The sequence below is a fragment of the Metopolophium dirhodum genome, unplaced genomic scaffold, assembly GCF_019925205.1.
Source record: "Metopolophium dirhodum isolate CAU unplaced genomic scaffold, ASM1992520v1 scaffold1, whole genome shotgun sequence".
NCBI lineage: Eukaryota > Metazoa > Arthropoda > Insecta > Hemiptera > Aphididae > Metopolophium > Metopolophium dirhodum.
In genome coordinates this window covers 182,676-254,764 of record NW_026869896.1, presented here as the reverse complement: position 1 = coordinate 254,764, position 72,089 = coordinate 182,676, and the positions used below count along the sequence as shown (strand labels likewise).

Sequence of the window (72,089 nt, the reverse complement as noted above, 5' to 3'; positions counted from 1 at the left end):
GGTAGTTGTAGTTAACAAAAAAAAAAGTAGTTCTAAGTATAGTTGTAGTTGTAGTTTTAGTTATAATATTAGTTGTCGAAGAGGGTAAACTCAGACAGCAAAAAGTGCCGACGAATTGTTGTTAATTCCGACATGAAATAGTCGAAGAGGGTAAACTCAGACAGCAAAAAGTGCCGACGAATTGTTGTTAATTCCGACACGAAATAGTCGAAGAGGGTAAACTCAGACAGCAAAAAGTGCCGACGAATTGTTGTTAATTCCGACACAAAATAGTCGAAGAGGTTAAACTCAGACAGCAAAAAGTGCCGACGAATTGTTGTTAATTCCGACACAAAATAGTCGAAGAGGGTAAACTCAGACAGCAAAAAGTCGTAGAGGTCTTACTCAGGCAGATAAAAGTGGGAATAAATTTGTAATTCAGACACAAAAAAAAATTATTTATAAGCTTTAAAATGAGTTTAGAAAAAAAATTGGATGAGGTAGCTCATTATATTAAGACTCAATATCCAAATTTAAATTTTGGAAATGTCTCAGTTTCTGACAGTTGTGTAATTAATATTTGCAATATCATCTTTAATAAAGAAAATGATAATAGTTTAAAAAAATCAATTGCAAATGCTATCAATAGAAAAACTTCAACTCTTCATAAACGTATTGAAAGTAAGAACAATGTTGATTTATGTGATGGGTCAGAAATGAATAGTACAATAATAAAATGTATTGAAAATTGTAACTATACGTCTAGTGATTTCTTAAATTACAATAGTATAATTCTAAATGCCATATGTAAACACATTAAAGTAGCTGCAAATCATGTCAACCGTACTAAAGTGTATAGGAAATTTAAAAAACACTTTGATAATATGTCTTTGTGTAATCCATCAGATAACACAAACAATATAAATTCAAATAGTGTTTATTTTAATGAAAATTCTAGTATTGAAAATTGCATTTCATATTCTGATCACACAGAGCCTGAACTTGTGCATAAAGACCACGTTTCACTTGAATACACAAGTGTATCGCCCCAAAGTGATTGCAGTTGGATGATAAGAAATCCACTAATACCTTGTAGTACTCCAATTCTACCACAAAGCATAAGGGTTGAATCTGATTTTGTCACACCGAGTAAATTGGAATGCAGAAAAAATGTTGGACTTGTGCCAAGTCCCCTTAAAAATGCCTATTTTAAGAAAACCCCAGTTAAGGCTGGTGTTGTGCTGCCTTTGGAAACAAAAAATTGTTTTCCAAAACCATACGATAGCGACGAATGTCCGTTTTTTGAAGGAATTTTCACATTTTCGTGTGAAGAGTGGTCTCTTTTGTTATATACACATATTAATGGTAAAAAACTTTTGGAAAAGACTAAATATCCTATTATGTTTAGGAAGCGCATAAGAACTGTGAACAATACATGCGTTGTTAATGCAAAAAGGGTTAGATATTTTAAAAATCATTGCAATGTGTACATGTATTGTAGCCATGAGGGTTGTAAACTTTTTAGAATTTAAGTCCAGCCTCAAAACGGAAAGTTTGTGGCGAAAGTATATAGTTCTGGTTTAAATTACCATCACAATCCAGATGACAATGGTCTCACGAACCACGTAAAAGGATTTCAGCGAGACTTGTACATAGAAGCGCTGAAAAAGACTAAAGCGTTTTCTTTCAGGTCGGACGCTGTTGACATGGCATCACCCACTCAGTTGAATTGTGGTAATTTGCAAGGCATTAAATCAGATGACGTCGTCAGAAAAATCAGATCAGAGGCCTTAAGTGCTTATGATTATGATAAAGATGATTTTCATGACATTGTATTGATGTGTAATGACAAAGAAAACAACTTTGTAAAACATGTCGGCATACCGTCTGTTCACTGTTATAGTAACGAGCAGTTGGACATACTAAAAAATCTGATTAAAAAACAAAAACCAGTAACTGGGTATTTGGATGCAACTGGTACAGTGGTCAGGAAAATTGACAAGAACAGCAAAAGGGTTCTGTACTATGTTCTAGTTGTTAATGTCCCATTACCTAGAAACTCAAGTGTCACGTGTCCCGTTGTTGAAATGATTAGTTCAGCCCACGACATTGTTGCGATTTCACAATGGCTGAACGCTTTTAAAGCATTCGTTTTGAAACACAAACTGACTTGGCCAGTATTCACAAATATAGTGACAGATTTCAGTTATGCCCAAATGAATGCTTTGTGTATAGGATGGAATGGTTTTACTTCCATATTCGACTACCTTAACTGGTGTTACAGAGTATTGGTTGATAACCACGACGGATCTAATGTCACCATCATAAATATATGTGCAAATCATTACACAAAAATTATAGTAAACCATGTCTACACATATTTTCAATTTGAGAAAAACCATTGTAAGACTGTAGAAAAAACCAAAAGAAATCATGTTATTGATTGGATATGTATACTTTTTAACACAACCAGTTTGACAGATGTTGAACAATGGTTCAAAATATTTTCAGTAATACTGTTGTCACCTTATGGTACAGCAGACACAAAAAATGCCATTACTACAATGAGAGCCAAGTGTAATGATATATACCAATTCCCAAATGAATCGAACAATGAAGGTGAGGATCACTTGGAGGAAATAAATAAATTTCTATGCGAATCCAACACGAGTAATTCCATGATGTTCTGTAGATTTCAGTCAATCAAAGAACAGGTTAAATCTGAAGTCTTAAATTGGTCTGTAAATATTGAAAATATAAGCATTAATTAATATTATGATGAATCATATTTACACGAGTTTATTGCAAAGTGTGTACCTTTCTTAGCACTGTGGACGCCTATTATGAATAATAAAATCAACAATGGCATTGAAATCCGCCAGAGTAATGCTACCGTTGAATCTTGGTTTAAAACAGTCAAACAAGACATACTAGAAGGCGACCGTAGGTTTAAATGCGGCCGGTTTTTAAAACTTATGAGACAACGTGTGACGAATGTACACAAACAAATGAAATACAATATTAGAAAAGGAAATTGCACTCGTGCGCTTGATTTTGACAGTAAGTCTAAACAGAGTACAACTAAAGAAAATGGAAAAAGAAAAATTTCAGAATTGTCTAGCCTTAACCATTTAGACGAAACAGAAAGTTGGGGAAAAAAAGAAAAACAACACAAACATCTCCAACACACCAACTACCGTCCTTTCAAAGCACTGTCGTTAAAAATCCCAAAGTCTTCGACCATTACGGCAGATAAAAATAACATTTCGCCCAAAATGGTCGATGGTATCAAAAGCGTTGTGGTTATAGAATGTGACAATGAAACTAGGTTCACTGTTGATGAGCCAATTAACAACGACATGGTTGTACATGATTTGAGTAAGCCATTGGACGATATTTTTTTAATGAAATCGGTTTCGACACCTGGCAGTCTTAAATCTCCGTTTCAACGATCAGTGCAATCTATAGATTTACACAAAAATATGCTACCTAAAGATTTGACATACTACAAACGAATGGCAGAGAATAATAATTATATAGTTGGAACTTATAGTTACATATTTGATAAAGAACAAAATTGTGACATCTTGACCGACCTTTACTTCCAAGATTTTGATACATTGTCCGGGGAAGAATGGTTGTGTAACTTTGTTGTAGACATCTGTTTGATGTCATATGCTAAAAAGCTGGATTTAAAAAACACACACATTTTATCAGTCAACCGTGCAAGATCGCTGTTGGAAAAAAGAGAAATTGGTGAAGTGCATAACAAAATTACTTTTACTCAGGACAGTACGGTTATTCTACCATGGTTACTTAATACTCGTCACTTTATAGTAGTTATTATAAATTTCAAAACCAAAGAGTGTTACATCATGGATCCATTTAATCCATATGACACAGAAAGTCGATTAGCAATAGCTCGTTTCAAACAGGTATGTAAAATGTTGAAATCAGATGTAATGTACGGTTGCAACAGACAACAATGTCCACCGTTATCACATATTCTATGCCCTTTAAAAAACGTTCCACAACAAAAAGATTCATTTAATTGTGGAATTTATTTAATATACTACGCATTTAAAATCATGGACAGTTCTGAGTTCAGTTTAGACTTTAATCCTCAAACGTACAGAGAATATTTAAAAAATTATCTCTTAAAAAATTCTGAAGACATGACAAACGTATGCTTATACTGTAGCCAACATTCAAATAAGCACCGATGTCTCCCCGAAGATGACTGTGAAGAATGGGTGTCATGTTCTGTGTGTTGCCGCTGGATAGCGATAAATTGCATCCCTAAAAAAGACAGAATTGATAATTATGAAATCAATGATTTCTACTGTTTTTTCTGTCAGAAATGAAGAAATGAAAATATATAGAAATTATTAGACTATAGAGTAAAGCACGCTACAAATTGCATATCAAAATTATAATTAAATTATTTGAGTTACTTTTTTATGAACATTTTCATTACATCTTAATTATTGAGATGTTAAAAACATTACCCAAGTCACAATAAGATAAATAATAGATAATGACAAATGTCTGGTACAGTATGTCTCAATACGTTATATAAGTAGGTATGTGTAAATTACTTTACACAGAAAGGTTAGGTAACAAAAGATAAGTTAAACCTAGTGGTAACAGTAATTTCATCACAATCATCTGACATAGCTTAAACACAATTTGTAACCACACCAGTAATGCATTTAATATATTATCTGACTTTTAATTCAATTTATTCATGCATAACTGACAGTCCGCAGTCTGGTTCAAAGTGGGACGGCATTTAGTGTTTTACTTAGTAATCTATTATAACAAATGTCTTTTGTGTGTGAATGTAAAATAAAAACACTTAAGAAATTATGAAATATTCAAACAATATCTATAAAAAAGAAGTTATTTGTATGTAATAATATATTTAAAACAACAGGTAATGCACCTATCTAATAAGATTATTATCACAGATTTTGGATAACTTAAATTTCTTGCATTCTAAGAAAATGTTCTACACAACACATAGGTACCAAGTGTAGTATTATAATATGTAAAAAAAAATTTACACGGTTTTGTCAAAATGCTATTGAGATTGTTTCTAGGAATTAATGAAAAAATATATATATACAGAGTAAATTAAGAAATAACCACAAAAAGATACCAGATTTAATTAATTTTATTAGCTGTTTCAAACTAGTCTTGTTACAGTAACTTGTAAAATAAGTTAATTCCAACACTCATTTACATAAGTATGCAAATCACTAGACATAATTTTAAAACACAATTTGTAACCACACCAGTTCGTGCTTTTATTTAATTTATTCATGCATAACTGACAGTCCGCAGTCTGATATTTCAAGTGGGACGGCAATAAGTGTTTTGATTTGTTTGATTTATATTGAATGTTTAAAAATATACTCACTAGACATTTCAACAACGATCAATCCAATATAAAAGGTACAATCAATATGGTAATCATAATTGTTGACATCTCCAAAATACATTTTTGATGAAGTTACAATTCTGAAATAAAAATGTGATTAGAACAATTTGTGGAAATTTGTTAAATAGATAATCCTAATCAGTAATTAAAAAGATAAATTTAGTTACCTTAGGTGTCTGTCTATTAAGACCTAAAGTCAGTCTTGTAAAGAATACTTTAATTTTGTATTCTGAATACATATTCGAATAAATGAGAATTAAAATATTCAGAATAAGTATTTAAATACTTCTTAAAAAATATATTCAGAATACATATTCGAATACTTTTTTTCAGTACTAGTTTTTGTCAGTTTTTGAATGGTTGGTAACATTTATTAATTAATAATTAAAAATACATTGTAATCATAAGTTTTGACTGCAAAATAGACTCACATTTTATCCTTGATTTATGAGAAGTAGATTGTTAACGCTAATTGTTTCATATAATTTGTGTACCTGTCCACAAAGGTTTCTCGCGTTGCACATTGTTTGAGATTGTACTACTGGGTGACAGTAAATGTTTTTCACACAGCGAGATAAAATTGAGTTTCTTTCTCATTCTTCAATTGTTGGCGTACAAAACGTTTCTGGGTATTTCTTCATACCAAACTGAAGAATCTAAATCATATTTATATAATTTTAGTAATCATATAAAAAAATTGTTTGATTAAATCTTACAAGGACTTATGAAACCCAAAGGAGAATCTAAATATCTAGATTTTTCACTAGGAAGTTATGTTGATGTTCTAGGAGAAAAAGTGTAGTCAATACTATCATGTATTCCTATACAATATTTAAAAATATTATATTAAATAATTATTATAAATTGATCTCTATGAAAAATATTCAAAATCATAATGACTTACTAGGTAAACAAGTTAATGGAAGAGCTGAAATGTCTGGAGTGTTATTGGGAATTGTACGTAGATTTCATTAAAATATTCAGTTTTATGAATATTCAAGTAGTTATCCAGGACTCCAATTACTTTCAAAAAATAATACAAATTTAAAAAAATAACATAAAAAAACTTTCTTTATCAATAATCTTGGTTTATTAAACGTTGATAACAAATTATTAAAAATAATTGTGGTTAAGGTTAGGGACGGTTACCAATTTAAATATTGTACATACAACAACTATTGATGTTATGTCAAGGTGTATTGATAAGGTGTCGTCACTCTGAACCCCTATCCGTATAAACTCTTGATTGAAATTTTTACCACAGTTCCTATAGACACCAGAGCGCGCTTCCTGTCCTATGAATGCCTAATTTTTCATACTGTTAAATGCAAAATGCCTTAAAACTATGAATTCAAATGTTATTTTTTTTGGAGTTAGCATCTAATAATTTTAATTTACATTTGTATTTTTATTTTAAATATTTTTTATCAAGTAGACATCAATTATAAAATATTATGATGTATAATTTAGTCAATTTTTCTATTCCATACTTCAATGAACTCCTGTTACAAATAGTATCAATATATAAATAAAACATTGATTTATGTAAATTTGTATTGTTTGTATATATATTATATTTGATGTTGAAAATAATTTAATCTGCATAAATAAATGTAATAGAATATATATTAAACTGTCTATAAAAACAACTAAAAAGTATTACCTCTGAAGGCTTAAATAATGAAATTAATTTTATCTTCTCAGTTTCATTTTTTTTAGAAGCGTAACCAGTCCTGCAACCAGGCACAAAGCATTTGTTTGGCATTTTAAAATAAAAATAAAAATACTAGAAGACAGATGTATTTTCAGCTTTGTGAATGCAATGCGAAGGTTGAATGAATAAGGTTTAGGGTAAAATTATTGTTTTGACAGCTAAATAGGCATAAGATTCCGAGTTGTATAGAGTTTAAGCATGCTTGTACATGCTTGTACATGCTTGTACATGTTTGACTTTAATTTTTGAATATGTATATAATACATATTATATATATTTAGATATACTACAGTTTAATCTAGGACAGTGCTTCTCATTTTTTTTTTGTCGTGTGATCCCCTAAATTTAATGTAAAACTGTCAAGGCCCCTTAATCAAATCAAATTATTTTTTCTTGATTATATACAAAAATTACATGTACCTACTATTTCACACAGATAAATTATTAAAATTATAGTAAATTAATGTTTTTAGTATACTTTTTTCTTAAAGCCTAAAGAAAATAGTTTAAATAAAATAGCCATGCCTCCAGCTTGAGAAGCACTGATATATGATGACCTTATAAATCTATCAAGCATTTAGCATATATTTTGGTATCCCCAGGATCTCTGTTAATGTACATATTATCTTAGAGAGGCCTAATTTTCAGTGATCTGACAGCGTACTCATTTATACCTTCCCCCAGACCAACAAACCATATTGAAATATTTGTTGGATTAATCAGTGTATTTGTCATGGTACTGGAGGCAAACATTATAATAATATATATTTAAAACCCAATACTATGATTATCGGCAGAAAGGCTTAGCAGTATTACAATAAATAGTTAGTACTAGCAAAATTCAACGATTATAATTTTGTTATATTAATCATATCCGGATGGTAACTCAAGTGTTAATACCTGACAGCTATTCAACTGTACGTGGGATCACTACAGTATTCTCATTATATTTTTGTTACTACATTTATATGATTAATACATACATTGTATTAACTAAATAATTATAGTTAACATAAGTTTTATTAACAAGTTTTAAGTTTTATTAATAAATCGTTCATTTATGCCATATTATGTATAATTTGTTAACTTCAGTTTGTTTCTTTTTGTTCTTGCTGTTGTTCTCCCTGCTGTTGTTCTTCCTGCTGTTGTTCTCCCTGCTGCTCCTGAGCAGCCAGGGCAGCTTCTTCTTGTAGTTTTTTGGCATACGCGATAGCTGCTTCGGCAGCAGAAGCTGCCCTGGCTGCTCGAGCGGCAGCGTCAGCGACCGGGTCTCTGGTGGCGGCGGCATCCACGGCACGACATTGGGCGGCGGTATGGCCCCGCTTGAAACAAACGGGGCATTCTAGAAAATCAAAGGAATCGAAATTAAAACATATTATCCATGATAAAATATTAATTTGTTTTTTAATTTAGACAATTTCAGAAACATTAATCATTTCATTCCTTTAGATTGGGAGACATAAAACATATTTTAAACAAAATGTTATAATGTACGAAGATCAATGTAACTAGATAATTAAATAACATCACTGTTTAATTTATAATAATAAACATGAAATAAAAAATCAATATTTTAACTTTGTGTGAAACCAAAACAAAGTTAATGCAACCAAAGTACATACAGGAACATTTTGAATAAGTTATTTTGTATAGGTCTACTAAAAAAATGGATAGTTAACAGATAGATAAAACCTCCTTTCCCCGAATACAGTGATACGTATAAATTATATAAAAGATTATGGTTATTAGTTCAAAATTCAAATCAATTAATTAGCTACTTAGTAAATATTGAATACCTAAGTATTAAAGAAAAAATTATTTACACATGTTTTAGGCATTGTGAAGGTGGTGTATTACATGTAAAATTGACGTATTGATGCATCTCAATATAAATTTTCCGTACATAGAACTAGACTATAAAAAGGTGGATAAGTGGATGTCACTCTGCTGTACAGTAGGTTACAAGTGGGTCACTGTAATGGATGGTGTTAAATTTGAATTCAATGATATAATATCATTGTATAAAAAAAACGTCAGCCTATGATATTACAAAGTATATTTGATGATATTATTGTGAATAAAGTAATTTATATATAACCTATTTACGCGGAGCCTTGTTTTAAATTTTAAATCCTTAGCCATAAAAGTTAAACATTTTATACATTTTTAACTAACTACAAAATAATTAATAAATTATAAATTTGATAAAAAAATATTGTGCCTATGTATTTTCAATATTTTTCAACTGCTATTAGAATGATATATCAGGAGCCTTATATTAAAATTTCACGCTTTTTTACCCAACAAATAAAATTTTATTGGTATTTATAGAAAAAAAAAATAAAAAAATTGAAAACTGACAATGTCCGTAAACATTTAAAAAAGTTATATTTTCAAAATTTTATCGTGTATAGAAAATGCTAATATAAACATTCAGTCAAAATTTCATGTCCCTACGGTCATTTGTTTTAGAGTTACACCAAAAACCACAATCGATTTTCTCGAAAACAGATTTTGCGTAAAAATTCCCGTTTTCCTTAATTTTTCTTTTGTTTTTCACGTCACTTTTGAAAACTACTGGGAAATTTTTACTTTTGACCCCCCCAAAGTACCAACTAGATTCACTTTCCTATCAGAAAAATTACTGTTGAAGAAAATCCAAGCACATTTACTGTCCTAAAAGGTGATGACAGACACAAAAATAAAAAATAAAAAAAAACCACACATCATTGTAAAATCAATACATTTATCGCTTCGCTCAGAATCTAAAACTATTAGTTGGTATTATATGATAATATATTATATACTTACTATTCCTGTTGGGAGTCTTACCGCCGCCCACGCCACCACGACCGCCTCTGCCGCCACCACCACGGCCCCCACCACCACGACGACCGCCGCCGCCACCACCATTACCGCCGCCATAGTTATAGATATATGTTGTCATCTAAACATAAGTTAAATTATAGGCATAAAGTTTAAATAATAAATGAGACAAAATATTTCAATATTTATATACTTTTTATCAGGGCCTTGCACCCGAATCATTTATTCGGGTTTCGGGTGCTGGATGTATTTGGGTGTTCAAACACCCGAATAAAAATTTTAAACAAACATTTGGGTTTTCAAAACTGTTATTATTCGGGTTAATATTGGTTAATATGGGTGCTGAGAAATCTGGATAAAACAGAACTTTTGATGACCCCCCCCCCCCCCCAAAAAAAAAAAAACAAAGTGTTCATGTTTGTGTTATTTATAATAAAATATAAATGTTTTACCCAAATTCGCAACGTTTGTTTTTAACTAAACTAGGTTAATTAATGTACAGTGGTTACCTTTTTCTATGAACTATAAGAAATAAGACAATGGGAAAGTAATTATTTAACTACCTATTCGTTTTATTATAGGCATTAGAGTCCACGTAACTCATTTTTTTTTTACTATATAACATGTCTAAAATCTAAATAGGTACTGGAATTAAATAACATACTAGCATATTTAAAAAAAAAAAATTGTAGGTACTTATTAAAAATATTCAGAAAAATTTTATTTGATAAGCAAACAAAAAACAGTCATCAAAAATCAAAATGTTTACAAGGCTTTCTGTGGTCAAAAAATAGTTAACTTGCTAGAGCCTAATCCCATTTAAAAGTAAATACAAAAACATAATGAATAGGTATATTTTGCAAAATCAACAGTCACAACAGATTGATATTTTAATTTTGCATAATGTTACGTACCTATTATATAACAGAATAGGTATTGATTATTTTGTGATGACTTAAAAATTAAAAAAAATAATCTTTATAAATATTATGAATAATATTATTATACTATAACTAAAAGGTAATATAAAAAATATATAGGTACCTATTCACAAATCGTACGATGAAATAATAATAAAATTGAAAATTGAGTAGGTACGTATAGTGAGAGGCACGTCGTAGACTCGTAAACCGAATGTGATACAAATTACAAATGTACAACTTCCCACATGCCAAGTCGATGGATATAATAAATAATAAAATATTAAAATGTTTAAAATAGATGGCCATACTGACTGTTGAGCCATAGACAAATAAAATAAAATATAAATTATGATTTCGTGATTTAACCTAACCTAACCGAAAAACTGGTAAATAATAAATATAGCCGCGTATTACGATATTCGAGTTACTAAATTAGATATTATAGGACATAGGTAATTCCGCTTTGGAAGTTCGTCGCAAATAATGAAATAACACAAGTTATTATTATAGTTATTAGTGTTTGGTATTTTGGTCACGGCTGTCAATACTTTCAGTTTTGTTGAGACCACGTCTATTTTATATTGCTATTGGCTATATTTGGATTTATTTTAATAATAAAGTAATAAAGTAATAAATTATATCATATAATAGGTATGATAAATAATTAAATACTCAATATTTTAATCAGAATCAATTAAATTATTTAACATTTTAATGGATTTTATTTTCAAGAAATTACCTATGATTGTTTGTTAGATTGTCCCTGTTATTATTATTGTTGAATATTTAACTCCACAAAATCGAACTCACCACAAGAAATACATACGAAATGATATTATGTCGCATGAAGAATGAGAAAAAAAATTATTCGGGATTTCGGGTTAACCCGAATATTTATTCGGGTTTTGGTTAACACGGGTGTTTTGAAAACAGAATCATTCGGGTTATACGGGTTTCGGGTGTTTGATTTTTTAAAGGTGTTTAGGGGTGTTAGGGGTTCGGGTTAAATCGGGTGCAAGGCCCTGCTTTTTATACTTATAAAACAATAATTAATTGAGTAAACTTAAATAAAAAAAAAATGTTCCCATTAAAATTAAAAATTGTTTACATTATTCTTTAGGTATTATACTGTTGTTTTTTTTTTTATATATATACTTAGTTACCCTATTTACAATTAATGTAATAAATTTGAATTTAAATTAACCAAGGAAAATTAAATTTAAAATACAACACTTGCCATAAATTGAAGGAATCTCGAAGCTACAAAATAAAATTATTGAATGCTTAAGAAATATATATATATATAATATTTTAATTTTTAGAAAATGTATTTCGTAAAATTGTATTCTTTTAAAAATCATTATATTTATTTAAAATTTAATCGGTGTATAAAGGTACGTAAAATATTAAATATATCATATTATTATACTAAAGTATTCATAAAATAGTTTTAATTATATTCAACATTGTACTTACGATTTGTGTGTTCAGTTGTATAGGCGTCGTGACCAAAACCAAATTACAGAATGAATGATGTTCAGGCAAGGGTCAACCTCAACGGCTACGCGGCGGCGGCGGCATAATATAATGTTTATTAATACCGCCTTGCCGCAGTTGAGTGTCTCCTAGTGGCCAACGATCGCACTTAATTTTGACAAATTCCCCATACATGTATTGACTGGTTTTGTGGTTTATCTAGCTATTTTTTTAATTATTTCCGGCCGTCGATCATCGCTTATTGTATATTTTAATATCATATTATATATAATACTAATTATATTTTTTAATTGAATTATTCTTTCTAGCAAGGCAAGGCCCCGTGTCCCGGCGATCTGTTATTACTTATTATTACTGTTATTATTATTCAAAAATAATCCGTTCTAAATAAAAAAATGCAGTACTAAATGTATTACTTGTTAGTTATTACAATGAATACTTGCAGACTGCAGTGGCATAGACCCAGAGTTTTTGATTATGGAGTGGGTGGTGAAGAGGGATGACATAAATGTGATACTGATTTTATTAAGCTTGAAAATGCAATGCAAAAAGGTGTTTTATGCTCAATCGTGTCTCAGTCCTCGATGTACTTTAAATAGCGAATCCGCTCCATAACCCCTTACGAAAATATTGAGTTAAAACAATATTAACATTTAAACAATTTATTTAATTTTCCTTTCCTCGTCTCAAAAAAATTGGTTTAATTCAGGTGAAAATAAATTCCATTTTGCCGACTAAAATCAAATATTGCCGAGTTGTGAGGGGGGGGGGGTGTAACACCTCCAATGACCCACCTTAGGTTCGTCTCTGCATATATGCTAATACATTATATTAGCTATACAGCCTATACACGATGTTGCGATTGAAACTGTCGGTCGGTAGTTTCACTAAATTTACGACCGTCGTCCAAATTACTAAAATAATATTTCCATCAAACTAACTACTGTTTATAGATTTTAGATATTGTGGTTTTTAATAACAATAATTTAATAAACAAGGACAACGATTTGATATATTTTCAATAACTTCTTTATGTTTTTATTTTTAGATAATTATAATTTACAACGGCACAACGTCAACCAACACAAATGCAGTGTTCATATACGTATTATATACGAATTATTGAACACAAATACATTTAGAAACATTTACAATGATTAAGAGGGCGCACTAGTAGACAAAATATGGCATAAAAACATTGTTTCGTAATTCCAGGAATACGGCTTATTGAAGCGTTTTACAGTATAAATACCTATTACAAAAATTGTAGAGGAGAATTTTTCCTAGAAACGTAAGAAGCCCGATTTTCGATATTCTTATTAATTAGTAAAATAATTAATTGATAAAAAGTTTAAAAAAACGTGTTAATTTACCATGCGATATTGGACGATTGGAACAAGATATCAAAAATCGGGCTTCTTACGTTTCTAGAAAAAATTCTCCTCTACAATTTTTGTAATAGGTATTTATACTGTAAAACGCTTCAATAAGCCGTATTCCTGGAATTACAAAACCATGTTTTTCGGTAAAAAAACATTTAATTACGCTCGTCATGACATTATAGGCAGCGGCAGCGCTCGATACTAGGTGTTCATACCACCACCCCGCGCGCGATAACAGCAGTACCGCACCATAGGTCAAAACGGGTTTTCTATCGCAGCCGTGCGCCCGTACATAGTTTATAAATAACCCAGATAAGAAAATGATTATTATATTATATTTCATGATAAATATTATTTAATTTTGTTCGGTTTTATATTTTGTATTCGTATCCGAATTTCATACCTACTAATAAAAACTATACTTTTGTTCTTCAAGTAATACGGCTTATTGAAGCGGTTTACAATAAAACTACCTATTATAAAAATTGTAGAGGAGAACTTTTTTAACAATCGTAAGAAATCCGATTTTTGATATCGTATTTCTATCGTCCAATATCACATGGTAAATTAACAAGGTTTTTACCTGTGGACACTGAGTTATTCGTTTCTAAATTACAACAAAATATCAAAAATCGATGAATAAAAATTCTTTGAAGTTTAAATGCTTATAAAAAAAAATTGTTTCCATGTATTTTTAATATTTATCAACTGCTATTAGAACGATATATCGTGTATAGAAAATGCTAATATAATTATTCAGTGAAATTTTAAAGTATTTTACAGTCATTCGTTTTTTAATTACAACAAAATAAGAAAATCGTTACATGAGAAATAGAGTGAATATCAAATGTTGTACAAATATGAATTTCAAACGATCATAAAAATTTAATTTGACTTTTTTGTAAATATTTTTTTTTGATAAAGGTAGATAAACTTATGGATAATCTTGTATTACATTTCAAATCTTAGATTTAAAAAGAAAAATTTTTAGAAATTCTCAACTCAAAATAATTTGTTAATTTTCGTGATTTTTCAGTATTTTGTCAATATTTGAACTTTAAATGATTATAAATAAATACTGTGACTAAATATTTTTAATATTTTTCAAATATCATTTAAAAAATGTAGTAGGAGCCTTGTATTAAATTTCAAGCATTTCTACCCAACAAATAAAGTTTTATTGACATTCATATAGAAAAAAAGACTAATAAAATTAGAAACAGAAAATATTCCTAAACAGTTCAAAAGAAATCAAAATATTTCAAAAATTTTATCGTGTATAGAAATAAACTATGCCATTAAAAATGTTATGTATATACGTTCATTTGTTTTAAAGTTACACCAAAAACCAAAATCATTTTTTTCAAAAACAGATTTTGAGTAAAAATTCCCGCTTTTCCTTCATTTTTTTTGTTTTTCACGGCGATTTTGAAAATTACTGGGAAATTTTTACTTTTGACCTGCCAAAGTACCAACTAGATTCACTTTCCTATCAGAAAAGGATACTGTTGAAGAAAATCTAAGCATTTTTACTGTGATAAAAGGTGATGACAGACACAAAAATAAAAAAACACACATCATTGTAAAATCTATACATTCATCGTTCCACTCAGAATCTAAAATAAAATGCCTACCAGAAAGTTGAATTAAATTGTTATGAGTGTTTGAAGCTTACAAAATTCAAAAAAAAAAAAATGTATCACTACAACTTATATGATCTTTGTTACTTAACGGTCCCCTGGGCTGGTCCGACGCATATTACTATGTCCCCGAAAGCCGTGTACACTTTTGAACTATGAACGTCTTATAGAGAATTTTCCTGGCTTTCCGAATATATAGGTTTAATGCGTCGCCACCTTCCGGAACACGGTCGGAAAAATTATAAACGGCACGCCCGCCTGTACCGCGGCTCTACAAAAAAACGGTCCCCTGGGCTGGTCCGACGCATAATATTACTATGTCCCCGAAAGCCGTGTACACTTTTGAACTAACACGGTGCCCAGTTATAGAGAATTATGAATTTTATGGCGCCATCTTGTGGTTGACGGTAATACAAATGTTGGGTGCCTTGAATATAATAAAACGCAACCGCGCATACAATGACTGTTATCAATAACTGTCCGTGAATTAGTCCCCTATCTTTGGTCCCCCAACTTCACACTCGTCACCACCTAGGACATAGCGTTATACTAGTCTACAGTCTACACTTTACAACCTAGCTACATAATTACGAGTGCAAATTTGTTGACCTCTATTATTACCAGACGACTTGTAAGAAGTAAGTACCATCATTTACTTTAACATAATCCCAGTTTTGAATATTTTTATTCTGATTTAAATAGGCTATCAATACTGCTTTATACTGGATTAGGTTTAAATTTTGAAAAAAGTAGGTAGGTATCTAGTAAAATACTATTAAATTTACCTACGTATAATATTACATATAGGTACGCCTACTTTATAAACATTTGATTTTGTAAAAAAAATGTATTAATAGTGAATCAAGTTTTTGAATCTATATATTAAATTAAAATACACATATCTAATATATATATATATATAAATAGTAATTACTAATTTGTTAAAACTAATAATAATTAACAATGAATTGTTTTATTTGTAAACAACATATTTCAAAATTCTTCCCACTTCTGGTCCATTACAAAATAATTCATTTATTGAAACCATCTAGTACATATGAATGTACACTAAACCAGTGTACACAATTATTTCAAAACTTAAATAGTTTCAAAAAACATACAATAAAAAAGCATCCCATCATAAATTCTAATACAACTAATACAAGCAATATTAACAATGATATTAATACTTCTCTAGAAGTTCAAAATTGTACAACTCAAAATTTAAATGCAGTTGATAAAATGTCCTGTGAAAATGAATCCATACAAAATAATAATTCTATACCTCAAGAAAATCATTTTAATAATTGTATTCCTCTTGATACAGCTCTTACTTCATTCCAAGATTCTGCTCTTAAATTTACAATATCACTAATCAGTAATAATAATTTTTCTAGAAAAAATGCTGTTGATATTCAAAAAGGTATAGAAGAAAGCTTAATAAAACCATTGGTGAATTTACTTAATGATTTTCTTAAAGATACAATTAAATTGCCTGCAATGCTATCACAATTTAATAAAATTACATCAATATTATCAAATCCATTTGAATGGTGTAATTCTGAATATAAGTTAAATAATTGGTTGTCTGAAAACAACTTGTACGAAGAAGCTCGGCAATTTTCTATTAATAGTGATACCAATTTAGTATATAATTGAAAATGATTCATTATTTCGTAATAATGTAAACTATTCTGAAGATGTCAATAAAAATAATTTTAAAGAGACTGGTATTTATATTGAAGCAATCTTAAATAATATAACTTCCTATCACGTTGTAAAAAACTTTAGTGTAGACATAATGCATGATCTTTTTGAAGGCATTTGTCATTACAACATGTGCCATATAATACATTATTACACAGAGTTGGTTAAAATATTTCCTTTAGAAGAGTTAAATTTTAGGAAACAAAATTTTAACTATGGATGCATTGAAATTGGCAATATTTCTCCTCCTATTAAAACTATTCACTTAAAAAAATTTCATTTAAAAATGTCAGCTCGTGAGATGATGACATTTGTACATTATTTTTCTTTAATAGTTGGTGATTTAATTCCTGAAGATGATGCAGTATGGTTATTTTACTTAAATTTTTTGGAAATAGTTGATACTCTACTCTCAACCCAAATTACTCAAAATTCAATCCTTCTCTTAAAAAATAATATAAAACAACACAACTTTGATTATATATTATTATTTCAAGACAGTTCAAAACCAAAACATCATTTATTAACACATTATCCAACAATTATTCTAAATTCAGGACCTCCCAAACATTTTTGGTGTTTTAGGTATGAGGCAAAACATAAGGAAATGAAAATATATGCGCATGTGATAACTTCAAGAAAGAATATTTCTTTAACACTAGCAAAAAAATTCCAATACAAATTTATAAATAATATATTAAATAATTATCCTGATGAATGTGTAAAAGAAATGAGACATAAAATCTGTACTTATCACAATCTATTGATACAAAGAAATGTAGGTCTGTCTATTGATGAATTTGATTGCTACTCCCAAGTTGAATTAAAAGGTACAACCTTTAAAGTAGGTTATTTAGTGTCCAATTTTACTAATGAACTTTGTTTGTATGAAATATTAGAAATTGTTTTGGTTAAAATAAATGGTGATATTAAATTTATTGTGAATCAAGTCCAAATTGAAAACTATAATTCTCATTTAAAAGCATACCAGGTTAATAATATTAATAACTTTAAGTATATTTTGAGCCCCAAGAACTGTAGTGGACCACCAATTAATACCAATAAGACATTTAAAGGGGATTCGATGATTCGATTAAAAGAATATTATTAATTGTTAATAATTATTAGTCTTTTTGTTTTGTTAAATTAAGTTTAATACTTATACCTAGTATTACCTACCTACAATTTCGTTAAAATGGAACAACACAGTAACGAGTTATTTGATGTAGACAGTGATGAAAGTATAATAAATGTATTAACAAACATGAATTATAATAGTGTTCACTCATTCCAACACACAAATAATAATTCTACTGACGAATTTCAAATTACCATTGAGCCTTCAGATGATAAATCTAATTATGAGGACAATTTTATGTTAAAAAAACTTCTCACAGATTGGAAACTTGAAATTGTATATCAAAGATGTTTAGGTAAGAACACCTAAAGAGAATAATTATAAATTAACTAGAAACTATAATTAGGTACCTATACTACTGGGTATCCTGAATAACTTAACGATAAAAAAATGATAATATTACTTTGTTTTCAGATCAGGAAATTGATGTTGAAACATTACAGTACATACAAAATCATCATATACCAATGTTATTGGAAGGTTTTAAACTTGGTGTCATGATAAGATTTGAGCATTATGTAAAGAAATATCAAAACCTTTCAAATAATCATAGTGATGTACCAGAAATAAATTCAAAAATTACTACAACAAATGAATTGCCTTGTAATTCAGTTCAACCTGAGGCTTTTTTAAAAAAAAAGGAAACTATTGAACTAGTACAAATGTTATCAAATAATACTCAAGGTTCTTTAATATTTGACTATTTTAAAAACCATAACATGTTAAATGACAGTTGCCGAAATTTACTGATTGAGATTATCATAAGTGATTTGATAAAGAAGGACTTGACTATGACAATAAAATTAGCAAATTATATTGCTGATGCTATTGTTACTGTTTTTCCATCTGAAATAAAGGTAAATATTTCCTTTAAATAAAACTCATAAATTACCTATTATTCCTACATTCACTATGGTTTTTGACACAAATTTTTTAAATGCATTTTGTTAATTCTTCAAACTATAAACCTATATAAAATTATATAGGTAGGTAATTTGTTATATCAATTCTTATTAGATTTATTTTATTTATATAGGATGTTTATTTTATCAAGGACTCAATAAAAAAAAGTCCCAAAGGAAAATTATACAGGGTGTCCCACTGAGATCTGACAAATGAAATAACTATTGTTCTAATTAATATTTTTAAAAAATTTCTTTTAAATATAATTCATAGACTATTGCGCTAAATTTTTAGTATACATTTTTTATTTTTTAATACTGAAAATAAAAAACTTAAAAACTGATAAAAAAAATTTCCAAAATATCCAAAATAGCCAATTTGTAAATCTGATTTTCAGAAAAATTTATATCGTAAAAACATTTATTTAAGTCAAGTGGCTGATTTTTTACCATTTTTTTAAATATCAATATTCTTGTTAAGTAATATACGATCTAGTTTATGTTAGAAACATTATAATTTCAAAAAATATAAATCAATTTCAAATTATTTTATATGAACATTTTGAAATAGGTGCATGTTAAAATCTAACTATTTTTTTTATTGTATTTATCATAATAATAAGTTGTGTACTAGTGTATAAACTATATTAATACAATGATACCCGCAATTATTGATTAAATAATTCATGTGCTTATTACCAAAAATGTATAATACTATTTTTACAATTAATTTTAGCGTTTATACTTTTAATTTTAAATAATCCGTTGGCAGAATACGGTTATTTCAAAACGCAGTAATAGAAAAATAGAAGACGCTTTTAGCGTTTACCGTTCACACTTGCCTGCGGTATTGCGTAATCGCGGTGGCAGACGAGTTATTACCCGTCCATAACCTGTTTAACACTAAAAAAATCGTCCCCACCCATAACCTACACAGTTATACAATATTATTCTATGACACAATAAATATAATGATAATAACAGAATATGTCCAATTTATAAAGACGTTGATTGTTTATTACGGACCACGGACTAAGAATAGAATAAATGGTAAATTATCTTGGGCCGTGTTCTTGATCAATAATATAAGATATTATAATCACAGATTTCTAAAGTTAGTGATTATAATTTATAACCTTAAAATAATAGTGATAAATGATAAGATACCATGTGGTTGTTGGTTGAAAATCTGATAACGCTCGTGTTCTTCATAATTTTTATATGACCGTTAAAACACTTAAAACAAAAAGTTAAACTAAATTTAAATACGCATCTAATTATTTCATTATTTCAATCAAGATGATATTTTTAAGTCATTGTAATTAGTGCGTTTGAATTTTTGTCAACTGGTTTAGTTTACTATACATATCTTTGTGTCTTATTTTAATAAGAGCTTATTTTAATATACTAAATGAAAACAATAATTCACCATTCAGATAATTTTATGAACAATATGTAGATGTGAATATTGTAGATATGAATATTGATTTATTAATAAATAAATTACCATGATAAAGCTTACAAGTTTAATTAATTGGTTGTTTTTAATACAATGTGTCATTACAATGACTGAGTATTTATTGTCCGTCAATGACTGTCAAAAAAGTCTTATGTATAAAATGTAAGTATTAATAATTTGATTATACTATATATTTATTAATTATTTTACATACTATTTAAATTAAATTTTTATCTTGTATGTAGTTCCATAAAATATGATCCAATTACTACAAGTAACATAATGTTTGATGTGCCGCAACATACATTGTCAAAAAAAAAAAATCAAATAGAAAGTCTTACCTCAAAATGTAAATATAAATGAATAAGATCTTTACATTCTAATATTAATAGATATTATTAATTAATATTTTATCATTTTATTTTATCTTATAGGTAAAAGTAGCTTTCGAAATGAATTTTGTGATTCAAAATGTATACCTACAACATTGATGATCACACAATATCTTGTCTGTTTAAGTATTAGCATTCATATAGTATGTAGGCTATATACACTACTATACTGTCTCTACAATCCTCTACAGTTTAATGTTTTGGAAAATCATCAATTTATGTACCAATGGATAAATTATATATTTATATTTAAGTTAATAGCATGATTAAATTAATTAAATTATTTTAAAAAAAATGTTATAGGTGTTATAATTAGAATCTTAGGAGTACTGGGAAAAATCAAAAACTTTATAAAGTGCTAAGCAAAGAAAGGTTATTCTGAATTCACAAAATATGAGACTTATGGTCGTAAACTTCTAGGTTATAGAGACCTTTTATTTGGTTCTGAAATATGATAATTTTTCAATAATTTAAAAAAAAAATTAAATTTATTTCTCCATCAGTAATGAGGTAAATTATAAACAGATAATTAATTTTTTTTTTTTGGAGTAATGACTGAATTTGTTTAGTTACTAAGAGTTTTTAGATTATACACAAATACTCTGCTTAGGTATAAATTCTAAAAGTTTTTAGTTAATTAAGTGAATTTAGTCAGTATTTCAGAAATAAAATTATTTTACTAAATTTATAACTTGACAGCAATCATTGGTGTGCACAGCTGTATACAGTTGACATAGGTTTCCTTCAATACTTAATAAACTATACTGCAATACTAATAAGCATAAGGTATACATTTAGTTTAAAAATAGTTATGATCATGAATATTAGTTGTTTAATGTTCATGAACTGTTTATTTATAATAATTATTACTGTTATATTACAATTATAAAAAAAGTTGATTTTTAAATTAAATGTCTGAGCATGCCTAAAACAGTTACATTATATTTGATGCTTTTTTTAATATAATATGTATATTTTAATATTTTTCTACTGTTTAAAACAATGAAATCAAACAAAAATAATTTCAACCTACAATCTTCTTGATTTGTATATTACAATAATTGAATTATTAAATAAAAGTTAACCATCACAGATATTGAATTGTGCAAGTTTGTTAATGTTGCTGTTAAGATACTTAAAGATAAAGAAATTGATATTTAATAATTATTATAATAGGGTTTTTTATTTAAATTAAAACAAATTATATGTACAACAAACATATATTGTTACGGCCAGCATTTAGGTTGCTGGTAATGAATTTTTTCATTTTTGAACAGACAAGTTTTTCTATAAATGAAATCTTTGATTCAAGTGGCTATAAATTTTTACATAATTACTCATATTAGATGAGGGGGAATTATGTAAAATTTGTTGCTCCTGAATGTAAATAATTTTAATTTAGTGAAATGTGTTGGATATTTTGTTTATTTGTGTATTTTATTATTTACTAAATTTATTTTTACCAATTTATTTTCATTGTAATCTATTGCAGTTTTATCATTCACCTCAATAGCGGCCAATTTTTGTTTGAGTAATTCCTATAAAAATAACACTTAGCATATTTTTTTTAAATAATTTTTTTACTTGTACTTACAATGTCTTTCTCTAAACCGTCATTTTTTGTTTTGAGTACAGACTATAAAAATACTGTAATTTATAATATTACTGCTATAAGAGTGTATTTATACAATTATAATGTTACACCTATAATTAGGGTTAGGATGTTAATGCACTAAAAAACAGTTAAATATGCATAAAAAAATAAAGAAATGTGAAAAAAATGCAATATAAATATATATGTAGAGATAAATTAAATTATTAATAAAAAATCAACAAATTGTGTCAGTAAAAAAAAATTAAAAAAAAAATTTGCAAAATCATAAACATCCTAACCTTGTTTTATAAACATACATTTTTTTTCTTTATAAGCCTTTTCTTGAACTTTTAATGTTACCTAATAATATGTTATTGATAATAAATTGTATATCATGTAATTATTTTTTTATTATTTATTCTGCTATAGTTATTTACAATTTCTTCAGCAAGTGACTTATTTTCTGTTTTTCTGTTTTTGCGTATCACATCTTCAGCATAATAATTACTTTCAACATTTTTATTTTTTAAATGTTTGTCTAACGTATGGTATTGCTGTAAATTTGTGTATATACATAAGTGTCTCATTATTATTTTCAGAAAAAAAATAAAATTTCAAAAAAAATAGATATTAATTTCATTATTCACATACCTGACGTAGAGTATCCATTTCATTAATGGCATCTTTAAGTGCAGACTTGAAAATGATGTTTAAATTGAAATTCCTATTTTTTTTAAAAACTGTAATGTATTTATTAGTTGGGTTTTCTATTGAGGCTCTAACAGCCTATGTCTATCTGACTTAAAGATTTTTCTCAAATTTTAACTATAATATAATATAATATATTATATTATATTATAATTCATTTAACGATGCCTGCTATTTATAGTAATGCAGAGTATTCTGATATGTTGGCTATTTTTTATGAATGTGGTAAAAGTACCCTAAATGCTTCTCGTAAATATTAACAAAAATCAGTGTTCGGAACGTTCACGAAAAAAATGAACTCGTTCACGTTCACGTTCAGTCCTTCAAAAAGGAACTCGTTCACGTTCACGTTCGTGTTTTTTTCAAACGAACGCGTTCACGTTCACGTTTTTTTAAAAAACAAACGCGTTCGTTGGGTCGCGTTCATTTAATTTTTTTTTTATGAATCGTTAGCCTGCCGTGTATTTAAAAATTAAAATCCCATAAACATATACGACTCAAACAATAAATAAAAATACAATTTAGAGCATATAGGGGAAAGTGGGGCAGAACGGGGGGCCATGTGGCAAAACGGGGACATTTCAATATTTATGTCTTATAATGATCATACTGATTTAAAAACTTAATATATAAATTTCTAGGGCCAACAATATCATATAATAAAAATTTCATGTTCACATATCAATTATCTTATCAGTAATAAATTTAAATCATTACACATGCCTCTTATCAATAGATTGATATAATAAACTGTTATTTTATTTCAAAATATTTTTATGGTTTACTTATTGTACATTTGTATTTTGTACCTATCTTAAATTTGTTTTTGCTGTTTCTATAGCAAATGTTCTTAAGATTATTTTAATAATATTAATTATTAAAAAAAATAATTGTTGCGTTTACTAACAACGGCTGAAGTTAAGTGTAATCATTGGGGCATAATGGGGTACCTTACAACATTAGTTCTTTTTTAATTTTTAAGTTTACCTACTAGTGTAGGCATTACATCTATAATAAGTATTTAATTAAAATGTACCTATTTAATAAATGTAAAAGTTAAAATTTACAAGCAATTATTATTTTTTGTTATTGTACAATTAGTATATTAAAATATATTCCCATAAATATAATATAATATATTAGTATATTACATTATGTATATGCAAGTTATACAAGTTATTTAAATGACAAAAGGTTTAAGTTGATTAATGTAATTGTATTTATGTAAAATGAAATAATATTTGTGAAATAAATAATATTTGAGGAACGTCCCCAGGTATGGGGCAAAACGGGAAAAATTATACTAAATTATACCTAACCTATTTTGACCTTTAACACTATGAGACTTAAATGAATGTTTAAAACATGCTAACATATTAATAACCATTTCCTAAAGATAACACAGTTCAAGTTTCAAATCAAAAACACAATTTTTGAGTGAATTATAGCTTATGACTAGGGTTGCCAACCATCCCGCGTGAGGCGGGACGTCCCGTATACAGGGCTCAAATAATGCGTCCCGCGATGCGTGTTCGCGGGACGCTAATTGTCCCGCTTCTAGGTAAACCTGTCAAAGTCCTATTAAATATAAATATTACGTTCGTATTGTGCGCATTTGAAATTATTTTCCATCGATTGCACGTGCTGGTTTTGTCAAACATTAGTAGTATTTGTATTCAGTATTCTCAGAATATTTAGGTTGAACATTTATCGAAATGTCTATAACAAAATCAATATTATTTTCGGTGCGTTATCTATGTAACATTATGATCAAACATTGACTATACTGAGTATTCTCTCAGAAGGGGAAACATAAAGTGGCGACGCGTGTGTAATACGATACCGATACGTGTTTTTATCGAGCCGAGTGATATAATTAGACATTTTTATCGTTCTATTTTTCCGTTGCCTCGCGGCTCGCGGCGCTCGCGCAGTTGCCGTGTCGTCGTGTCGTGTCGTGTCGTCGTGTCCTTCTCATAGAGTTTCGTTGTTTTTATAAATAAATAGTGTTCAGCGTTCTCTTAAAACTTTTCTATTGTTATTTTGGAACGATTTGTTTGAGTTTTAGTCATGTCTGATTCAGAAATGATTGACTGTGAAAAACTAAAAAACAAAAAATGTAAACGTATGTGTTCCTACAGACAAGAATGGGAGCAATCGTATCCTTTTTTAAAAAGAGTTGATACAAATGTTCATAAAGCTTTTTGCAACGTGTGTATGAAATCATTTATGATATCGCATGGAGGTTTGAATGACGTTAAACGGCATATTAGCGTTCCGGAACACCTACGGGGAGAAAGAGCTCGAAAGAATACTCAAACTTTACAACAGTTTTTAAAGCGCGATGTATTGACAACAGTCGAGGAAAAAGTGATTGCTGCAGAGTTGACAAAAGTTTACCATAGCGTGAACCATAACATGTCGTATAATTCTATTGACTGCGATTCAAAGCTAAGTCCCGTGATATTTAATGATTCTCAAATTGCATCAAAAATATCGCTTGGTAGAACTAAGGCGTCATGTTTAATTTACAACGTTCTGGCTCCAGCATCAATCGAAGAATTGTGGAAAAACTGAGATTAGGCGTGTTTTATAGTATTTCGACAGATGCGTCAAATCACGGACATATAAAATTATTTCCAATTATTGTCAGATTTTACTCGCCAGATAATGGAATTAGCACCTGCCTGCTTGATTTTTATGAGGACCCAAATGAAAAAGCTATCGATATTTATAGTAATATAAAAAATAGAATTAAAGCGCTGGGCCTAGATTTCACAAATGTATCTGCTTACTCAGCCGACAACGCCAATGTTAATTTTGGAAAAAATAATTCAGTTTACAAACTACTTTTTCAAGATAATGCCAACATCTTGCCTGCAGGGTGTTCAGCACACATGGTACACAATGTCATCCGTCATGCTATGGAAAAGTGTGAGTTTGACGTGGAAAATTTGGTACTTAAAGTGTATGGGCACTTATCCTACCATGCCCAAAGAGTACAAACTCTAAAAGAACATTTTGCTGATGCTGGAATAGAATACCAAAATATTATAAGACACGTCAAAACGAGGTGGCTATCATTGCATCCCGCTATTGGAAAAATTCTACGCGAATTTCCAGCGTTGAAGTCTTATTTTATGTCTCTTGGAGATAACTGTCCAGTGGCATTAGGAAAATATTTTAATGAAAACCACGCAAAAAAAAACAGAATGTTTTCTTGGATTTCTAGATAATACTTTAAAAATATTTCAGAATGTCATCATGTTTTTGGAAAAAGATAATGCTTTATCTTGTGAAACTTTTAACATCTTAACAGATTTACGCTTAAAAATAGAACAAAGAATCAACGACAAATTCTTTGGATTTATTTGTACAAATTCCCTGACCAGTTTTACAATTGATGAACAAGAATCCATAAAAATTGTTTTGGTTACATGGTACAAAAATGCATTGAAATATCTGGACGATCACTTTAATTTTTCGGAAGATAATAATTTGGCTACAATGCGAATATTTGCTTTGGAAAATACATTTATCTACAAGGATCTCTCTATGTGTTGTGAAAAATTATCACTCACCAAACTCATAGATATGGACGAACTTTATAATGAGTTTTGCAGTATTAAAGAAACTCTGGATAAAATTATTGAGGAGCGTAAGCAAACACATTCGTCGAATGAAAAAAAAACTATTTATGAAACTTGGCATGAACTGTTTCGGCATTTGAATATACCGAACTTATTAAAGATTTTCCAGTTTATTGTGTCTATTCCATGTTCAAATGCCGCTGCTGAGAGGGCATTTTCACTTTGCGGAAACGACTGGACTGATTCAAGAAATAGACTGAGTGTTGAACACGTAAAGGCAGAACTGCAAGTAAAAATTAATTTTCAGTACAATTGTAAAGATTTTTATGACTATGTTATTAAAAATAAAAAATTGCTCAAATGTGCCAAATCACAAGATAAGTACTCTTTCAAAAATAAAAACTAATTGTCTTGTGATAAGGTAGGTACTCTTAACTGAGCAAAGTGTTTTATTTAATGATTAATATTGTGTTAAAAAACTTAAGACGATTATTCTGTTAATTTTATTTCAAATTTTTATACAGATTGTGCAAATAAAAACAAATATGACTAAAAAAAAAAAAAAAATTTTAAATAAAACTGATAAAAATGATAAAAATTGTTTTTCTTTCGATTTTGTAAATTTGTAGTATTGTCCCGTTTTTTTTTGTCGAGTCCCGCTTGTAAATATCTGGTTTCCCGCTTATCCGCAAATAAGAGTTGGCAACCCTACTTATGACCCCCGTTCTGCCCCACCTTCCCCAACAATTCATAAAGTTTGACACGTTATTTGAGTTACATTTTAATAAGAATTGCATAGTGATAAAATTAAGCAAATACTAGGGCACTATACACACAACCAAGAGATTGGACAAGATCGCCTTAGAAAAATCAGCTACCTCCATAGTTTTTTTAAGAGTTGAAAAAATCTTTTCGATTGAAGACTTAAATTTAGGTCGAATTGAAAATTATAATTGTAATTCCTAATATTTTCAACTCAGACAATTCAAATATTGAAACAAAAACAGTAAATAGGTACAATAGGTACATGATAAATAAATAATTCATATTTTAATTCGATTCATTTTTAAAACTTTATTGAATAAAAAAAAACAACTTGTATCCTTGTTAGGTATTATAACAAAAATAAAAATTTTAAAAAACTGTAGGTAAATATCTATTTTTCTAAATAAAAAAGAAAACTATTTGTAAATTTTATTGAATTTCAAAACATCTTATTTTGTTTTAATAAAATTAAGTTTTCAAACATATCATCACCCAGTCTATGACGTTTTGATGTCAGTTAGTACTTTAGGAAATGCAAATAAACTTTTTAAATCAATATTTTTGTTATTTAAGAAATTTAAAAGTTCTTGATCTGAGGTTATTGTATTATTTTTATTGGAATAGCTTTTTGTTGGTAAACAAAAAAAATCTTTATTTGAATCAGAATCAGAATCACTAACTGAATTACCATCAGATACTTGATTTTCAGAACATAAAAACTCAGTTTTTAAAAATAATTCAGCATTCAATTTTTCGTCACCTTCTAGCCAATTTAGTTTAAATCTTGGAATAAGACATGCAACAATTACTAATTCTTTTTCCATCCATATGTGATCAAATCTATAACACCAGTAACATAGTAATTATTAAATAGTAATATTAATTAAGATTAATATATTAAATAATAATTTATTTAATTTTCTAATTTAATTTTACAAACCTTTTTTTTAATGATCTTAAAACAGCTTCTAATAGAAGTGTACAATGTGTCATAGGTTTACATTGTCTATTTTTAATTTTTTTCTCCAAAGCATGTAAAGTCGGTAGCAGATATCCCATATACATGGCTTTTTCACCTTGTAAGAAATCTAAGGACTCTGCGATTGGTCCAAATATATCACAAAATTCATTTATGAATACAGCTTCTTCGTTTAATATTCTCGGTAATGTATTAAAATCCATGACTTGGTTCAATTTTTCTAAGCCACCAGGTCCATTTATAATTCCTCTTAATTGAATTAATGCATCATATGTAGAATTCCATCTTGTTTTATTAGGTACTCTCAAATACACATTAAGTAATTCATGAATGTTTTCTGCCACAATCGTCGACTGATTTTGTTTTGACCAAAGTTTTGTTAGCTTTGCAAAGAGTTTTCTGTAGAGCTTTTTGAGTTGAAGAACATCAGCCTTTCTTTCATTTTCATTAAACCATTTTTCAACATCATTAGTTGCGACCAAGTTCAAAGTATGACTCACACATCGTCTGTGAGCGGACAAACTAACTTCATTTACATATTCAGTTTCTGTATCAATTTCAGCATTTTCAAATATACCATTTAAATCAATTAGCTCTAATTCTTCATCTCTATTCTGATCTTCATCGAATAAGTTTTCCTCATAATTTTTATCAATTCCAAAAACCCTAAATGCTTTTACAAAATTGCTACCATTATCAGTTGTAGTACTGGTTACTTTATTTTGAATTTTGTACTTTTTGTTTATATTATATATTTCTTGTGCTATTACATCAAAAGTATGTCGACCTTTTATCACTGTGCAAACTAATGATGCTCCTTCTCTAACTAACGTTGTTATATTAATCCAATGGGCTGTTATGCCAAGGTAAGATTTTTTACCTTGGGTCCAACAATCTGCAGTTTCTGATATATATTCAATATTTGACAGTGTTTTAGTAATATTATCTACCAATGCATTAGCTGCAGAGTTTAATCGAGTTTTTAATGTTTTTGAACACATAACAGTTAATGTTTTTGGAAGTCCCAATCTAATTAAATTCAAAAATACTGGCTTGTCAACAATATTAATTGGCTGTGTATCTTGAACTACAAATTTAATTATTGCTGAGTCCAGTTGTTTTTGTGTAATTATTTCATTTCCAGTACCTATTCTGTTTAATGTAGTCTGTATGAGATTGCTCGATTTATCATTTATCAGTAGATTTTTTGTAACTGTATCCTCATCATTTTGTACACAATTCGGTTTTTTTTCTACATCTGTATCAGCAAGGAACTCTGCATACTTATATGTATGAACTTTCTGAAAAAAAAAAAGAAAAGAAATAAGTAGGTATTTTATATGTAGGTACTTAAAATATTTATTTTTTACCTGAAAGAGTAAATAATTAAATTACACAAATAAAGTAGGTACCTAGGTAGTTAACTTTCTACAGTTTTGGAAATTAGTGTACAAACTAATTGTTATCTACCTATGATAGTCCTCGAAAATCAGAAATTTAAATAAGGTATTTAAAAACTAAAAAATAAATTAACAGAATATTAACTTTTTTTTTATAACACTTCCTACTAATTTTTTCAGAAAAAAGGGAAAATATGTTATCTATATATTAATATTTAATATAGGTACTATATAATATTAAAATACATTAGTGATTAGCATTTAGCATAGTACAATTAATATACTAATATACCCATGTCCCACTTTACTTTGAATAACACCATATTACGATAGTGGATGGAAATCAAAAAATATATTATTAAAACTGGAAGTAAATCAGTTAGTTATGATAAATAAAACATACCTATTAAACATTAATAATAATTAATATAATACATACCTTCATAAATCGTTTTAAATTCGTGGATGATTTTTTGGAAGTGCTTTTAGTTTTTCTGGATGGCAAACATAATAAGCATAATACTTTAATATTTTCATCACTTTCTTCAACATATTTGAAATATTTATCAAACCCATACCATGGGATACACGTATTGTTTTTTGAACTAGTTTCATTTGCGTCAATATTTAAACGTTTTTTGTTTGAATTCATTATACATATTAAATAGGTACTCACTAACTAGACAGTAGACGGTCACGGACTCACGGTATAGAAAACGACGCACGACAATTAAAAACTAATTAATTAAAGATACTGAAACAGTGAAAACTGAACAATTTCAAATGTATGATAACTGATAAGTCACTGACCACAGTTACTGTGTAGTAGGTACGGTACACTACTACACTGTACACATTTCACAACAATCACATCTATAAATAAATTCCGTGCGTGTTCTGCGCGACTGAGCGTCACCGTCGTTTTGTGATTTCCAGTAATTAAATTTAAATTCGACGATGCAGATGATAAACGATAAAGCCCATGTTTATACACGATACCCCGTTCATAATAGATATATATTTTAGTCCATGATGCACACTTTACATATTCATTTTTATTACGATAAACCGATTAGGTTTATTCATAGATATTAAACATATGTATACGGCATAGCACAAAAATCTGTAAGCTAACATAATTCATACTATTATTAACCACTAGATGCCGTATACATATGTTTAATATCTATGGGTTTATTACGAATTCGTGGAAATCATAATATTATGTATGTCTACCCGGGGACACTGGAATTGCCCGTATTTAATTTATATATTTTGCAATCAAACGAATATTATAGGAATTATAATGGGAAAATTGAAAATATTATTATTATAATATAATTAATTAATATATTTTATACATATAATATTTATTAAATGGTAAATAAATTGAACGTCTTAAAAATTCATCAAATTCATTAAAAATATAAACGTCGTTCACGTTCACGTTCTATTTGCAAAAAACGAGTGACGTTCACGTATCGTTCACTATATATGAACGTGAACGCGTGAACGTGCGTTCATGAATGACGTTCTTTCCAAACACTGACAAAAATATTCAAAACGAAGACAACCTTCACGAGCTATATTTACAAATGTAGCAAATACATTGCAACAAACAGGTAGACTAATAATAATATTTTAATAATTAACAATAATATAAATGTTTCATAAATTATATTAGTACCTACATACAATCTATTATTTATATATTATGATAATAAAATTGTATATTCAATAGCTCTAAGTGAAACTCGGGGCCCGTTGGATTCGCTGAGAGTGGGTACCGATTTTGGAGACGCAGTCGAATTATGAAAGTCGCACTTATAATGAAGGTGATGTTCGAAGTCGGAGGTGATTTGGTGATAAGAATTTATGATAAGACTTGGCTCTTTGGCGGTCTTGTTTCAAAGGCGGGAAAGTTTAAAAGTCGAATTTTAGCGTCTAGAAATCTCCCATGGGAATCGGCAGTACAATGATACGATTCCCCAGCGTATGTCCGGTGCTTTTTTGTATGTGTGAAGAAATATAAATTTGAAAACCATGTTAGAGTGTCTAGCAAGTCAATCACATGAACTCTGAAGTGAAAATCGATTACCTTTCAAGTTGGCCACCTATGTGTGCTACAGAAAATCAGGTGGGCAGGTATTACAGACATTAAGCGGCTATAAGTGAAACTCGACTACCGTCTACCTTTATGAATTATGAACAATCCGACTTCATCGTTATTCTACAACTGTGGTCGTAGTAGAATGATAATGAAGTTGTCGAGTTGGTGATAACGATTTGTGTTATGGCCATGATAGCGCTTGGTGGTTTGGCGGGAATGTTTAAATTTTTTAACTTTCGGTGTCAGTGCTGTTACCCGTCGCATGTCCGGTGACTTTTCGTTTGTGGAACAATATAAAGTTTAAAACCGTGTTGGAGTGTCTAGCAAGTAGATGCCTCATGTGATATTCGATATACGTTCATCGAAGTCACCTAGGTAGGCACCCCGAGTACGTCGATCGCGTACAATATTCAACGGTATATCAGCTATGTATTGCAGATAGGTACTTTAGTTTAAATGTCACAGTAATAGTTTAAATCTTACAGCCATCAACAAATATATAGATCGTACGCGGTCATACCTTGCGTATACGTTAAAAAATTAGTGTGTCGAGTCGTGTATTTATAGGTATGATATTGTTCATATAATATGTGAAGGGAAAAATTATGTCTGCGTAAAACGTATAATTCGGTTGAACGGTATGAAGTTGCCATAATGTTGATATCAAAGGCGCGTTTATCGTGACGGTCTCTGTCTATCTACCTGTGTTCACTATCGATCTATCTCATACGAAGCTTTTACGTTATCGCGTAATTGTCGATACGACCGGCATTGTACCTAATTTAGTGGAGTGATGGAAAATCCGTTTTTTTGCGGACAGGCTGTATGATCGGTGACGAACGCCGGACATATTTCATTTAACATTTGGACGCTGACCAAGTAAGTAAACGTATTTAATTGCTTATTATACCTTCTTAGACTGGCCTTGTGTCCCTTTTTTTTTCATGTTATGTTTAACTTGCCTTAGTAAAAGGTTTTATGCTCAAACACTTTTTAATACTTATATAATATATATATTGAATTCAATCTCGAACAATATTTAAACACCCCTACGTACAATGTCGTTTTATTGTTTATGATACCGGAATGTATGACTATCGGCACGTGTGCATTTGAATGAATGTAAATTGTATTTCGTAGTGATTTTCAGTTAACCAGATTAAATAGTGCGCTGTTAACATTGGTTTTTATAAATATTTTATAAAATTATTTTATATTTTACATACACATACTTCGTTTAAAAATTAAAATGTCGTAAAAAGTCTATCGAGAGGACACAGATATTTTCTTAGCAAAGTTTAATTAATAATAGTTCAGTTCACTGTAAAACTAATAGCACACTATTGAAACTGGCAAACGAAAATGAACTATGTCGCACGTGTGTAAGACGGAGACAACATAATATTATGCAGGTATCCTCTTAACTGGACCACGTAGAACGTCTGTATAATATTATGTGCTTTAAAACTCAAGTGTTTGTTGAAATAACTATATACCTATAATATTCTGAAAAGGTAGTGTAGGCCATGTGTTCTAATTTTTTTTTTGGCACATGACTAATTCGTGTAGGTAAAAAATGGTGTTCGTTAGCCCACTACCAATATTCGATAACCGGGACCGTAACCAAGGCCGGATTAAGGGGGGGTCTAGCCGGGGCGGCAGCCCCGGGGCCCTCTCGAATACCCAAGTGAAAGGGGCCCAAACAATTTTCAGCCGATACACAATTTTCAGTGATTTAAAAAAAAAAGTTTTTCTATATTTTAAAAACCATTTTTTTTATCGACAAAAATAACTAAATAGTACTAAGACATAGTATATATTATATATATCTTATTTCGTGCATTTTATTGTTATTAATTAATATTTTCATTGATATAAATAATATCATCAATAGATAGTAATGTTATAATTTATGTTATTTTTATCTCTGTAATAACATAGACATATAATTAGAAAATAATTACAAGTATGTGGGTAATATTGCCAGTATTGGTGGAATACGGGAAATCGCTCGCGCTCTAGTATTGTGCGAGTATATCTTATCTCGATTCTCGATGCATGTAAGTTATTTATAGTAGCCCGTAGTGCTTATGATATATTAATCTAGACGATCTAGTATCATTTGCCATTTTCGGTTTAATATTATAACAGACTTTACAGTTCATATTTCTTTTGTGTGCAGTGTATTGTATTATTTTTCATATTGTGTTAACATTAAAATATCCGGATAATCTTAATTTTTTCTAAAATGATGAAATCAAAAGTATTGAGTGGATCAGCAAAAAGATAGAAGAAAGAGCAGCAAACAAAAAATATTTTACTAACTAATAAAAAAATCAACAATTTATTTAGATGCATTCGACCTGGTAAGTGCAAAGCATTCAAATTATTATAGTTATTATTGAATACCTACATCAATACATGTTATTTTCAAAGCTAAACATTTTTAAAACTAAACTTAGTATAATATAATATACTTATCAATCAATAATATTTTGAACCATTAACTTGGCAATTTGTTTAAAAAGAAATTATCTTTTTAATAAACAAGAATGAAATAATTGATGTTATAATTTTTAATCAATGAATTAAAAAAAAAAACTACTCTTTTATTAACTATTAAAAATAAAATACTTTTATTAAATAAGTATTTTATTTGCAAATTTGTTATATGCCAATTTTTATTAAAAAATTTATTTTCATAATATTATTATAATAACAAAGAAGCTAATGGTTCAGCTGAGAGTCAGAGTGACATTATGCCACAAGAAAATTTGTTGGACATCAGCACAAATTGTGGAATTGAAGAAAAATTAATTGAAGGTACTTAAATACATATTTTAATTCATTTTCTATCAAATAACTATTTTATTTGCAAATTTGTTGTATACCAGTTTTTATTAAAAATTGTATTTTCATAATATTATAATTACAAAGAAGTCAACGGTTCAGCTGAGAGCCAGAGTGACATTACGCCACATGACAATTTGATGGACATCAGCACAAATTGTGGAATTGAAGAAAAATTAACTGAAGGTACCTAAGCATATATTTTAATTAATTTTCTATCAAATAACTATTTTATTTGCAAATTTGTTGTATACCAGTTTTTATTAAAAATTGTATTTTCATAATATTATAATTACAAAGAAGCCAATGGTTCAGCTGAGAGCCAGAGTGACATTACGCCACATGACAATTTGTTGGACATCAGCACAAATTGTGGAATTGAAGAAAAATTAACTGAAGATACCTAAATATATATTTTAGTTCATTTTCTATCAAATAACTATTTTATTTGCAAATTTTGAAATTGAAGAAAAATTAACTGAAGGTAGGTACCTAATTATATGTTTTAGTTCATGTTTGCTCTTGTTTGGCATTGATACTGTATTTCATTTTTAGATAATATGGTAAAAGTTAATATTGAAGAAACAACTACTGAACTAAACAGTGTAGATTGGAATTTATACAAAGATCCTTTTTTCTGGCCAAAAAACATGCAGAAATCTTTTATTGAGTACTGTATAGAAAAAGGACCTGATTATTTTCAAAATTTGAACTCTGATTTTATAAATTCAAAACGTCCAGGTAATTAAAAAATTCTATAAAAAGTTATTAACAATCATTAAATATTGATAAATTATGTGTTTATAATATACAAGTAAATACTCAAAGGTGCTTAACTTGTTAACAAGTTAAAGTTAAGTTAAGAAGTTTATTTTTAATTTTTTAACTTAGCTAGTTTAATCTATCGTTGATATAACTTAGTTGCATAATACATTAATACATTATACATTAATGCATATAAAATATGTATTTAATAGTAAATGTTTGTATTTTATATTTATAATTTTAAAGGATCTTGTATAGGTGAGTACCTACTTAAATTATCTTAAATTAATTAACTTAAATTCACCTGTATTATATTAAAGCATTTCAATCACTTTATAAAATTGTCTAAAATTATTTAATTAGGTGAATTGCAATAGAATGTTTAGATGTCAGTTATAAGTAAATATTTATTGTGACTTTTTTCAGATAAGAACTTCAACAGACACTTAACACTAGCAATGTTTACTCGATCTTTACCCAATGGACAAAAATGTAATAGGAAATGGCTTCTTTATTCACCTAGTGAAGGATCTGTATATTGTTTTGTTTGTAAATTGTATGGAAGCAATCGAGAGAGTCCCTTTATTTCTGGTGGTTTTGACAAATGGAAAAAATCTGAACGGATTGTCGAACATGAAAATAGTCTTCAACACAGAAATGCTACCAATAAGTGGTTATTAAGATCTAATACCAACAACTCAGTTAATAAAGAATTATGTCGTCAAATTTCTGCTGAAACGAATTATTGGTTTGAAGTATTGAAGAGACTTGTATCTGTCATTACATTTTTATCGTCTAGAGGCCTTGCTTTTCGAGGAAAGGAAGAAAAGTTCAATAGTCAACACAATGGAAATTATCTGGGCCTATTAGAACTTATTTCAGAATATGATCCTTTCTTAAAGGCTCATATTGAACAGTATGGAAATCAAGGAAAAGGCAACCCATCATACCTTTCAAAAACTGTTTGTAATGAATTAATGACAATAATGAAAAATAGTTTATCTACTTTTATTATTAATGAAATAAAAGAATGTAAATATTTTTCGATAATTATGGATTCAACTCCAGATTTGACAAAAGTTGATCAAATGGCCATTATTCTTCGTTACTGCACATTAACAGGTGTGAAAGACTTTTAGGATTATTTCCCATTAAAGACCATCAAGGCCAATCTATGTACAAGGTATTAGATGACTTTCTTGAAAAAAGTGAATTAGACATTATGAACATTAGGGGTCAATCTTATGACAATGCCTCAAACATGAGTGGTCAATTTAAAGGGCTTCAAGCTTATGTCAAAAATAAAAATCCATTAGCTGTGTTTATACCATGTACAGCTCATTCGTTAAATCTAGTTGGAGTAAATAGTGTAAATTGTTGTACTGAAGCTGTCAATTTTTTTGATTTTGTACAAAAATTGTATAACTTCTTTAGTGGGTCAACTCACAGGTGGAATGTACTTATTAACATATTGAAAAAAGAAGAAAAAAATAGTGTCAATGGAAATTCTAGTCGACTTCTTACACTTAAATCCTTAAGTGACACTAGGTGGTCTTGTCATGCAGAAGCTTGTAAAGCAATAGTTGTAAATTATGAACAAATTTTGACTGCGTTAAAAAGTATGTATGATGGCAAAGAAAATAATGTTACAACTTTAGATGCTAAATCGTTATGGAAGAAAATGGTAAAAAGAGAAACTGCATATATGTCATTACTTTGGAATGACATCATGGAAAGAAGTAACATAACGTCAACTAAATTACAACATTCAAACTGTGACACAATGAAGGCGATCAACTTATTAAAATCACTGAAGTGTTATGTGTTAAGTTTACGGGACTCAAATTCAATTTACGAAGAAAAAATACCTAATCTTAGTCCTGAAATTATCATTTACTATTCAGATGAAAAGCAAAGAAAAAAAATAAAAAAATTCCCTGATGGTAGCATAAATGAAGAAGTATTAAAAGGAAAAAACAAATTTCGTGTACAGACACATATATTTATTATTGATAAATTTGTGTCAGAATTAAACAAAAGAATTTCCGCTTATGAATATATTGGTGATAATTTTTTATTTATAACACACTTAACTCAAGAATCTAATGAAAAAATTGATTTGAGTGTCTCAACATTTATTTCAAAATATAAAAATGATGTAGATATTACTTTACCGAACGAACTTGTACAATTTAAAGAATACTGGAAGCTTTATCAACCTTCTTTTGATCCAGCTGACATTTCCAAATTATTTTCCTGGTTTGGTAATCAATCACTCGAAGAGGTATTTCCTTGTTTATTTACTACTTTAAAAATATATTTGACAATTCCAGTAGCTAATTGTTCTGTGGAAAGAGCTTTTTCTAAGTTAACTAGAATTAAAAATAAGTATAGAACTAGTCAAACACAAGAAAACTTAAATATACAAATGATTTTATATTCTGAGAATGATTTGTTAAAATCATTAGACTTAAATGATGTACTAAAAGAGTTGGCTTCAAGTAAAGCCAGAAAAAAAAATTTAATTAATTAAATAGTTTTTGTTTTATATATTATTAACTTAAGATAGATATTTAATATTAAATTTATTTTTAAATTAATTTATTTTATTTAAATTAATAATATATTTGATATTTTTTACTATTAATAAATTTAATAGTTATTATGAAAATTTGTATTTACTTTTATCATAATAAAATGAGTAATTTTATAGACATAAATTGTACAAACCTATTAATTTAATAATTTAATATTGCTATTGAGAATTTGTGAAATAGTTAAAAAAATGTATCGTTCTGCGAGCGTAGCGAGCGGCTTTGTAAAGCATGTTTTGTCAAAAGGGCCCATGTAAAATTTCAGCCCCGGGGTGCTTAATCCGGCCTTGACCGTAACGCTTTTACAATTATATTTTTTCATTATTTTATGTTTGACTTACGCGGGTGAAATGTGATGTATATTCAAACACTTTCGACGTAGATATTTTTATTTTACCAGATTAAATAATGTGCTGTTTGTTGTGATGTTCGAGTGAATTGACCTATAGGCTATTATACAACTGCTAGGTGGTAAGAAAATTATCTGCATCATTGTCTTATATTTGACATAGTCATAATTAGCTTAAAAATTAAAATATCGTAAAAAGTCGATCGAGAGAACATAGATAATCTTCTTGTTATTTAGTTCAATGATAAGTCAATTTACTGTAAAACTAACAGCACACTATCGATACTGGTGAACGAAAATTAACTGTCATACGTGTGTAAGACGGAGACAATATATGAGGGTATCCTCTTAACTGAAACACCTAACACTTCTAGAATATTATGAGGTGCTTCAAAACTCAAGTTTTTGTTGAATTCACTATAGGTACCTAATGGCTAATTATACTCAATAATTGCTGTTGGCCGCGTGTTCTGATTTTGTTTGAGCGCATGACTAATTTTTTTAGGGAAAAAATTGTATTTGTTAACCTTTTACCAATTGTAGTGATCCCTCACTGCTCGCTTATATTTTGAGTTCGTCGACGTTGATGGTTAATGTAGGAGAGAAGGTTGGAGAGAGACAAGTTGTATAAGTTATTTATAGTACTTTATTGTTAAGACAAAATAATAATAATTAAACATTTATAAAGAAATTAGATAAATTTGAGGACGGAGCGAAAAGCATCTGCCCGAGAAGTTAGTGACTGCGTAGTGCAGACTCTGTACTAAATCCCAATTTGCTATAGACTCTATCTTATATTTATATAAAATCTATATGTATAAAAAAATGTACACGGCAGAGCCCAGGAGGTGGATATCTGAAAGGGAACCGGAGCTAGACGTTGTTATTGCAAAACAACCCGAATGTACGATTGGCACTCTTCTTTATTGGCACTTAAATTATTATAGGTTTGTTTTGCAGATATTTGATGTCGAAGTTTTAATTACGTCGTAAAACTCTAGGTACGTACATGTACGCGATTCTTGGAATCGAATAGTTGAAAGTTAATCTCCTTGTTGTTGTTGTCCTACCGCGGAAAGGTACTTAATATATTCGTAGAAACGCAGGTTTACTACATTCCTCCCCTCGAAGATGGAAGTCCCCGACTTCCACTAATTCAAGAATGTTCGCAGTGTTGGGTAGCCGGTAGGGCTGTTTCTTGGCGCGAGTGGAAACTCGACCATGTCGACTCCTCTTAATGACATCACTGGGTTTGCATTAAGTTCCTCTGTTTCTTCCTGTGACTGTGCTACTTCCGTGTGGTTTGTTACTGTTTTTGTTTTAACCATATTTATTATTAATATGATTACTGCCATAAAAATACTACTTGTTATTACATATAATATATAATCGTTGCGTTCTTGCGCGTCCTTTAGCTCGTCAATTTTGTTGTCGACTTTCCGTTGTTTTTCTAATTGCTTGTTTGACCCTGACACTTTATGTAGGTCCTCCATGTTATTTGTTTTAACATGGTAATCTTCCATTAAGTTGTTGTTGTCGGTGAACGGCATATCCTTTATGTGTTCTAAAACTGATTTCGGGTTGAAATCCATATATTCAGATTTGTAATCGACTTTCCCTGGTATGAGTACGTCTCTAGCGGCGTACGCTTTACAAGTTTCATTTAAACTTAAGATACCTACACCTCTTAGTGTATGGCTGGTGGATTCTTTATCTTCGTCGCAGGTGATGAATACTAAATCGTAGTTAGTGACGTAGATCCACTCGTTTTTGAATCGTTTTTTGTGAAAGATGGATGTACCCATTTGTACGTGCATGATTTCGCAGTTTGTTGGAACTTTTATAGGATCTTGGAGTAATTGTACTTCGCATGCTGGTCTACTAGCACGTGGATGTAAAGGATTACCCTCAGGACACAAAAGGAAGTCTCTAGCGTGTTTACAATGTGTGTAATACAATTCGTCATAAAGAGCATAGTGTTCTTTCGTTTTACTTATAGCTAGATACTTATTACTAGGTTTTATATAAAAACAATCGTTTCCGGTGCACACTGGCACAGGTATTAAATTATACAAACTAAAATCATTTTGATAAATTAAAGGTAAAGAAATTATAAACACTAAGTTGTCATTTGCATAGTATATAGTAATGTCTGAGAGCTTTATCAATTCGTAAATATTTTGTATGTCTAAATCAGTTGGTAAATCGGTGCCCCCAGGTAATGATACTTTAACGTCTTTAACGTGTTCTAATAACTCTTTTGGAGATATTAAACTTGGATGAATAATTCCCATTTTAGCCTGTTGTATTACCTCTAATAGTGTGTTTGTTTCTTCTATCTGTTTTGTAATTAATAAATTAACGTGTATAAAATGTTTTGTCAAATAGTTTTTTATTTGTTGTTCCCTTGTACTGTTTGTCGTTTCGTTCACCATTAATGTTAAAGGTACCGAAGATATAATGTTGTGTGACACTATATTATTCTGTAGTTGTACTACTTTAATTTGTTCTTTTATTAGTTTAGATTGCGAAGTGCTTTGGCTTTTTGCTATATTAAAATTAAATTTTTGTATGCATTCTAAATTGCATATTCCGTATATTAATTTAGCTGCTTTTGTAACGAGTTTAGTTAAAGCATTACGTTTAGTAATTATGTGACCAATAGAATCTAAGACTTGTGTCTTTTTATTGTGTAAATTGTCAACTATAGCGGTGGCTGTTTTAAGTAAGTTGTTACAATTAAAGTTATTGGTAACTGGGTCGTGCATGTATGCAACACACAATTCGTTCGTTTTATCTATTACTTCGTTTATGTATTCGAATTCTTCGTTATATTTAGTAAGATTAATGTATGCAGTTAGGTCCCATTGAGACGTAATAAGTTTCAAAGGTCCCCGGTTCTCGTAGTATAGGCCAGAGTGTCGTGTTAGTGGTTCGTCGGTGTATCGAAAAGTCCCCGACGTGAATGGTATTATCAGAAGCATAAGTCTGAAAATCGTTTCAGCTTATTAGTTTAATATAGTTTTATAATAAAAGTTTAACTTAATAGTATTCAATATACCCGTTCTACTGTTCAGGAAACTACTAATAATAGTAATATGATTACGAGTGTAAAATAAATAGAATGATAATAAAATAGTATTATAATTAATCAAATCCCATAACCCTTATAAAACGATTTGATAATAAAATCTTAAATACCGTAGTGTATTATAATAATAATAATAATACTAATAAAAAATAATAATATAATAATAATAATAGTAATAGTAATTATAATGTAATAATAAACCGTCTCCAAAATAAAATGAATATAATTGTATGACTTAATGTATTCTACAATTTTGTTTTTTTTTTTTTTTATTTTATTCGCTGTCGTTATCGTCGTAATAACGTTTTACGTTATTTTTATGTATACGATACTCGTGATTTCCTTTTTGAATTGTAATATTTTCGTTATCGTGTACTAATAGTACCTCAAAAGGTCCTTGCCAATTTAAGCTGAGCGCATTTTTCTTATTGTGTTCTCTAATGAGTACTTTATCTCCTACGTGTAAATTGACGACATTTAAAGTTCGGTCATAGTAAGTTTTATTAGATTTTTTTTTTTTGATTAGGTTATCCCTTGCTATTTTGTGTGCTTCCTGCATAAGTCGTTTGAGGTCGAAAACATAGTTATCATAATTATACTGTGGTTCGGGATTTTTGTTAAACGCAGAAGGAATGTTCGGTTTTCTTCCGAATACTAGTTCATAGAGTGTAAAATTAGTCGAGGTATGAACTGTGGTGTTATAACAGAAAGTTGCGAAGCATAATAGTTTATCCCAATTACTGTCTTTGTCAACAAAACTCCGTAAATAGGTTTTTAACGTTTTGTGGGACCGTTCTAGAAAAGCGTTTCCTTGCGGATGCCAAGGCGTAGTTTTCGATTTCTTTATGTCTAAAAGTTTGCACATGCTTTTGAATACGTCGGATAAAAAGTTTGTTCCGCAATCCGTCAAAATCGATTCGGGAATACCGTATATACACACGAAACATTCTACGAAAGCGTGTGCTACCGTTTGCGCGTCCGTGGCGGATAACGCTATGGCTAGTGAAAAACGACTTAATTCGTCTTGCAAGGTGAGTATATACATGTTCCCTGCTAATGTTTTTGGTAAAGGTCCTACTATATCTAGGCAGACTCTTTCGAAAGGTTTTACTACTGTACTAGTAATTAACATAGGTTGTTTGGTTTTAACATGTGATTTGTTTTTCTGACATAGCTCGCAATGTTTAATATAATGTTTGACGTCTTTTTCCATGTGGCGCCAGTTATAATTAAGTTTTAATCTTTTCACCGTGCGCGATACACCTGCATGTCCCCCTAACGGTGAGTTATGGTGCTCGTAAATTATTAATTTCTTTTCGTCTTCGGTTAATTGCTGACCCGTGTAAATTTTTACTACAATGTCGGTTGCTTTAAAAATATGCCGAAACATTGTTCGAATGCGTAAGTAACTGGTGAGTGAGGTGGACCCGTCTAATTTATTCGTAGAAAACGAGTTAATTTTATTTGTTATGCAAAACGTTTTTAAATTGTTTATGGCTTGGTAAATGACCTCGGCTTCGAGTGGTGTTGTATACGTGGCCTTAAAACCATAAATTATTAATAAATTCGGGTCTCTTTGGATAGTACAAAACTTGTTTTCATCGGAAAACTGTATTTGACCTACGTCAATGTTTTTTATTACTTCACGCACTGCCGGGTTAGTTATGACTTTGTCTTCCGAAACTAGTATTATAACGTTCTCTGTCTCTACGGCCTTGATTATATCATTGTCGATTTCGATAATTTTTGAATTGAAGATGGGTTTGTTTTCCGCGGCTTTGAATTCATTGAACCCGTTAATTGCGTTGGTCGGACCGGTTTGTATCATTCGAATTCGTGATAAACAGTCGGCGTTCGAGTGCTCGGGGCCGGCCCGGTACGTAATGTCATAATCGTAATCGGCCAGTTGTAACCGCCAGCGCATTAACTGCGATGACGCGTCTTTAATGCCGAATAAATATGTTAAAGGTCGATGGTCGGTTATAATGTTGAAATGACGACCGTATAAATATGGTCTGAAATATTTCACGGCCCAGACGATGGCTAATAATTCCTTCTGAATAACGCTATAGTTACACTCCGCTTTATTTAATGTTCTACTGGAGTACGCGATAGGTTGGTCTTTAGGGACTTCCCCCTGAGATAAAACGGCTCCTATTGCATACTGACTTGCGTCTGTCATTAAATTGAACTTTCCCGCTTCCCAGTCGGGATAGACTAGTAACGGCGGGTTCATTAAAGCTTTTTTGAGTTCTTCAAAACTATGTTCGCAATTATCGGTCCAAACGAATGGTACGTCTTTTTTAAGTAAATAAGTTAATGGCTTTGCTATTTTTGCAAAATTATCGACGAAACGTCTATAGTAATTTAATAGTCCTAAAAATGACTTAATATCCTTTGCATTTTTCGGTTTAGGATATTCCCGAATGCATTTCAATTTGTTCGGGTCCGGGGAAACTCCGGTTTCGTTTATTACGTGCCCTAAATACAATACTTCTTTTCGTAAGAAAGAACATTTGTTAGGTTGTAATTTAAGTTTGTGTACGCGCAGCCTATTGAATACTTGTTCTAATTTTTTCTGGTGGTCCATGAGACTAGATCCGTGTACTACAATATCATCTAGGTATGCAGTGCACATTTCTTCAAGTCCCATGAGTACAGATTTCATTGCGCGCGTAAAAGTGGCTGGAGCTGAGCTCAGTCCGAAAGGCATGCGTAAAAATTCGTAGTGACCGGATTTTGTAGAAAAAGCTGTTTTATGTGTATCGGCCGGGTCTATATGCAGCTGATGATAACCTGCCGCCAAATCCAAAGTACTGAAGTATTTGGATGATCCTAGGGATTCTAATATCTCTAGTAAGTTTGGGAGGTTATAAGCTTCATTCTCGGTTACTTCGTTAAGTTTTCTGAAATCTACGCACACTCGCAGTTTGGGTTTCCCTGTCGGATCTAAATTTTTCTTTTTCACTACCACGAGTGGAAAATTGAAAGGTGATTTAGAATCACGTATAATATTGTTATGTTTCATTTCTTTAATTTGTTTTTCGATTTCTTCTTGGTATGCCCAAGGTAAACGATACGGGCGTATGTTAATGGGTTTTGTGCAACGCGGTGTGTTTATTGTGTGAGTCACGATTTCCGTGGCGCTAAGATAGTCACCCGGTAAATAAAACAGGTCCGCGTAATCACAACAGAGTGCTAAAATATTTTCCCGTTCTTCTTTATTCAAATCGTCGGTTTTAATTTCGCGTTTGATTTGTGTTATACGATCGGTTTGTTTGTCATCTATAAAAGATGCTGTCAATACTGTTTCATTATATGGCTCCCACTCGATATGTTGTGTGGTAAGCTCGTCTATCACGAAAGGTTCTTCTGAAATATTTATTATATTACTAACAATGTTATTTTTGTTAACCGGACTGATACTGTTCGCGATTATTACGTTTTCGTTCACGTCTTGTTTTTTTATAGTTATATTCTCGTGACCTATGTTTTCGTCGTTTTTTATGAGAAGTACACAATTGCTACGCGGCGGTAATATAATTTCTTTAAAACCAGTTTCTTCTGGTATTGTTAATAGATTTTGGCTATAGTCCATGATAACCTTGTTTTGTTTTAAAAAGTTACGACCGATGATGCCCGACTCGTTTATTGGAAAATCGCCAAAAACGACGTCGAATTTGATGAGCACATCGACGTTGTTAATTTGCATAGTGGTTACCATAGTGCCTACGGTAAATATTGGAATTTCGTTAATGCCTTTTATCGTACGTTTCTCGGATTCGTTTATGACAACTTGTCCTTCTAGTGCGGTTATTTTAATGAGATTCATCTCCGCGCCGGAGTCGACTAATAATTTAATATTATGAGGTTGGAAATTATCTGATCCACACATTATATGTTCTTCTTCGAAATTGGCTACAATTCTTACATGATTTTGGTTGATTTCGTTTACGGTACGGCTAGTGCTAGGACTTTCGGTTTCCTTACTAGTGGTTTTTTTACTTTCGTTGTAAATACGTTTCCTACAATCTTTTATATTATGATTTGTTTTCTTACAGTACGCGCAGAACCTGACCTGCCCTTGATACTCGTGTTTTACTATACTGGTTTTATCGTCGCGACTGTTAATGGGATTTCTAAAATTCGTGCTGTATGAAGTACCTGTATTACTACGGCACTCGTTTGCATAGTCGCCCATCTTACTGCATTTATTGCATTTAATATTCTTTTTATTCGCGTTATTTTTCCCGTAATTTTTGTTAGTGTTAAAACGGCGATTAATGTGTTGTAAATCCTGTTCTTCTTCGGTTGCTATAGAAACGGCTTTTTCGAAAGAGGATACGTCGCGTGCTTTTAATAATGCTCTGATTTCGGGTCGCGTCCCGTTAACAAATGCGGTAAGCGCTCCCGTTTTATAAGATGCAGCTACTGCTGTGGCTGATGCTGGCTCTAGTCCTACAGTTAGTGCTCCTACTAATTCATGAAAACATTTTTCCGTACGCCCGGCGAAGCTACGTATGTCTTCGTCGGAACGTTGTTTAATATTGCTCATTTGCGATTGTAAATAACTAATGGAATGCGGTGTTCCAAAAACAGCTCGAAGGTGGGCTTTAAGTTCGGCCCAGTCTGCAAAATTTCGGTATCGGGCAGACTGGAAAGCGGTCCCCTTTAATTTAGCTACTATATTGTTAAAAACTACCGTTTTAAGATTTTCGTGAATATTGTTCATTACATAGTCACATTCGATTATGTATGAGGCTAAATCTGCCTCAGTGCCCCCGCTAAAGTTAGGTATGCCGCGCAAGGCGGAGTCAATTCCTAATGTTACGCTCATAATTGTCGTGTGTAAAGTTTGCGGGTTATATCTAACTACTGACCAACACCTATTTGGACTCTCAGACATATACTATATAATTGCTTAAATAACAACTTACAGTGCGAAATTCATTGCTCTTTTGTCCGGTCCTAAATGGTTGCGTGCTGACGGCTCTGCTGACTCGTCGCTGATGCTCTGCTTGGCTAGTTGAGTGAAGGTGAAATGTTGAATGCAGTTGAACTGTTGATTGCAGACACAAATGTTGAATGTAGTTGATGTCTTGGCTCGGTCCTCCTATTGTCAGCAACGTGGTTGAACTCGAGGTCCGCTGATGTACTCGATTCTAGGTTGGATACTAGAATTCTTCCTTCAGGTGACCCCACACCTGACACCAAAAGACGTGTAGTGATCCCTCACTGCTCGCTTATATTTTGAGTTCGTCGACGTTGATGGTTAATGTAGGAGAGAAGGTTGGAGAGAGACAAGTTGTATAAGTTATTTATAGTACTTTATTGTTAAGACAAAATAATAATAATTAAACATTTATAAAGAAATTAGATAAATTTGAGGACGGAGCGAAAAGCATCTGCCCGAGAAGTTAGTGACTGCGTAGTGCAGACTCTGTACTAAATCCCAATTTGCTATAGACTCTATCTTATATTTATATAAAATCTATATGTATAAAAAAATGTACACGGCAGAGCCCAGGAGGTGGATATCTGAAAGGGAACCGGAGCTGGACGTTGTTATTGCAAAACAACCCGAATGTACGATTGGCACTCTTCTTTATTGGCACTTAAATTATTATAGGTTTGTTTTGCAGATATTTGATGTCGAAGTTTTAATTACGTCGTAAAACTCTAGGTACGTACATGTACGCGATTCTTGGAATCGAATAGTTGAAAGTTAATCTCCTTGTTGTTGTTGTCCTACCGCGGAAAGGTACTTAATATATTCGTAGAAACGCAGGTTTACTACACAATGTTCGAAATCCACCTCGTGACATTTTGATAATTAATTTGCATAGCCAACCCATCACGGCCCAAAAATAGAATAGTGTCTGTAAAAATGACTAATTTTAATATTAATTGGTTTTATTGTTGATTTTTAGAATGAAAGTGAACAAAATCGTGCACAAGTACACGGGGAGCGGTATACAGGTGTTTAACGCACCTGTATACTCGCGTCCCCGTGATTTAAATATTTATAACGCTTCCGGGGGGGTCCGGAAGCGTTATAAAAGTAATATTGAGAAGCGACGTGAGTAGTAGATGTATAAAAATAAAAATTCTAGAATAATATAATGAAATGTGTACCATCTAATTTGTGTTTCAGGTTGCTTCAAGTGCCACAAAAAGGGGCATATCATTAAAGATTGCCCGGGTGAGTGTGTGTTATGTTCTACCACGACCACTGTTATTCCGTGTTCTATTATTAATTTTTATAATTTTCTTAGTCTCACATACACCTACAACACCGCTTCGCCAAGGGCTGCCACCACCACCACCACCACAACAAGATATTGTTACTCCATCACCACCGCCGCGGGAACTACCGGCGGACGACCACCAAGTGGCCCAGGTGACCGCGGCGATGGCATCGGTGGATGTAAGCGATGTAAGTACATTAATATACATTTCTAATAGCTGCTTGAGAAGAAACTAATCTTACCAATTTTATGAATTGTAGGCAATGCACTGAGCAATGGAAGTTGTAAGTTTCAGTTGGACAATATCCATTGAATTTCATGTTTTGTTACGTATTTTATTTAATTTGTTTTATTTTATATTTTTCAGCTGAATAAAAACTTTTTTTTTCCATATGTTATGTTAGTTTCTTGCCTGTGTCTACTTAAATGGTGAAGTTTTGAAATGTATACCGTCAAACAGGCCAACTTGGGTCAGTTTTGAAATTCTATTGTAAATAACTTAAAGATTAATTAATCTAGAGGTATTTTCAATGTAACATTATTTTTTTTTAGTTAAGGTTCGATTTATTAATGTCTGTTGCATTTGAACCATACAAATTATTCCTTCTATGTTATTTTTTTTTTGTCTGCATGTCCCTGGTTGTACTGAATTTCGACAACATGGGACACTCATGTTTTTCTTATGAAAAACCTATTTTATAATTTATATATATATATATATCTAAATATTATACTTAAACCAACTTGGGGCACTATTTAAAATTTTCAAATATTATTAATATTATAATATTAACATTAAAAAATAAATAAAAAATGTCGGTTGTCCAATTATATATATATATGTAAATAATATTAAAAAACCTGGGTTTGATTAACGGTGGCTCAAGTTGGATTAAATAAGTAAAACATAATTTACAGAAATGTATGTAGGATTATAATTAATAATTTACAATATAGAGTAGTAAATTTAACAGATGTCGGAACATATTTTTTACTATCAATTTTTATGTAAAACGTCTAATTCAATGAGTATTAGTGTTTTTCGGACCTTTTCAAAACGATAGACATTAAACACAAAATTAATTAATAAAAATTAATACTTATGTACAAAATTTGATGCTGCAACACTGCGAAAGTGATTTTAAATATTATTATAATTAAAATTGTTAAGATTTTGAACAGAATTTTTGTATTACATTAATTAATTGTAAGATACCGTTATGGAGGTAAAACTAAAAGATAATATTTTTGGCCCGAGTTAAACACACATCCCAAGTTGGCCCGTTTGACGGTAGTATCTGATTCGGTATTGGTGATATTGAGCTTTAGAACATTGCAATAAAGTGGTCAAGAAGTTATTAAGTCACACAGTTGAATGTAAAAATAAGTGGTGGAAAGTTATGTGAACATTATTGTTCTCTTTTAAAAAAAAAAAAAAAAACCTAAAGCTGAGTAATAGAATTATTACATATATTACTGATGTAGTATAGTAGTAGTGTAGATAAAGTAAAAACTATTTAGATTGTTCTGGTATTAAAAACTGTGTTTAAAATACTCATATAAATAAATAAATATATGAATAATAATAAATAATAAATAAATACATAAATTACCAGGTATTTGTTATTTGATGCATATTTATTACAGATATACAAAATGTTACTTATTACAAATTCAATGTTAATTTTATGGTATATGTATGTAACATTAGCCGGTAGTTAAATACAAACAACACATTACATGTATATATAGTGTATAATGTATAGAATAAAATAAATACAAACTGGGGGGGGGGGGGGTCACAAAGACCCGGAGGAGGTCACATAGACCCCTTGGGGATAACATTTTCCCCTTGGTGAATATTGTATAATTACATTAATTATATAGCTACCTGTAATCGCATCAGAGAACTTCTGCATACACGATATTCTTGGTGACGAATCGACCATTTCCATCGCAGTACATGCCGACTTTAACTGATTGCGCGTCCCTCACTCTTGAAAACGCAACGTACAACTGTCCATGGCTGAAGACGGGTGACGGCAGGAGCAAACCGACTCGGTCGAACGTTTGACCCTGAGACTTGTTGATTGTCATGGCAAACGACAACCGTACCGGGAATTGAATCCGCTTCATTCGAAAAGGCAAATCGTCTTCCTCACCGGAAGTCATCGAAACAGCGGGTAAGATGATGTCTTCCTGCGCGTCGTCAGCGCCGGACAACCTCCTCGCCTTGAAGTTGTGTCTCCGCAGTTCGGTGACCACCAACCTCGTCCCGTTGCATAGTTGTCGCTTCGGATCAATGTTTCTCAGCAACATCACGATCGAACCGACGGCAGTTGACCGTTACCGAGTTGAAGTAGCCAAGCAGCGAAGTCAGCGTCGTTGTCGGCGCGCATGTTCCGCGTCAGCCGTAACTGTTCAAACTCTCTCCACAATAAGTGGCGTTTGATAGATGACATGACGATGGACCTCCTGTTCCCTCGGTGAACGACGGGCAATATCTGCCTGAAGTCGCCAGCTAACAGTATTGGTTTACCACCAAACGGTAGTGCCGATTCCATGATGTCCTTGAGCAAACGATCGACCACCGTGAATTGTAGGCCCGGGGACATGGGCGCTTCGTCCCAGGCAATCAGCGAAGCTTCACGTATCCTTTGCACCCGCAAAGACTGCATGGTGATGCTCGAAGTAGATTGTTCGGTCAGCGTTCCCAATGGCAATCCGAAAGTCGAGTGTACCGTCATGCCGCCCTCCATGAGGGATGCGGCGATCCCAGTGTATGCCACGCTCAACACCGTTTGTTGTCTATTACGAAGCGACGATATTAGGCATCCGTATAGTCGTTTTTTCCCGTGCCTCCTGGCCCGTCGACGTAGAACATTTTCTGGACGTTGCGGTTGTCGTCAACGGCCGCCATCACTCGATCGTACACCGTTCGCTGTTCGTCGTTCAAGTCGCGCAATCGTTGTTGCCAAGCAACAACCGCGTCTATTGCACCGAACATTTGGTCGTCTTGATCCGGTTCCAGTAGATCGTCGTCTGGATTGGGTAGACCGTAGTCGTTGAGTGATTTTCCGCGTGCACGAAGTAGGTCTCCAATTGCTTTGAGACATGCCGCCCCCGCCCTTCGTCGTCTTCCAACAATCCCAACGCAACAGCTGCGGCCGCGTATGTGGCTTGTACGACCCCGTTTACCGTCTTCAAGTCTCGGAAAGACTGCGGGCCTCTTCTGTTTAAGAGTAGCGGTCTCTATCTAGTGGGTTGACGACGTACATCCGAGCTAACGTCTCGCGAGGTGCCTGTCTACGCCGCAGTCTCCACTCTTTTGACGATGCTTGCCAAGTGTAATGTATCGGAATCTCGTGGTACAGATACTGTCGCGCATCAACGTTTCTCTCGTTGAGCGCGAAGAACGCCGTGAGTTTTGTTTGAGGTAGGGCGTGGTTTTGTACCCCCTGTAGTTCTTGTCCACGCGCAAAGTACACGTTGTGGTAGTTTTCTAGGTGCACCGGAAGTCTAACTACCGTGTGACTGATGTCGTGTAGTTTATACGCAAACAACCTCCAGATGGCTTCTGGTGGGCTAACGTACCTCGAATTTATGAAACTGAAAACAACATTTATGTATGTATGTAAATATTTAGAACAGTTAAAAAAAAAATCAATAGTTATTTAAAATTTCATTATTACATATATGTATATAAAATATTGTCATGAGTAAAATGTTGTAATACTATTGTTTGTGATGTATGTATAATAAATGTAACTATGCCTGAGTATAGTGTAACACTATTGCAATTGCAATGCTAATAAAGAAGAATACGATAAATGTTGGTTTTGTTGATCTGGTTGAATATAACAATATATTAATATTTCTTCAATTTGAATTTAGAACATAAAAAAAAAGAAATTGAAATAAAAGGATTGTGGTTACACATCACCTATAGTTTAACACAAGTGTAGTTAAGGTTTACAAAAAGAGGTTATAGTTGTACATATTAAAATTTTTTTAAATATTTTTTTTTGCATTTTAATTATATTCTATGTACATAACTTAAGACATTAAGACTTAGTCTAATAAGTGTTAAATGGCTTTAAAAAATCTAATTTATTTCTTTAATTTATTACAAATGTTAATAATATGATGTAATTAATTTCTTAATAATATATTCTTAGTGTTAAGTTATTGTAGTGTGAACAGAGAAATGCTTGTCAAATGAAACAAATGAATAACATATATATGAAACTTCTAATTTACAAAATACCGGTTTTAATAATTTATATTATGCTGAACGGCTTTCCTAAAATGTCTTTACTATTGAAATGAGATGGAGATGATTGAGTATTATATGTAGTTTTGCGCATTGAAATAATGAAAAATAATTTAAAATGAATACAGTTATTGATTGAGGAGTAAATATTATTATATGAATGATGATTGTGATATCCAGTTGTCAACTGGCCATGCTGATACTACTGTAGTGACTATGAAATAATAGATATCATGCACTATGTGGGCAGTTGTTTTAAGCTAATACTCTAAACAATTTTTTTTAAACATAATATCAAGTTATATCCAACAACTCTAAATTAATGAACACCAGTAGTTTATACTCTCCTGTTCTATGCTGTGTTTGTGTACAATAATTGAAGTTTACATAAGTTGCAAGTACAATGTACGTTAGGTTAGGAAGTCACAGTGAGGCCAGAACACCAAAAAACTTTACAAATGCAATAGTTGAAAGAATAAAATGTGTTAACTTATAGAAAAATGAATTTTGATAACATACCTGTCTATTTCATTTCCGTTCCATACTTCCATGGTCGCAGCATCGTGCCCTTTATACAAATACTGAACACTCTTCACAGTAGAGCATACCTCTACGTTAATGTGTGCATCATATTTTGCTAACAGGTACGGATTGTAAGGCACGACAAACTCGTTGCTGACCTCTTGATTTCTGACCCTGGCCACAGGTCCGTTGTTTGGCCGGCGGTACTTCGGGTAACCGCCGTCAGAAATGTATACAGTCTCTTCGCTGAATTCTTTTGGAAACTTTTTCGAACAACTGTTGTCCACCATACATGGGCTGTTTGGGTTTAGCGTGCCACACGGCCCGTGGATCATGTAATAAACTCATAGTATCGTTGATTGTGTCGTTGTTGCCATTGTAACGAATAGCAAGACGATAGCAAGTATACTCCCTGATACTGTTCCGATTGCGAACAGGGGTACGGCGAGGGCCCTCTTGTAGCAAGCGTTGATGCCAACCGAGCTCTCCTCGTGGAAAGAGTAGGGGATACAGCATTGGATCCGCGTTTGAAGAGCCGGCTGGTATGGTCTGTAGCCGACGATGTGTGGGTCAATCGGATTCCGGTCGTGAATGACCAGATCGACGTTTGTTGGCGGTTGACCGTCATCACCGACAAACACTACTGCGACTTCGTTAACCGTTTCAGGCGGTGGGTTATATCGTCTCCTGTCCACATTTCAGTCGGCGACAAAATGCATTCTCACTCTCCTTGGAAGCAACTGAGGATCTCTGCCGGGAGCGTTTTCTGCAGCCCACACTTCTCGCATTGTTCTGTAACAAAGTAACACGGTTTTATGATTTATTTTACAAAATTGAAATTGATTAATCCTTGTGTAGGTACATGTTTATAGCGCATATATTGGTGTATTGTTGATGTTCTCAGAAGTGTCAACAACAGAGTCCTATTTAATTGATGCTCACACATAATGTCAACAAAGAATGATGTGGTGGTGTAAAAAAATGAAAAAGAGTAGCATAATGCAAAATGTATTACAATGTAGAATACAAAGTGTTTTGTTTAAATACATTGAGTTGAAGTGTATTTAAGTACATAAGAAACACAAACAAAAGTAATCCGTAGAATTCATTAACTCTAACTCTAGGCACGTGTGTTTGTGTTCAATTGAAATGAAATGAGAAATATTCAAGTAGAAGTTGAGTTTTGTACATAGGAGTAGTGTACGCACATAATGCACAAAAAAAAAAAAAAATAAAAATAATGTATAGACATTATTAGCTGTAAGCATAGGTATTATAAATGAAATAGAAAAAAACCAATATCTAATCAGAGACAGCAGTAACGCAATTGAAATAAGTTATACATTATGTAAAGTGTAGTGTCTATGGTAAGTATGTAGTATAAAGTAAGTGTGGCATGAGCGAGTAAGTTAATTGTAAGTTAGTGATTAGTTAAAAATGAGTTGTGACAATGCAAATAGTGTAGTGTATAACACCAACGTTTTGTCATACATTGAAGCGTAATGACGCTAGTATATGTAATTGCTGACCAACAATTATTGGGATAGAGAACCAGCACTTGACATCAATCAGAAACTTATGTAGCATAGTATATATTAAAAAGCAGTGTATGTAAAGAATTTTGCGTGTACTTACCAAGTATATCAATACTTTTAAGAGAAATAAATCTGTATCCGTAACTGAATATGAACAAAATTAAATTAACTTTTAATTTGTGACTGAACATTGTTAATATATTTAGGAAATAATGTGTTGTGATTGCGAATAAGAATTTATCTCTTTCTAGTTACTTATTAAAGTAAGTATTTGTAACTAATTGAAAATGTATGAATGCAAACAAAGTAAAAAATGTAAAAATGAATAGTTTAAGTAGGCAGGTAAATCTACACTGTCATAAGGTTAATCAAATAGTGTAATTAATTATAACAATTGGTAATTGGAATAATGACATGCGTACTTGCTAGCCGATTTTGAGAAACTAAATGTCAATGTTAACATGATTTGTCTATAGTGTAGTGTAATGCAAATGTGAATTGTTCAGTAAAATTAATTAAATATATTACTCAAAAGCCTGTGCGAATGGATTGATGTCCCGTAACAGCCCGTCTAAGTCTTCGAGTACACTTGGCAATAGACGGTGTGCGGCAGGCAGTAATTGCTGCTGGTCCCTACGAATCCGGTTTGCCTCGCCGGATTCGACGAAATACAGCTGGCAGAATCTGCGTTGGATAGGATCGTTCCCGATCAAGTCATTACTTATTGTCCAATATCCCTGCCCTTGAACAGTGAACACATTCGGTCCCCGACCTGGCAAGCGCCGTGTGTTGAGGTCGATGGAGAAAGCAGCAAATGCCAAAGTGTTGTTATACCGGCGGATGTTATTTCGGTAGTGTCTACCTTCTACCGAATCTTCAACCAACAACAATTTTGTAGTCTGTAGAATGTACCAAACCATAAATAATACTAAGCATTAGGCGTAACAACAAAAAAAAGAGAATTGTTGAATAACATGAGGTTTATGGTGACAAATAATTGTTGTTGTGTCATATAAAACTGTGTTATAAGTATATTGTTTAATATGTTTAATATGTTTTAATATAATAACTGTTGTGTTTAGTTTTATGTATTATATTTAAAATGATGTATAAGTTAAGTCAACTAAGTAAACAAATTTTATTAAATTATGAGCACAGTGGATTGACTATTGTAGTAGTTAAGTATGGTTATAGTAATTACAATATATGACGTCACATGGTATTTTTAAGTGAAAAAAGTCATCTGAATAACATTAATACATTTATAATATAGTAACATTTATAATAATGTAATGTATTTTGTTATATTGTTATGTAGGTATACTCTTTTAATCAAAAAATTACATATTTTGGTAGTAAGTATATAGGCGTACATTTTATTTATAAATGAGTTACATAAGTTACATCAGAAACATGTGGGTAAAAAACAATATAGTAGAATGAAATAAAATATTGTAGAGGTCAATAGATCATCCTGCTGTAGTGTAAGCCTATTTTTTTATTGTTTATCCATCACAAAGTGTATTTATTGCTGTACAGCCAGGTGGATAGGTATGTCACATTTGTTGTAATGCAGTGTTAATATGTTGGGTTTGAAATGAATGAGTTGTGATACTTGGAGATTTATGTATGATATATGATATGCACTCACCAAAGATGGGATTGCTGTGTGCCTCAGACGGCGGCGTTGTGCCTCTCCTTCTATGTAGTCATGACCAGGGATAAAATGCCTCGAACACAACTTTGAGCTTAGGTTTACAGGAAAACCTTGGTTCACCACGAATTCCACCCACTGAAGACGACGCACATCAGTTGGAATTCTAAGGATGAATGTGATGTATAACATGTTATGTTTTATTATTGTTATATGTTGGTTGACATTGTAAATACCTGTGCATTGAAACGTCGTTGTCACCATCCATGTTTCCACATATGACACATAGTTTCACCATCGTGAATAGCCTGGATGATATGGAATAATATAATAAAAACATTGTTATAGAAAAATATAATAATATTACTAATGAAATACTTGAATACTAAATCACAAATACGAAAAACAAATCATCTCGGTCGTTGTAATCGAATATTCGAATATTATTATGATGATATCAGTATGTTATCAGTGGTGATATATGCATCTTGGGTAGTTTAGTGTTATTTTTAGAATACTATAAAATGAATATTGTTAATAGTATTAAAAAAATGAAAAAAACGATATACCGAGCTCGTATAATGTTAAAGCCACGAAACAATGTAGAATGAATGGGTAGGTACGCAATGTTAATTTGCGTTTACCTAAGACACAAACGGCTTCATCGGAACGGCTAACGGGCCAACGTGGACCACAGTGTCAGTCACCAGTGAGTCCCAGTACGAATGTGGATATAAAAAACTTTAAAAACGAAACGCGCCATGGTAAAAATTATATGTACAATGTTTGCAGTGTGTACAGAAGTAGCCATTAACGATACGCGCTGCCAAACGCGCGGATAGGTAATAATGCTAATATTATTATGTCTATCAAAATTGTACTTACCGGTATCAAAAATCGCCTGATCCAAAAACAAAAACCCGGAATAAGGAAAGCACTTGTTAGGAGTCTAGAAATATTAAAATGTGCAAAAGAATCACCAAGCTTTCTGTGCATATACAACCTTCTCGTTCGAACGTTGGCCGTAGCCTGATGTTGGATAACACGGTACGGTTCCGCAAAGCTTAGTTATCCTCTCCATTCCACTGCCGAGCGATAAGTTTTAACTAATTAAGGTCCAAAGGGCATTTAATGTTACGGACAGACGGTAATAAAAGATACAAACTATTTTTATATGGACATTTTGAAAAATGTGCAATTATACTTCCTAATAAAATAAATAACATATAGATACGTAATATTATATTAATCAATACATACATACATACATATAAACATGTACCTGTAGTGTATATATATTAATTATTTGTTATGTTGTTATATATTATTCGGTTCTCTTATATCAGAGATACTTATTCGCTTTCCATATAGAGGGTCTATGATCTCGGGTAATAAACACTCAATATAAAACCTAAAAAAAATATAATAATATATTATATTACCTAATATTTTTTTTTTTTTTTTATTTTTTTTTCGCTTATTCCGGGCCTTGAAGGTCCATCGCCGCTTCTACTACACCTCTCCACAGTTCTCTGTTCTTCGCCAGTTGTTCTCCCTCCCTAATCCCTAGGAGCTTGAGGTCTTCTTCAACTCGGTCTGTCCATCGCTGCCTTGGCCTCCCTATCGGTCGTTCCTTATTTGGTTTCCACATTGTGACATCATGTACTGTTTGGCCCTCCGCTCTCCATACATGCCCGGCCCAGCTTATTCGTCTGCTTTTAAGTATTCCCACTATGTTTGGCTCGTTGAACATTGCCCTTAATTCTGCATTAGTTCTTCGTTCATATAAATTTTCCTCGTTTCTTTTGGGTCCATAAATTCTCCCGCAGTATTTTCCTTTCAAATAGTAGTAATCTTTTCTCGTCCTACTTTGTTGATGGCCATGCTCCACAAGCATACAATACTATAGGTCTAATGAGTACTTTATATAGTCTTATTTTTGTATTTTTGGAGATTAATCTTGATTTAAATATAGGTACGATCGCAAAATAGCTCTTATTTCCTGCAGTTATTCTCCTTTTAATCTCACCATGGCTGTTTGCTTGTTGGCTAACATCTACTCCCAGGTATTTAAAGTTTGTTACCCTTTCGAAGGTACATTCACCGACTACTAACGAATTTTGTACTTGTTCTCTACGTGATACTATTAAGTATTTTGTTTTTCCTTCATTAACTTGTAGTCCAATCTCTTTTCCCTTACTTATTAGTTTTTCTGCCGACCGTTTTAGGTCCTCTTCGGTTTCTCCCATAATTATTATGTCATCAGCATACGCAGCTAGTGTGATTTGGTATCCTCCTCCAATTCATAGACCCGTGACATCATCAAGTACTTCTCTCACTACCGATTCTAAAGCTATGTTAAATAATGTGGGGGATAACGCATCTCCTTGTCTAAGACCTGTTTCAACTGAGAAATCTTCAGATATTTCTCCGTTGAACTTAATTATACACTTGGACTTTTGCACACATGTCTTTATCAATCTCACCAATTTTGTAGGGATTCCGAGTTGGGTCATTGCTTCCCATAATCTACCTCGATTTACGGAGTCATATGCCTGTTTGAAATCCACAAATAGTAGGTGCACATCTATGTCGAACTCGTGACTTTTCTCTACTATTTGTTTTATTGTATGAATTTGATCCACTGTAGATTTCCCTGACATAAAACCTGCCTGATATTCCCCTATTATTTCCCTTGTGTATGGCTTGATACGGTTTAGTATGATGTTTGAAACTAATTTGTAACAGGTGTTTTAGTAAGGATATTCCTCTGTAATTCTGGCAAACCATAGCGTCTCCTTTCTTGTGAACCGGGCATAGGACTGACATATGCCATGTTACTGGTATTTCTTCTTGTTTCCATATATTATCTACTAGTCGTTTCAGTCATGTCATTAGTTCTTTTCCTCCTTCTTTCAGTAGTTCTGCAACAATTGCGTCTTCCCCTAGTGCTTTCCTATTTTTCAACATATTTGCTGCCCTTTCTACTTCTTCTAACGTGGGTTCGTCTAATCTCTGTTCAACCGTGTTGAGGTTTTCTTCCACTTCTACTTGAGTAGGTTGGTTCAGCATTGTTTCAAACATGTTCCTAAACTCGTTTGCAGCCTTTTTTTTATCCGTTATTAGTAATCCTTCTTCATCTTTTATAATTGTTGCTTTTGTCTTAAATCCATTCTTAATTTCATTAGTCTTTTCAAAAAAAAGTCTTACATTGTTATTGTAGCTGTTTTCTATTATTTCAAGTCTAGAATTTTCGCATGATCTTTTCTTTTTTCTAAACAATTGTTTAGTTTCCCTTTGTCTAGTCGATAGTACTCTCTTATTTTCCTCACTTGGGTCTTTTAGCATTTTTATTCGGGCAATATCTCTTTCATTATTCGCTTTTTTACATTGTTCATCAAACCATTTTTTCCCCCCTTTCTCTTTCTTCAAATCCTAGGACTTCTGTGGCTACCGTTTTTAATCGAGTTTTCAATCTCATTCCATAGATTATCTACGTTATTATCTACGTTATTTGAATTCTCCGTCAGGCTCAAGGTCTCTTTTAGTTTGTTCTTGTACTGTCTATTGATTTCTTGGTTTTTTTTGTCTTCTATGTTAAACCTTTTGATAGAGACGTTCTTTTTTCTCCATTCAACTGACAGACGTAGCTTGATTTTTGCTCTTACTATAAAATGATCGGACATTGCGCTGCTACCTCTCATGCTCCGGACATCCATGACGCATTTCTTGAAACGTCTGTCCACTGCAACATGGTCTATTTGGTTTTTTATTTGTCCTGATGGTGATACCCAGGTTTCCTTGTGTATATCCTTATGTGGGAATGTGGTGCTACTTATTATCATGTTTCTGGTTGTAGCAAAATTAACTAATCTTGTGCCATTATCATTTGATGTTCTATGCAGGCTCTCCTTCCCAATTGTTGGTCTATACTCTACTTCCCTGCCCTATTTTTGCGTTAAAATCTCCCAATAAGATTTTTACCTTGTTAGTCGGTATCCGGTCGCACTCATTTTCTAAATTTTCGTAAAAAAATATCTTTGACTTCATCTTCTTTGTCTTCAGTTGGGGCGTACCCGTTAATTAGTATCACGTTAAACCACCGGCACTCCAGCTCCATATGACAAATTCTGTCATTCACTGCCTTAAACTTCTTAACTCTATGTAATATTTTATCATTCACAATGAAACCAACACCACCCTGGTGTTCATCGCCACCACTATGGAACACCGTCCAATTTCCAATTTTTAAGCTTCCTTCTCCCGTCCACCTTACTTCTTGAATCGCAATAATGTCCAGCCGATATCGTTCAAGTTCCAATATCGCTGTCGTCAAATTTCCAGGTTTATATAATGTTCGTACGTTCCAGGTTCCAGTTGTAAAATCCTTAAGCTCCATATTTTTCATCCGAGGCATATTTTGTAGTTGTTTTATTACCTAATATAATATGTATAAAATATAATAATATATATTTAAATTTAAACATTTATTGTTTAAATCACTCACAATTTTAGTTTATCGACCATTTTATTCTGCCAAAAAGATAAATCAAAATAGATTTTTTCAACATTAGTCCAATTGGGCGTGTGTTTGACAAAATAGCATACATTTATTTTGTGACCCGTAATTGACCCATCACTTGGTAAAAGTATATATTATGGTCTTTTTTAAGTAAAATATTGCCTTGTTCATTGATGGTGCAATATGATAGCTTAAAAATACAATTATATGAAATTTAAAAACATCATTGCGATTATATAGTATGTATTATCAATTAAATTATAGCATGTATTAATTAATAAAATTGTACATATTTTTCCATAAAATATTTAAACTTATTCGATTTTAATCAAAGTAAAGAATGTATTGTTTTATACATAATAGTAAGAAATTTACCAATTTATTTTCCACTGCTTCAATGGCACTCTTTGTATCTTTTGCTACAAATGGACACTTAATTTCTAGTATTTCATCATCATCTATTAATCCATCTTGAACAATCCAATATAATATTTAAAGTTAAAAATAGTATTATGAATAAAAATAAATAATTTTTAGTTTTACCAGGGCTTGCAGCCAAATAAGAGAATTCTCGGTCAATAAACAAACCACAAGTACGTACGGCCAACCCTTTCAATTCTTCAAACTGTCTCCTAGCATGAGGCTCCATTTCAATACCATAGCTCATTGATTTACACATTGTCGGATACTTATATAAAATGTTATGGACTTTGATTTTACAGCTAGTGTTCTCTCTCATTTTACATATTTCTCCAAACTTAGACGCTGTTAATCTTTTTCGACGGTCGTTTCTCCATGCATCGCATTGACTCTGTCCTCTCGTTATTTGTTCAACCTCGTCTATGTCGACATCATCCAGATTTTTTAAAAATGCTGTTTTTTTTTCAGCAAAAGCTTCTGGGCTGAGACTAAAAAGGTCATCCAAAGGCTCTGCTAAGCCATAATCTTTGTCCGGCGCACTAGATTTTGTTTTCGGTTTGGATCGTACCACTCCATCAGCGAAAAGTTTTCGTCGTCTCATTGTTCTGTTACTTCGTATCCGGTCAATATTATTTGAATATTTTTTAGCAAATTTTCCTATTATAAATATATTTTATTATTACAATTTACAGGTACCTATGTATAAATAAATACTTTTAAATAATTTACCGAGGATTTTTAGCATAATTTTCTTGTTTATAGTTCGTATGTAGTTTCCTGAATTATGTGCAATAATAGCAGCATGGACCCGTGTTTGATAATTATTAGATTGTGTAAAATTATTTCGCTTGCCTCCAATATGCTTATTAATAAGGGAATTAAACTGCTCACATGGGTTGTTATCAACATCCTCTATCAAGCTATCAGAGTTTATTTGCAGCCTATACACAATGTTTCGGAATTCAGCCATAAAACCTGATATTTCTGCCTCCGGAACAAAATTTATTTTACCAACTTTTGGCCCCGTACAGAAGTATGAAGCACAACTGTTGTGTTGACCCAAACGGTGGTATGGAGCGTTTGATATGTCTTTTCTAAGCTCTAAAAAAATGGTTCAGACAATATTAAAAACAAGGAAATATGAAATAACTATAAAAATGTGTAATGAAAATAATTGTTAGTTATTATATAGTTTTAGTTTTATAAATGTTATATATTTGTGTGTGTATAAATTTGGTAATCCCAAAATATTCATAAAATTTGATATATTTTTTTAGTTCACCTGTTGTTTTTTGCTGAAGTGTTAAATCCGTGCTCAAATAATATCTAACTGCTTTCCTAATATCAGACCGAAATCTCAGAATGTTCTTTATTATAAAGTTACGTATGATAACGGGATATTCTGTTCTTTTTGAAATGGCACTCAATTTTGTCATATAATTTCGCAGTAGATGATTTCTGCATTCAATTTTTTTAATTTTGAAATCTGGTCCATACGGCATAACTTTGTTTATTCGTTTGGTGACGCTACTGTCACCGTCGCCTGAAAAATATAATTAATATAATATAGAAAGTGGAAAATATAATTTCTTGAAAAATATAATTTACCAATTAATTTGTTATATTTTAAACCATGCTTACTAATGCTATTTAGAAATCCTTCCATTATTCCGTCCGCTTCCATTGCCGTCGATGCTTTATTCCAATTCAAAAAACATTTGTGAATTGGTACCTCTATATTTTTATTATTCGCCCGTTCACAAACGGAACAGTACCGATTGCGAATTCCAACGAATAACACCTTTTTGGTGTTATACCCTATAATAGTAGCCTGTAAAATTATTTAAAATTATATTATTAAAACAAGTACAAAAAATAATTAGACTTCAAAATAATTTATAAATGTACACAATTATTTTAAATACAGCTACAGGTAAATAAGATGTAAATTTTTTAAATTTTTTTAAGATCAAATTTAAACGAAATTTGTCAAAATCATGATATTATTTTTTATAAATATTGATAAAAACTGTTGTGCTCGGACAAAAAGTTTGAATTCAAATTTAACACATAATTTACATTGACCTACTCAATTATGATAATAAATAATAATAGGTACAACAAAATAAAAACTATTTTTTCTTACCGCTCCAGAAAATGAGTTATACTTAGTCTTATACGATCCTTTTGACCATTGGCCATCTGCTACTACAGTGCATAGCGGTGTACTATTTTCATCAACATTACCACTGTTGATGGCAATTTGCCTTTCTTCATTACCAGCTTTTTTCATCTCATCAAAAGCTGTTTCTCGAATGGAATTGCTCATAACGGACAATTTTTTTAAATAAGATATCATTGATAAAGGGGGGAGTTCTATAGATGCCGACAACTCGCTAAACTGCGTATATCCAATACCTTTAAAATATAAATAATTAATACAAATTGAAAATAATTTTAGAAAAATAATTTAATTACCAATTGCTAAACTGCCATTAACAATAGCTTTATTGATGGGCAAATATTTATCTCTATTCTGAATATTTTCAGATGTAAAAGACGAACTCTTATTACACATTTTACACCGAAAACTAAATACGGACAGGTATCCTTTATGAAATTCTGATTGAAATTCCATATCCAAAAATGAACAGTCAAAAGGTTTATGTCGACTATTTTGTTTTTGATCAAACAAGTGTTTGATATCCACAATTCTCCGGCCTTCAAGACTGCTATAATAAGTATATAAAAAACAAATACAAATAAATGTTGAAATCGCAATAAAAAATAATGACATACTCAGTAATTGTTGGATTATCCTCACTATTATATTCAGTATCCAAACTATATTCCAACAATTCAGATCCATTTTCTTGACCAAATCTAAATGAAGATTAAACTACTTTCTGCCTTTTACTTTGTGGTGTACTAGTATTTTCAGGAGCAAACGGACTCAGCGTTAAAACTGTGTGAATCACTATATTAAGTTTTTAGATTCAGAACAGTAATGAACAGATGAATGTATTGATTTTACAATGATTTATTTTTTATTTTTTAGATTCTGAACGGAGCTAAGTGATGAATGTATTGATTTTACAATAATTATGTGTATTTTTTTTTCTTTATGTCTATCATTACTTTTTGAAGCAGTAATACCTAGTGATTTAATTTTTGACTTCAGTAACTTTTGTAAAAGGAACTTGTTGGTACTTAGCGGGCTGTCAAAATTAAAAATTTCCAATAATTTTCAAAAGCGCTTAAAAAAGTAACGGAAAAACGGGAATTCAACGCAAAAATGGTTTTCGACAAGATCGATTTTTTTTAATTTACTGAAACTCAAAAACGAATGGTGATATTCACCAAATGCTTATATTTGCAATATCTATACACTGTTAAGTTTTGAAAATATTTTGACTTTTTTTGAGCTATTTATATACAATTCAAATTTTCACTGGTCGTTTATATTTACATTTTCTATACACGATAAAATTTTCAAAATATTTTGAACTGTTTAGGAACATTTTCTGTTTCCAATTTTATTAGTCTTTTTTTCTATGAATGTCAGTAAAACTTTATTTGTTGGGTAAAAAAGCTTGAAAATACAAGGCTCATACTATATTGTTACAATGATATTTGAAAAATATTAAAAATCCTTAGTCACAGTTTTTATTTATAAGCATTTAAAGTTCGAATTTTGGAAAAATTTATTAATTATTTTGAAGTTAAACATTTATAAAATGTTCAACTTTTATAGCTAAGGATTTGTTATTATTCAAAAAGTATAAATTGTAGAAACTTGATACATTCACCATTTCTTTAGATTGGCATTCTGTTTACTCAATTAAATTTTAGAATCATGTCACTAATATAACATGTTTATAATTTTTTTTATAAGCGTCTGAAGTTCAAAATTCAAATATTGACAAAATTTGTCAAAATCATAAATGTTTGCTAATTTTTATAGTTAACTTCAACCAAATGTTTAAATTGGAATTTTCTTTCCTCATTGTCAAAAATATATTTTAAAACTACATGCAAGGTTTTTACTTGTATCAAAATAAAATATATTACAATTTAATCTCCGCTCAGAATCATATACAATGATACCTATCATTACATTAAAATTTAACACATCCCTTATTATAGTAGGTGAAACACGATTGCGCCCCTCCTACCTTTTTACATGGAAAAAACGCAACGCGTTTTTTGGGTGTAAAAAGGTAGGACGGGAGCAATCGTGTTAAAGTCATTATAGTGACCTATACTCTATGACCGGGGTCCACTGATATACAGCTGGTTAACTTCCCCGGTTTTTACATATTGTAAATCGTGTATACTTGAAGTTATTATTATTATATTATATTTAAGATAAGTTTTACATATACTTACGTAGATATAGACAAAACATTACTTTGAATTATTGTTGAAGTCACCAACTTTGATCCGTTTTCCGCGGGTTGTATACTAATAAATATCAAATATCATAATAATATGTGATTGGTATTTATAGTATTATGTATAGGTAATATGTTTTTAAATTGAAAATTGAATACATTTAATATTTTTAATCATAACAAAAAAACATAATATGAACACATATAAAATAAAATTTTTGAGTTATTAAATAAATTAATATCCAACTTACTCAACAATATCAATGTTGGGCTCTTCTAGGCTCAAATTTTGCCGTATTTCTCTTTAAAATCATAAAAGAATAATCATGATGGGTATTTAAGTTTGACATTTTATAACCAGATAATAGTCGATAGACAACTAATTAGTAAATATATACTTACATATTATTATGCCGATATTTTTTAGCCATACCTGCCATACTTAACCGGGTCTTCATATCTAATTTACGCTGTCTGTTTTTTTTTTAATAGTACGAGCTTTTTTGAACGGAGACATAATACAAAACCAAGTTTCACAGCGCAGTAGCAAATGCCAAGTAAAAGTTAAAATAATGTAAAAATAAGCAAAAGCGCATTGACATCGAACGTTTGACGTTCACTGTTGGATGTACAGGTCACAATGAAATAAATTCATATTTTATAATATCATCGGGAGTATTATTGTTTTCGTATCGACGATTTGGAATTCAGTGGCGCCGAAACCAAAAAAATCAGGTAGGGCAAACTTTTAAAACTATGAAACACCACCACCCCATCCCATGATCAATAATATTTGACGTTTACAAAAAATATTTGATATTACAAAGGTATAATATCCCTATATAGCACATTATTTTATTAAACCACATCAGTAGTAATCATACAAACTTTGATAAACTTTATTATTTTAAATTAAAATTATAATATCATAATAGAATAATAGTAGGCACAAAAAACTTAAATTTTTTAGTACATTAAACATTTATTTAGCACAGAGCTTTTGCCTGCCATAGAAATAATTATATTTTCGTTGTTTGGTTGAATATCTCTCTCACAGCTGATTTTAATTAAATGTTCAAGTCGATCTTGTATCATAGATGTTCTTAATTTAGTTTTAATAAGCTTCAGTTTTGAAAAGCTTCTTTCTACACTACAACTAGTAGCTGGTAGAGTTACACTTAATTTTAGAACATAAAACAGATTTGGGAAGACAGTAGCTAAATTAGCTGTACAGAAAATTTTAAAAATGTGTAGCGTGCTGGCCATATTTGTTTTGATTTGTTTGGTTCTGTCTCTATTGTCATCACTCATCATTATCATCATCCATATCAATATTAGGGTCAACATCAATATCATATTCTTCATCATCTGCATCTTCCCGTTGCAACAATGCAGCGCCCTCACCACTCGGCACAATTCGACGTTTCACGAATAATAATATTATATTGATAATTCTATTTTCGTACAAAAATATTCACTCGTAACGAATTTTTTCGCTACATGTTAACACTGGCTAAGCCACTTAAATGCATGGACCATAATAACCATACCATAGATAAGTATATTATATACCAAACATTGACAACAAAATTAATGATATAATAATATTATCATCGTATACCTATGTATATATCTATTAACTATAATATTATTGTGGTCTTAGGCTCTAGGCTACATAAATAAGTCTACCTAAATACTAAAGACTTAATTATAAACTATTTTTATTTATAATTTACTATAGCTTATAATAAAGTTGCTGACCCAACCACTGGACCACCCCCCCCCCCCCCCCCCAATAGTATGAGGTAGGGCAAATGCCCTACCTGAATATAGGGTTCGGCGCCACGGATTTGGATATTTATAAGCTATGCGGGTATACGATAAATAGCTATTTTCGACCTAAGGTGCAGTACGGTAGGAATGCGCGCGGTGTAGGTTAGAGCATTTCAAAAACATGTCTCAGGAGAATCAGTCTCATTTGGGTTACACTGATCGCACAAAATCCAACTTTCGTTGACATAAAGGTAAGAACATTATCTGTGTTCCTATGTTTTATTTTTTAGATAGCATTAATATAGTAATAATCATTAAATGTTGAATATTTAGTTTTTTATATACTTTTCTACAATCCATAAAAAATTATTGAGTAAAGTTATAATCATAATAAAACATAGGAACACAGATAATATTGTTATCCTTAAGTAGTCAAAATTTGATTTTTGTACGATACCTACAGCCCAAAGGGGAGCGATTCTCCTAAAACATGTTTTTAGGTAGCAAAAATGTGTGTGTAGCGTACTCTTAAGGCCGCGTGTACATTGGCGAGCGGCGAGCGTCGAGCGTCGAGCGGCGCGTCGCAATAAAATTTTAAGCCTATGTAAATTATATTGAAGTGTGTACATTGACCGCGAGCGGCGAGCGGCAGCGGCGAGCGACAGTCCAGCGGCGCGTCGCAGATCGAACATGTTTGAATTTCGACGCTCAACGCTTATGAAATTATGATATCACTATTCACTATATTTTCGTGCTAGTTGCTTTTGAACTATGGAAGACACACGTTCTGTAGAAAGTATGAGAGAAATTATTATTTCTGAGGTCCAAACAAGACCTTGCCTGTGGGATGATACACATCCTCAATATAAAAATGTAGAACGGAACAAGAAAATGTGGGAAGAAATAGGAAAATCACTAGGAAAACCAGGTATTATTAACTAAAACAGGTATTTTATCAAGTGTCAACAATAACGTACACAATGTGTAGGTGATCAAAACATTATTTACAAAACATATTATTTAAAATGAATAAAAAAATAAATAAACTGATTTATATTTGCAATATACTTACCTGACTTATGTTTTTCGACATTCAGTAAACATGTATTAATATATAACGAACTTATTAAATATAACATGCATTATGCAGTATTAAGTATTTTCGTATAGCAGTAGGAAACTAATTGTTTTTACGCTATAATAGTCTATTTTAGTTACTATAACTTAAAATTATTATTATTATCTACATCATGCACACACTACGTCATGTGGTGGTGACATTTCAAATATAAATATGTATAAGTTTTAAATTTTATAAATAAAACCACAGAATAGATTAAATTTAGTCTATTCTGCGATAAAGAAAATATGTGATTATAATATAATGATATTATTATAGTTGGTGCAACCAACATTGATAATATTATCTCATGTACAATTTTTTGAATCCGTCCAATAATATAAACACATTAATATTCGTGTTAAAATTATTATATTAGGAATAAATTAAAATTAATACCTACGAGATTCAGTTGTACATCAAGTTTTCTGTGAACTAACAAATAACAATAAGTACCAACATAAATTTAAGGCATTTATTATTTATTTTAAACTAAATTTAATGATTTTATAATTTGTATTAATAAAACGTTGTCCATTGTGTATAATGTATGTACTGATCATGATGCGTTATTTAAAAAATAATCCACGAATGCATCTCTTACTTCTTTTGCCCTTTGAAGAGCATTTGTACCTCTTGCTCGTTGATTTAAATTTTCATTTTCCCAATAATTGTTATGTGTGTCCAACATAACATTACAATAGTCTAAATCAGTATCGCCATCTTTTTCTCTGACAATGTTATGCAATAAACACATACATTTAATTATAATTACGGCTTTTTTTGAACTGACCTCGATCTCCTTTCCAAGCAATCTCCATTTGGCACGTAATATTCCAAATGTACATTCAATACATTTACGCGCTCTTGATAAATTATCATTAAAACGTTCTTTTGCCGGTGTTAAGGTTCGGGAAGGAAAAGGTCTCATTAAATATGGCTTTAACGGGTAGGCTTCATCTCCGATTAAAACATGAGGTACCTTGATATTTGTTCCTGGTAAATTTTTTTCAGGTGGTACATTTAAACTATTACTATCCATTAAATGAAAAAGTGCCGAAGATGCAAATGTTCCTCCATCGCTCTGCTTTCCTCTTGCTCCTACCTCAACTGTCAAAAACTTTTTGTCTGCATCTGCAACTCCTTGTAGAACCAATGAAAAGTATTTGAGATAATTGAAGTAGCTCGATCCTGAATTTTTTGGACACTTAATTTGGCAATGTTTCCCATCTAAAGACCCAATGCAGTTCGGAAAACCCCATCGATTATAATAGTCCTTAGCAACTTTTTCCCAATGTTGTTTTGTAGGAACTGGCATAAAGTCATGTACAAATTCTTCCCATATGACTAGACAAACTTCATGAACAATCTTTGATATGGTACATGCACCCATTCGCATTGAAAACGATAAGTTTCGAAAAGAAATTCCAGTTGATAAATACCTTTTTAAAATATAACATTCATTTATTATTAGTGATTTTGTAAATATAACAAAATAATACAATATAATAAGGTATTAGGTAATATAATATGAATTTAAAATAACGACCTAGGAAGCGTATTAGTGATAATTAAATAAAATATAAGTATTACTATAATATTATAGTTATATATCATATTATGATAGTCATATAATTAATATACCTACCATTAAACACAGGGGCGCCATTTTAGCCATAAGCTAGAATAGCATAATTAATTTAAAAAACTAAAGTATACTGTATGGAATATTGTATTATTATTCATTATAATAAGTTAATAAATAAATATAATGTATTAATTTTATTTGGAATAAATTGCATTAATTAAATGTAGATACCTATACGGATCGCGGAAGAATGCGAAAGCAGTTCCCGTGGCGCCGTCGGTTGAAAACTGGAAAAAAAAAGTTACCTATACGGCTATACCTAGGTACTAAATATTTTTAGATCTATACCAAAAAGCAAACAAATTATTAATGAATAATTTGAATTCATTAAAATATGTCCTTCAAGAGTTTAACCCCATACAAGCGACTTACATACAAACGATATCTGTATTTATCATTCTAAAAAAAAGTTGCTTGCTTAAATTTTGGCACCCCTATTATAAAACTCAAATGGCGCCCCTGAATTTAAACATATTAATATATTATACTGAGTAACTTAGTAATTTCTACTTTTAACCACACAAGTGTCCCGGAAAACCCTGGTTTAATTAACTAAAATAGTAAAATATCTTACATAACTGATTACATAATGTCATAATGCCAAACAGTTTTCAAGTCGAAATTTTAATTATAACGTTACCCTGGCACCCGGAACTTTGAACTCTGTTTTCCGCGGTACTGGTTCGGTTACAAATTTTTTTTTGGTGGTTACAAATTGTTACATAATAGATTACATAATACCAAACAGTTTGTAAAGAATTTGAATAATTATAGGTAATGAAATAAAAGCTAAGTGGAAAAACTTAAAAGACAAATTTAGAAAAGAGTTGCAAAAAGAACCAGTTCGTCGTTCTGGTGATGGTGGTAGTGATTACAAATCAAAATGGCAATTTTTCAATCAGATGATGTTTGTTAAAGATTCATTAATGCCCAGTTGTTTGTCCGGAAATCTTGTTACTGCAGAAGAGCAAAATATCCAATCACCTATATTTGAGGAAACTAACGATGATGGTCACTGCATCGAAAGCGATATTGATGTAATGGGTACTAGTAGTATAACTGACGTATTATCACCCTCAGCTGAATCAACAAAACATTCACTTTCTATGCCAAAATCCAAAAAAAAGAAAAGGCGCGCCGATGAAGACGACACTCACACATTTTTGGAACTGGAAAAACAAAAAATAGCTATACTTCAAAGAGCACAGGAACGAGAAACTAAAACAAATGATGATCCAGATGCACAGTTCCTATTAAGTTTCCTACCATACATTAAAGAATTTGATCCACTAGAAAAACTGGAGGTAAGGACTCAAATTCAGAATGTAGTGTTGAATGCCTATAGAATGAAAAAAAATGTTCATCAAAATAATTACCAGCCTTATCTACTCCCTTCATCAACCGCAGCCTTTCCGTTTACAACTAACGAATCATCTCAGTGGGTTTTACCTAACAACACTACTACAACTAGGTCCAACTCCATTGATCAAAATGTACCGATTACTTCAAGTTTGAGAAATAATCAGAATTCTGAGTTAATGTTGCCGGTAAATAATCAGACTACTGAGTTAATGTTGCCGGTAAATAGTCAAGATCCTTATAATCATATTCTACCGGAACCATTTTGAAAAAAACTTATACAAATATTTTATCATAGATATACTCATAGGCAATACAGTATTTACTATTTTAAACTTGTATGAATATATTGTATATTATGTATTATTAATTTTAACATATAAAAGGAGAACATTCTGTTTATTTAATATTTTTTTAATCACCTCAGTAATAGGTGAGTATTTTTTTATAAATTATGTATTTAAAATGTATTTATCTTGTTATTAAAAAAGTACAGTTTAATTGTTTGTTTAAACTATTAATATCTTTAAAAAAATAATAATAAATAACGAAATTGATTATAATGTTACTTACCTTAAAGTTACATACAACCTTTCAGCATTTGAAATCGGCTTCTTAAAATTAGTCGTTTTCTTTTGAATTCGTTTACCGATTCTCTTTAAAATAAAGTCGTAAGTCCCAATCGACATTCGGAGATATTCGAAAAATTTAGTTGGTGATTTTCTTAAATCAGCATACAAATGATGGAACTCTCCATACATTTTCCGGGTGCGGTTAATCGGGTGAACGCCAACTCTTTTCTTTTTTAACATTTTACTTCGTAA

General features: G+C 31.1%; 7 protein-coding genes and 2 pseudogenes across 7 annotated transcripts; 2 read left to right on the top strand and 7 right to left on the bottom strand.

Moving 5' to 3' along the window:
- Positions 1 to 2,674: 2,674 nt before the first annotated feature.
- Positions 2,675 to 3,340, bottom strand: LOC132953198 (uncharacterized; annotated as a pseudogene).
- A 24,043-nt stretch (positions 3,341 to 27,383) lies between these two features.
- Positions 27,384 to 30,690, bottom strand: LOC132953233 (uncharacterized). Its single transcript, XM_061025754.1, has 4 exons — positions 30,478 to 30,690; positions 28,600 to 29,939; positions 28,348 to 28,499; positions 27,384 to 27,388 (listed from the first exon to the last, which is right to left on the bottom strand). Exons 1-4 carry the CDS (start codon positions 30,688 to 30,690, stop codon positions 27,384 to 27,386), a joined length of 1,710 nt encoding a protein of 569 aa, XP_060881737.1.
- A 4,217-nt stretch (positions 30,691 to 34,907) lies between these two features.
- Positions 34,908 to 38,296, top strand: LOC132953232 (zinc finger MYM-type protein 1-like). Its single transcript, XM_061025753.1, has 4 exons — positions 34,908 to 34,971; positions 35,086 to 35,184; positions 36,190 to 36,729; positions 36,921 to 38,296. The coding sequence occupies exons 1-4, from the start codon at positions 34,908 to 34,910 to the stop codon at positions 38,294 to 38,296; spliced, it is 2,079 nt and encodes a 692-aa protein (XP_060881736.1).
- Positions 38,297 to 49,947: 11,651 nt separating this feature from the next.
- On the bottom strand, positions 49,948 to 50,364 carry LOC132953231 (ATP-dependent DNA helicase PIF1-like). The gene has a single exon (XM_061025752.1). The coding sequence runs from the start codon at positions 50,362 to 50,364 to the stop codon at positions 49,948 to 49,950; it is 417 nt and encodes a 138-aa protein (XP_060881735.1).
- A 2,820-nt stretch (positions 50,365 to 53,184) lies between these two features.
- Positions 53,185 to 56,327, bottom strand: LOC132953230 (uncharacterized; annotated as a pseudogene).
- Positions 56,328 to 60,038: 3,711 nt separating this feature from the next.
- LOC132953229 (uncharacterized) lies at positions 60,039 to 60,446 on the bottom strand. Its single transcript, XM_061025751.1, has one exon. The coding sequence runs from the start codon at positions 60,444 to 60,446 to the stop codon at positions 60,039 to 60,041; it is 408 nt and encodes a 135-aa protein (XP_060881734.1).
- A 193-nt stretch (positions 60,447 to 60,639) lies between these two features.
- LOC132953228 (uncharacterized) lies at positions 60,640 to 61,572 on the bottom strand. The gene is made up of 3 exons (XM_061025750.1): positions 61,095 to 61,572; positions 60,927 to 61,021; positions 60,640 to 60,741 (listed from the first exon to the last, which is right to left on the bottom strand). Exons 1-3 carry the CDS (start codon positions 61,570 to 61,572, stop codon positions 60,640 to 60,642), a joined length of 675 nt encoding a protein of 224 aa, XP_060881733.1.
- A 7,245-nt stretch (positions 61,573 to 68,817) lies between these two features.
- On the bottom strand, positions 68,818 to 69,651 carry LOC132953227 (uncharacterized). The gene has a single exon (XM_061025749.1). It carries the CDS (start codon positions 69,649 to 69,651, stop codon positions 68,818 to 68,820), a length of 834 nt encoding a protein of 277 aa, XP_060881732.1.
- Positions 69,652 to 70,096: 445 nt separating this feature from the next.
- On the top strand, positions 70,097 to 71,648 carry LOC132953226 (uncharacterized). Its single transcript, XM_061025748.1, has 2 exons — positions 70,097 to 70,121; positions 70,681 to 71,648. The coding sequence occupies exons 1-2, from the start codon at positions 70,097 to 70,099 to the stop codon at positions 71,532 to 71,534; spliced, it is 879 nt and encodes a 292-aa protein (XP_060881731.1). The 3' UTR covers positions 71,535 to 71,648.
- The last annotated feature ends 441 nt before the right edge of the window (positions 71,649 to 72,089 follow it).

Bases quoted from the DNA above. Each gene is read 5' to 3' on its own strand.
- LOC132953228 (XM_061025750.1), bottom strand. From the start codon at position 61,572: ATGAGACGACGAAAACTTTTCGCTGATGGAGTGGTACGATCCAAACCG. The intron at 61,022-61,094 runs GTAAAACTAAAA...GGATTGTTCAAG, and splicing joins TTATTTGGCTGCAAGCCCTG to ATGGATTAATAGATGATGAT. The intron at 60,742-60,926 runs GTAAATTTCTTA...TGTATTTTTAAG, and splicing joins AAGCAGTGGAAAATAAATTG to CTATCATATTGCACCATCAA.
- LOC132953229 (XM_061025751.1), bottom strand. From the start codon at position 60,446: ATGCCTCGGATGAAAAATATGGAGCTTAAGGATTTTACAACTGGAACC.
- LOC132953226 (XM_061025748.1), top strand. From the start codon at position 70,097: ATGCGAAAGCAGTTCCCGTGGCGCC. The intron at 70,122-70,680 runs GTCGGTTGAAAA...GAATAATTATAG, and splicing joins AAAGCAGTTCCCGTGGCGCC to GTAATGAAATAAAAGCTAAG.
- LOC132953232 (XM_061025753.1), top strand. From the start codon at position 34,908: ATGCCACAAGAAAATTTGTTGGACATCAGCACAAATTGTGGAATTGAA. The intron at 34,972-35,085 runs GTACTTAAATAC...ATAATTACAAAG, and splicing joins TGAAGAAAAATTAATTGAAG to AAGTCAACGGTTCAGCTGAG. The intron at 35,185-36,189 runs GTACCTAAGCAT...GACTTTTTTCAG, and splicing joins TGAAGAAAAATTAACTGAAG to ATAAGAACTTCAACAGACAC.
- LOC132953231 (XM_061025752.1), bottom strand. From the start codon at position 50,364: ATGTTGCTGAGAAACATTGATCCGAAGCGACAACTATGCAACGGGACG.
- LOC132953227 (XM_061025749.1), bottom strand. From the start codon at position 69,651: ATGGGTGCATGTACCATATCAAAGATTGTTCATGAAGTTTGTCTAGTC.
- LOC132953233 (XM_061025754.1), bottom strand. From the start codon at position 30,690: ATGAATTCAAACAAAAAACGTTTAAATATTGACGCAAATGAAACTAGT. The intron at 29,940-30,477 runs GTATGTATTATA...TTTTTTTTTCAG, and splicing joins ATTTAAAACGATTTATGAAG to AAAGTTCATACATATAAGTA. The intron at 28,500-28,599 runs GTTTGTAAAATT...CTGGTGTTATAG, and splicing joins TTAAGATCATTAAAAAAAAG to ATTTGATCACATATGGATGG.